The following is a 72,089-nucleotide window of genomic DNA, read 5'->3' as shown; positions in this document are numbered from 1 at the left end:
TTTAGGAAAAAGTGAATTTGATGCAATTCCATGAAATTACACTTTGTACCCTTGCAAAGACGTTAGTGGAGTGTGTATGGTTAACCGGCACACTAAATGGGTTCTAAGCAAAGGTAGCGAAGGGTGACTCAATGTTTGTCATAGTTCGGTGGAGCATGTGTGGTTAACCGGCACATCGAATAGGTGACTGTAAAATTGGGGGCACCATGTAAATTTGCATGGTTATTCACACCCTGTTTTGTGATCCTCGGCATCCCAGTCACAAATCGAGGGGTATATCGAGATTTAAACATGCCATTGAAAAGTTCAATGAATCTCAAAGGATCTAGGAGTTTTTCAATACATTTAAAAACTAATATCTTTTTCGTTTTTCATGGTGGAAAATTATTGAATCGTCATTCACTTACCTTCAAATGTTCTGCGATTTAGGTTACGAAATCCCTCTCCCAAGTTGTGGAATATTGTGTTGGGTCCTAGCCTTAATATCTCATTTGGGTGATTTATTAAGGACTCAATCAATCAACTATCTTGATTTTTCTCCCATTTTGTAGATGTCTGAATCTAACCGTGGTCTTCCTGAATCCCATGGAAAAGGTTTTCCTGCTCAAAGTGAAAGTCTGTTACACAATGAAGGTGAAAGATCGATCCCTGCATTGTGGACGAGCTTGGTTTCACTTCCTCCACCTCCTCCTGTTATTCTCCCAAACCCATAAGATCGAAGAGTTGAAAAGTTCAAAATCACTCAAGCCCTGTTGGCAATGAAACATGAAGATGGAAAATCCATGTGTGCTCACGTCCTAGGGATGAAATCACACATCGATAGGTTAACAATGTTTGGTGCATTTTTTCCAAAGAAGTTGGTTGTAGACTGGGTTCTTCAGTCACTCCCTAAATCATATGATAAGTTCATAAGAGAGTATTATATGATGGATCTTGACGCGACCCTCATTGACCAAACTTACATGCTTATTGCTGCTGAATCAGAAATGATTTGGAAAAGTGATGGAGCATATTTGTCTGGTAATTCAACCAACCATGCTTCCGTGGTCGCTCCAGGAGAAGCCACATGTTTCTGCTGCCAAGAGAAGGGGCGTTGGATACGAAGCTGCCCAGAGGACCTGGAGACTCTAAGAGATGGGAGAGTCAAGAAGTATGGCTCTACTTCAGGTAAAATCCACTATCTAACTCCATTAAGTTCCTATTCATTGATTCTTAATACATAATATGATAAGATTACATTTGAATGTTTTTCAGGATCAAGGAAAAGAGAGGAAGCTTGATGGAAGAGCAAGATAAGTCTGATCACGAAGAAATGGATCACGATCGCATGGATTCGAAGATCAGATTTTCAGCTTAGAAATTTATGATAGAGTTGTTAGGAATATTTGATTACATAGTTTTTCAGTTTATTTTGCATTGTAACGATATGTTTTCCGCTGCTTTTATGAATAAAATAAAATTTTTTTTGTGTTATATATATATATATATATATATATATATATATATATATATATATATATATATATATATATATATATATATCCTTGCAATGAAATCATTGTAAAAAATTGATGTTTATGTATTTCTATAAATGAATGTGATTCTTAGTTATGTTATTTATGGTAGTGTCAAAATTTTCTAAGTAAGGAAAGATTCCCATCATCCAAGTTTCAATTCGACAGAAACTTGGAATCATATGATTTAAATCATGTGATGTATGGAAATCTTGGTACTTAGGAAATTAAGACTAATTCCTTGATCACACAAGTATGTGAGTCAAGTGAATGACTAAAGGACAAGAAAACAATGTTGTGCATTAGTCAAGTCCACCACATATAACAATAAGACTATTCGTCATAATTTACTAAAAGTCTAGTAAAAGTGGTTATACTTACAAGATTAAGTGTAATTCTGAATCATTGAAAAGTTTCAATGATTAGCAGAACGAATTAGAAGAATCAATGAAGGCAGAAAGATAAAAGGTTTCTCAAACCTAAGAAGAAGGAAGAGTACTTTTATATCAGTTTTATGATCGTCTTAATGATTAAGAACCATATCACAATTGATCCTCTAAGGAAATCTTAGTGCACTAGTATGTCTAAGAGGAGGAATCGGAAATTGTTGAAATGGTTAAATCAAAAGGATGAGTCATACTTCGTTCCAAAATCAAGTCTTAGAATCATAGTCCAAGATTATGAATTGAGTAACACATCTTAAGAAGATCTAACACACTCTTCAAATGAGAAGAAGAAAATTTGTTTCTCTTACTCTTGCATGTTTAAAATTGGTGTGTAGTGTTTGTCATGATGAGAATCTGCACTAACTCTTGAATATTTGTTTGTCAAGAAATGTTTTCTTGACAAGAGAATCTTATATGTCAAGAGGTCAGTGGGAGTCTAAATGATCTTGAAAAGTTGTGAGAAAAGAGTAAACCTATTATTAAACACTAGCACTCGACTTGAGGTTTGTAACCCATCGTGTTGACATGATCCCGTTTCTATGCCATTCCGATTTAGTAAACTATGCATATGAGTTCTACGAGTTCTCAATAGGTTGCATAAGGGCAAACACCTTGTTCAATGAAAGTACATTGACTGTCATAGGTGAGCTGCTAGATAACTTGGAAGCAATGGTGGGACCCTTGATGGCAAGAAATTAAGAATGAACCAGTTAAGAGTTTGAATTTTTCACAAACATTATCTTTGGATTATGGTTATGACAAATTCACATTGATAGGAACACATACACCATAAAATCTAAGTGTCATAAGGTTTCACTCCTTCATGAAAATGATTGTGAGGAAACGCTTTTACCGAGATAGATTTTAAGAAGGTAGCGATTATGTAAATGGCATTCTCAAATTCGATTATGATTACGGCATCCCTCTTCATAGTTCGAATTGTGAGATTTGGCAATTAGTCCGAACATTTGGGACTTAGTAATATAAGTTCTAAAATAGTTTAGACACACATGTAAGCTATCCAAGGGAAGGTGTATAAGGTTGAGAATCTTAGATAAATGCTTATCAAAGCATATCATATTAGAAACAGTGAACTTTGGAAATCAATAAGTATTGTTTTCTAGAAGTTTAGCTAGTTTCTAAATACGTGTCAAAACTAGTGGGAGAATAAATGTTATGTTGGAATGGATATAATCAACATGTTAGTGGGAGCATGATTATTATATAAGTATTGCAAGTTGGCAATATTAATTATAGAAAAACAAAAGTTTCACTTTGCAAAGTTGCAGGGGTAGAAAATTTGTTTTTGCTATAGTTAAGGGAGAGAATGTTATACTTCATTTCCAATCTAAAAGCTTAGATTGAGAAATTTTAATTGAATTTAGTCAAGGGTATATTTATTATTTGCATTCTCAAAGTTCGATTATGATTACGGCATCCCTCCTCATAGTTTGAATTTCGAGAACACGACCAATAGAAATATTACAACAATATTATAGTAAGAAACTGGTAAAGTATCACGTTTTTCATTATCAATTGTATCCCATACGCTTTGGGTATAGGATCGATTGCATATGTTGTAATATTCAACCATTTTAAAATTTTCCAAATGCCTAGGGCATTTAGAGGGAAAAAGGAAATAGAACCATTTTGACTAAAATAATTAAACAACCTCCAAGGACAATCTAAGGTTCGCCAAGGATTGGTTGCTTATGGACAGTTGAAAGTATAGTCATGGATGGACCATATTGACATTATTGTGAATAGATAAGATTCAATTTAAAATGAGTTGTCATATAGAAAATATGGAAATGTTTCCATATTAGGAGTTGGATATCGAGAATAAATGTCTAGATTATAAACTTTTATGCAAGAAGGATGTTCAAAGGAATGTACTTTGAATATGAGACTTCGTACCTATGGAATTGTCTTGCAACAATTTCCAATAGATGACTTTGTAATTTCATTGGCAAAGTCTTTGTGACTTTGGCGTTGTGATATTACGAAAGAGTCATTGCAAAAAATGTTAGAATCTAATATATTCTATAAGTGGCAAGAATTTGATATTATTACACTTGAGGTAAGGATTGGGGATTGTGAAATGAGTGTGATTGAAAATATGTTCAATTGATCTATTTCACAAAGTAAGGACCATAGGAAAACATAGTGTGCATGATAAGAGCATAGGACAACTATAGTTATAATTCAAATAGTAAGTTGATTACCCGAAACAACAAATAATGAGTAATCAATATGGTGATAAATAAAAAGTGTTTTATTTATACTCAAAAGTTTGAGGCCATATAGGATTAGTATTATTCTTGTGTTTCACTTTGCATGTTTTGACTTCCTGAATAATTAAATTATTTCAATATAATCAAATTATTCGAACAGTCCACAGTCGTTCATATGTTGGAAGTAGGTATGAATGAAGACTGTCATGAATTGGTGTCTAGATTGTCTAAAATGTGTTAGACATAGCAAGGTTTGCTGCAACATTCATGAGTGCTTATGAAAATGATTTAAGCATTGGATTAAACCCCACGCTCACTTGGATCGCTTCATGGATTTTATCACAAGTGATTGGTGAGATGATATTATCTTATAGTCTTGAAACCGAGATGTGTGAGTTTTATCTTGCGAGTCGGTTACACATTGATAATATGTAAACGCACCAGTAACTTGGTGTTATAAAACATATTATTGTCTGTAATTCGGTGAGTGAGTACAAGCAAGCATTGAGTCGAAGTTTATACATTCCTTTTACTAAAAGTGGGATAAAAGTGATATCTGTGGGTCGTTAATGATTTAGTGATGACACCCTAAGCGCTTGGCCAAGCCGGGACTAAGTTGATGTGTTCAATTGTAGTCTGTTATCAGTCGTCATAAATCAGAAATCGGTAAACAACACATAGACTGAGAGAATGATTTAAATCCATGTCTCACGTCTATACGATATCAAGAATGGAGGAATACATGATCTCATATCTAAAGGACACGCTTCTGATAAGATCAGAGTTGACAGCGGCTTTTGAAAGCTACGATTGCGGATCAGGATCTGAAGCCATGTTGTCTGGCTGCTAGTGAATGTTACGGCTATCCCGCAGTCTTACAACACTTTCCACGCAGTCTGGCTGTTGGTGAATGCTACGGCTATCTCACAGTCTTACGATACTTTCCACGTCGAGCATGCACACGACCAAACATCTTGGTTGAACTCGCGTCCTAACGGGAATTTCCTCAACCTAGTCACCAAAGCCAACTATCAACCACCAAAAAGATGAGAACCCTATGTTGGGAAGTTTCCATAACTCCCAACTCACATACTCCTCAATCCAATCAGCCACTTGGGCCGCCTTCCTTCCTGAAGAGAATGCGAACTCATCCTAATTTCACACTTCCTTCTGTTCCTAAAGACCTGGAGAATTCTCCCCCACTTTGATTCGACTAAAATCTTACAGCACACAAGACTGGAAGGACTTCTAATGCTTCTTACCATCCAATGAGCAATTTGCTGGAGACCAACGCTTACCACTGTTAGTGCTCTCAAAACTAACAAACACTAAAGTAGTACAACTCTTGAAAACTAACGGAACACCTCCCAAGTTCCAATCAAACTTGCTACAGCTACCGCATCTTGAGAACCCACTATATAAGGAAACGACCTCACACTACTACCCTGAGACTCATGGTATGCAGATGGCATATAACCCGAACATAAGTAGGAAGTATAACTCCAATGTACAATTACTCGTATAAATGCAAGACCATAGTAATAAACCCATAAATAAAAACTAATAGGAAAGCAAAAGATACACATATGCAGCATCGGAAGCTACTCGTGCCTCCTCCGTAGTCAACTAGAAAGCCATGCTCCTCGTTGCAGGTGCCTCTGCCCAGCCCTGACGACCGTCCCACTGCAGCAAAACTCGGATATGTTGGATTAGTGTCTAAGTCCATAACTATTTTGGTATGTACTTTACCCGATGGTGCATGGTCCTTTTGGGTTGCCTTCACCAAAGCAACTTGATAGGATGAATTATGGAGAGAGAGGATTAATTATGATTTATTAATATATTATGAGAATAATATATTAAAGGAGAAATCATATTGTTTAATTAATATTAGTCAATAATTAATTAAGAATTAATTTTGTGGCTAAAAGAGATTAATTAAACTTAAGGGACTAGAACTATCAATTGTATGATAGTTGGATATTGGGCTAATGGACTCCATATTATAGGAGTGGACAAATTCTATGGGGAAACCCATTAGAAATCGTCCAAGGCCTCTAAGGAGGGAGTCCATGGGCTACTTAGGGTCTAAGCAGTCAAATTAGGGTTTCCTTGTTAGATAACCCTAATAGCCTCACTATTTAAGGACCCCTAGGGCACCAAAAACGTGGCTAACTGATTCCTTAGGGTTTCTAGACGGTTTTTGGTGCCTCTCCTCCTCTCCTTCTTCATCCTCTTGCTCTTGGTGTTTGTGATCCATTAGAGGAGTGACACTTGTGACTCTAAGCTTTCAGAAGCCAATTACAAGGAGTATTTGAGATTGTTATTGCTACATAACAATCAAGGTAAGATCTAAACCCTAATTCATATGTTAATATCATTATTGTATGCTAGATCTAGGGTTTAAAGTCTTGGATGAATGCATGTACAATAGAGAAACCTAGATCCAAGAATTAGGGTTTGCATGAGCACATAGGATGTTCTTATGGCTAAAACCCAAGCATTAGGGTTTGCATGAGCACATAGGATGTCCTTTGCCACCTCCGGTGAAGTCGTTAACGGATGGAGTAGCCCCACCAAGAATGAAGGCGAAGCTGTGACCGGCGGACGCGACTTGTGTGCAGTTGGGATGCTCTCGGTGAGACTATCTCTCATCTCCTTCTTCCATTTTCTAGTTGTTGGGGCCTTAACCGCCGTTGGTCCCCAATCAGTGGCGTTTTGGCGATATCCTGCCACTTTGTGGGTGGATAAATGCGTATATGTTGCCTTAAAGGTCCGTTTAGGGAGCTAATCGGGTTGTATGTGCGTTACTTGCTCGCATGAATCAGGAGAACCACTGCCACCACCATGAGGTGGTGGCTATCGCCGCAAAATCTGCCGCCTGCCGCCACTCCTTCCACTTTCCGGCGTCGCTGCCATCGTGAAAAGCTGTTGTTGCCGTCGTGAGCCACCAGATGGGTGGCTGGAGTTGTTTTGTGACCATATAGCGGGTGTGTGTGCATGTATTTCTGTTAGTGCGTGTTTAGTCTAGCCGGAAAACGCAAGGAAGCCACCGCCACCACCGTGAGGTGGTGGCTGCCGCCATGAACCACCGTGTGTGGGTGTGTGTCTTAGTGTATGTGTGTGTGTGTTTATTAGCGGGTGTGAATTGTCGAGTTGTACATTGTAATGGTCCCAAAAAAATAATAAAAAAACAAACCCTAACCACCACTATATGGTGGTGGCTGCCGCCATCAGCCGCCGTGTCGGGTGGCGGTGTGCTTGCCTCGTTGAGTTTGATTCGTGTAGGGTGCTTGAAACCCTAATGGGCCTTGTAAGCCCTAATGGGCCCAATAAGACTTAATGGGGTTAATAAACCCTTATGGGCTTAATGATATTCAAGTGGGCCTAGTAGACACAATAAAGCCCTAATTGACCTAAAGTCCCAACAAATTGATAAGTGGGCTAGTAATTAGGGTTTGGAAAACCCTAATGCCAATAAAACCCTAATTTTGAGAGTTATCGGGACACACGAGAATTATTTAATAACTTGAAATATTAAATAAGAATCAATGGCAGAATTGATCTAAGCAATACTGGACTTAGTGGATTAAGTCCTTAATGGGTTAAGTGAGAAACACTTAACCCTAATCGTCATTTTATGTGAAACCCTAATTTCACTTGGGTTTATTGTTGGGCCTTTCTAGTCGGTCTTGATGATTAGGTTATCAATGGGCCATCTAAGATCAAGCAAAGGGACTAGAATAATTTTTGGGTTTTGAGTTAAGGCCCATATGAGGGGTTGGGCCCAATTTGGAAAATTGGGCCATAGATGGGCCATAGTTTGGGCCTTAATGATTACATGATATTGGGCCTCGGAATAAGACCATGTATAGGCTTAGGCCTATTTTGGAAGTGGGGCCATATGTTGGGCTCTGATTCCTAATTGACTGTGGGCTTAAATAAATCCAAGCCTAGGATAATGTAGTAATTATCCAAAGTAGGTACTTATTGTTATGTAGTAGGACCCAATTATTAATTGGGTGATGTTTTGATGATTGACAGATCGGGAATCTGTCATCCAGCAGCTGGGGTTGAGTCTGTAGGACCTCAGCAGTGGGGGATTGAGTCTGCGCGACTTCAGCAGTCTCAGGTGAGTCTTCCTACTATACCTTATCTAGAGTGGTAATTATGTGTGATCGGAAGGTTCTATGTGCTTACACGAGTTATGTGATATTATGCATTTTGTCTATGTGATATTATGCATTTTGTTTATGTGATATATGTTGTTATCTATGTGTTATGTATATGTTGTATGATTTGGTACCGGAAGGTCAATCAGAGTTATGGCCGGAAGGCGATCAGAGTTGAGGCCGAAAGGCAAGACATGGTAACGCCGGAAGGTCTACCAGAGTTGTAGGACCGGAGGGTCCCACTGAGACACATTGACCGAAAGGTCTTACAGAGCTATAGCCTCGAGTGGCTAATATGTATGTGTGGTATTTTAGGAACTCACTAAGCTTCGTGCTTACGGTTTATAGTTTTGGTTTCCGGTACTTTGTTTCAAAGGAAAGGAGCCGGCTTGATCGCAGCGCATCACACTATGTTTTCCACACATGAGATCCTTGGGATTATACTCTGATATGGTTTTATAATGTTATATTTTGATTATTCACACATTGATTTTATGTAATAACCTAATTCAAAACGAAATTTTTAGCTTGTATTTTTGGGACGTTACAAGTTGGTATCAGAGCCTTGGTTTGAGGGATTTGGGCACACTCTTGGGTGTGTTTGGACTCAAACTAAGGACTTGGTATGAAAATTTTCAAAAGTAAAGTCATTTTACAAAAGAAGTTGAAAAGAGAACAGAATTTTGAAAAGAACAAGGTGTGTGATGCGTGCAATCAGCCGAGCTCAAGTAAGTTTTCCCAAGATACCCATACATGTTGTGATATGTTATGATATGATATGATTATGAGAACTGCATGCTAGATTAGGGATAAGGATCTAGGAGGATGCCTTATATGCCTATTATATGTGCTTGTAGACTTGCATGCTAGAACTGATCAGTCAGTGACAGGATAGCATGTTTAGGTTATGCCTGATTTTATGAGCCTTTGAATTGCATATACAGATTCCTGATTAGAGGATAGAAAGGTTTGATTGGAGTATGATGGTTAGATTTTCCATTGTCTGAATGTTGCTTGCTCTGTGCTTCGAGGGACTCTTAGTAATGTGAGCTCGCTACTAAGTGAATATGCTAAATCGCGAGTGGTATTGGGCCCGTACTACTGAAAGCACAGGATCCATACTCGAATCAGTGAGCCTAGGAAATGCTTGAGTGGGTTTGGTTGTGCTGTTAGCGAGCATTCAGAGTACCAGTTTGAGGAGGTGACTTAGAGGATTCGGGAGGATTGCTGAGGAATGTATGGATAGGTGTGGAAGGTAGTATTGGGCCCGTACTACTGAAAGCACAGGATCCATACTCGAATCAGTGAGAGTCTTAGAGAATCTGAGAAGCTTTAGGGGAAGTTAGTGACCCGGTTTAGGGACAGAGGATGTTTCAGTTGTTGCAGCTTAGCCATTAGCAAGTGAGCTGGTCAGCGTGACAGGGTGTCAGACCCTGAAGGATATGATTTCCGAGAGTTTGTAAATGCGAGATTGGTTTAGAGCACCCTGGGAAGACAAGGTCGTGCCAAATGCATATAATAGAAGGTCCTGGAAAGAGACCCATGACTTTTGATCATCAGATAAAAGGCCAACGAGGCCGGAATCAGTGCAGCACGTACGGGAAAGTGCACAAGGGAGTTTGTCGCTCCAAGGGCTTAGGCCGCTACAAGGTAATGGGGTTGGTCATGTCAGCAGAAGGTGATTAGTATTCCTCCAGATGTTGCAGGTATGTCATCTTCTATTGCTATTAGAGGGATGTTGGGGATACGTATCACGTTGGAGTTACGAGTGAGTTTGGATAAGTTAGATCTCGGGTCGGTTTCCTGCTAGTGTTTGGGGTTATCAAGGATCATATATGCCATCCTGCATGCCGAAAAGTCCTTGATGAACCCACAGAGGGATGCATCTTGCGGAGCGGGTTCCGCGTGTACCGTTATCATTCCAGATCTTTGTCGAGATCTGTGCAGGAGTATTGTTTGGAAGATCCTCGGTCAGGATTAGAGTCATAGTTCACCAGTGAAGTCAGCGTCCAAGGGCTCTATCATTGTTCACGTATGGTCGGTAATTGTCTATGGATGAACTTTAGAGTTCAAGGCACTACCGTTGCTAGGACAGAGCTGGTGACATGAAACGGGTAGTGTCAGTCGCGGGTGTTAGATACATAAGTGGTTGGTCATCGCATGTTCAAGAGAATTGTATTTTCGTATGTGATATGTTCGGTTAGAGTTCAGTGGTACTACAAGATTGGAAGTGAGAACGAGGATTCGTCAGCCAGAGTGAAGATTGAGACCTTCAATTGACAGCATGGGAGATGGATTGAGGTGTTATATCGGGCCAAATTTCAAGAGTACTCTTCAAGGTTTCAGAGGATTGGCGATCTTAAAGTTTGATTGGTGATAGATCGCTAGCACTAGTAAGTGTAGGTTATCGTCAGTGGACTATTAGGAAGTAAGAAGGATCGGGAATCCTTCAATTTGCACGTACCGTTAAGACTTAGTCAAATCTAAGTGGGGGAGAGACTTTGCATATAGTTCTCCAAATGTGAGTTCTGGTTGCCCGGGGTGCAATCTCTTGGGCACCCTGTCAACTAGAAGGGTATTCTAGTTGATCCGGCTAAGATAGAGGTCGTGATGCAGTGGGAGATTCCGAGGTCTCCATCTAAGATTCGGAGTTTCCTGGGTCTAGCAGGTTATTACCGGAGACTTATACGAGACTTCTCTGAGATTGTGGTTCCTTTGACCCGACTGACCAAGAAGTCGGTGGCCTTTCGTTGAGGGCCTGAGTAGCAGGCAGCCTTCGATACTCTCAGATAGCAGCTGTACGAGGCACTGATTCTCACCCTGCAAGAGGGTGTAGATGATTCTGTGGTTTACTGTGACGCTTTGATCACGGGCATGGGTATGGTACTGATACAGTGAGGTCACATGATAGCAGGTTTCGGGAACCATGTCAGAGTTCCGGTTAGGACTCTAGTTCAGTTATGTGTTAGGTCGAGTGCGTGTTCGACCCAGTATAGAAAGTGTTGTAAGACTATGGGGGTAGCCGTAGCATTCACTAGTGGTCACTTAGCATGGGAAGTGTTGTAAGACTGCGGGGGTAGCCGTAGCATTCACTAGCGGTCGGAGAGTGATAGAGTTTCGTGAGATTGCGGGTGTAGCCGCAATATTCACTAGGTTGCTAGATGGCATGAGCGTGTTGTTAGAACGCCGAAGGAACAGTACTACCCACCAGTTCGGGTGAAGCAGTGTGGATATGGAAATCCACTTATTGGATTTCGGATTTACCCAAATGGATTAGATCTGGTTAAGCCAGTAATGAGAAGGTAGGGACGTCACTACAGTTATGAGATCAGAGAAGTAACAAACTGCTTCAGGACATGTAAGATAAGGCTACCATTGGTCAGGTAGCAATCACTTTCAGCCTTGGATTTGATGAGGACAGGATTCGACGTATGGACCCGATCAATTAGATCAGGAGATTGTTAGAGTCGTAATGGTATGATAACAAGTGACAACTAGATTTAGAGAATGATTTCATTTAGAATTCGTGTGAGTCGACTAAGCAGGGGGTCCTTTGGCTCCGCAGTCGGGCCGGAACCCGGTATTGCAGATGGTTGGTGAACGAGTGAGACTAGAAAGTCTCGATAAACTTTGGGAAAAACAGTCATGTGACAACATGCTACTTCAGGTAGTTCAGTGTTCGAGCAGTTTCAGCGTTTGGGAAGTGTTAGAATTTGTGCTTCAGGTTGCAAGTACGGACAAAATAGCTAGATGATTTGAGGAGTGACAAGTCACTCACAACAGGAGTATCTGAGCCTTGGCCAGGTGCAAGTGATATGCAGAGATAAAATAGCTAGATGATTTGGAGAATTCTCCCCCACTTTGATTCGACTAAAATCTTACAGCACACAAGACTGGAAGGACTTCTAATGCTTCTTACCATCCAATGAGCAATTTGCTAGAGACCAACGCTTACCACTGTTAGTGCTCTCAAAACTAACAAACACTAAAGTAGTACAACTCTTGAAAACTAACGGAACACCTCCCAAGTTCCAATCAAACTTGCTACAGCTACCGCATCCTGAGAACCCACTATATAAGGAAACGACCTCACACTACTACCCTGAGACTCATGGTATGCAGATGGCATATAACCCGAACATAAGTAGGAAGTATAACTCCAATGTACAATTACTCGTATAAATGCAAGACCATAGTAATAAACCCATAAATAAAAACTAATAGGAAAGCAAAAGATACACATATGCAGCATCGGAAGCTACTTGTGCCTCCTCCGTAGTCAACTGGAAAGCCATGCTCCTCATTGCAGGTGCCTCTGCCCAGCCCTGACGACCGTCCCACTGCAGCAAAACTCGGATATGTGAATTATCGAGTTGTACATTGTAATGGTCCCAAAAAAATAATAAAAAAACAAACCCTAACCACCACTATATGGTGGTGGCTGCCGCCATCAGCCGCCGTGTCGGGTGGCGGTGTGCTTGCCTCGTTGAGTTTGATTCGTGTAGGGTGCTTGAAACCCTAATGGGCCTTGTAAGCCCTAATGGGCCCAATAAGACTTAATGGGGTTAATAAACCCTTATGGGCTTAATGATATTCAAGTGGGCCTAGTAGACACAATAAAGCCCTAATTGACCTAAAGTCCCAACAAATTGATAAGTGGGCTAGTAATTAGGGTTTGGAAAACCCTAATGCCAATAAAACCCTAATTTTGAGAGTTATCGGGACACACGAGAATTATTTAATAACTTGAAATATTAAATAAGAATCAATGGCAGAATTGATCTAAGCAATACTGGACTTAGTGGATTAAGTCCTTAATGGGTTAAGTGAGAAACACTTAACCCTAATCGTCATTTTATGTGAAACCCTAATTTCACTTGGGTTTATTGTTGGGCCTTTCTAGTCGGTCTTGATGATTAGGTTATCAATGGGCCATCTAAGATCAAGCAAAGGGACTAGAATAATTTTTGGGTTTTGAGTTAAGGCCCATATGAGGGGTTGGGCCCAATTTGGAAAATTGGGCCATAGATGGGCCATAGTTTGGGCCTTAATGATTACATGATATTGGGCCTCGGAATAAGACCATGTATAGGCTTAGGCCTAGTTTGGAAGTGGGGCCATATGTTGGGCTCTGATTCCTAATTGACTGTGGGCTTAAATAAATCCAAGCCTAGGATAATGTAGTAATTATCCAAAGTAGGTACTTATTGTTATGTAGTAGGACCCAATTATTAATTGGGTGATGTTTTGATGATTGACAGATCGGGAATCTGTCATCCAGCAGCTGGGGTTGAGTCTGTAGGACCTCAGCAGTGGGGGATTGAGTCTGCGCGACTTCAGCAGTCTCAGGTGAGTCTTCCTACTATACCTTATCTAGAGTGGTAATTATGTGTGATCGGAAGGTTCTATGTGCTTACACGAGTTATGTGATATTATGCATTTTGTCTATGTGATATTATGCATTTTGTTTATGTGATATATGTTGTTATCTATGTGTTATGTATATGTTGTATGATTTGGGACCGGAAGGTCAATCAGAGTTATGGCCGGAAGGCGATCAGAGTTGAGGCCGAAAGGCAAGACATGGTAAGGCCGGAAGGTCTACCAGAGTTGTAGGACCGGAGGGTCCCACAGAGACACATTGACCGGAAGGTCTTACAGAGCTATAGCCTCGAGTGGCTAATATGTATGTGTGGTATTTTAGGAACTCACTAAGCTTCGTGCTTACGGTTTATAGATTGGGTTTCAAGTACTTGTTTCAAAGGAAAGGAGGCGGCTTGATCGCAGCGCATCACACTATGTTTTCCGCACAGGAGATCCTTGGGATTATACTCTGATATGGTTTTATAATGTTATATTTTGATTATTCACACATTGATTTTATGTAATAACCTAATTCAAAACGAAATTTTTAGCCTATATTTTTGGGACGTTACACCAATCACCAAAGCCTAATAGAAAGGCCCAACTCAAATCCCAAGTGAAATTAGGTTTTTCACATAAAATGACGATTAGGGTTAAGTGTTTCTTACTTAACCCATTAAGTCCATCAATCTATTGGGGAAATCATATAGTGTGATTGGCTGTAATTCACAATTCCATTCTAATGGCCCAAATTGCGGGTCCCGATAAGTCTAAACTAATATATCCAAAATTAGGGTTTTCTAAACCCTAATTTGGCCCAAAACTAAACCTTTAGATCAATTAGGATTACAATAGGCCCACTAAATTTTCATTAGGCCCATTGGGGTTTCGCTAGTTGGGCATCACCCACTACCACCTCGGGTAATGGTAGTCAACGGTGGCACGGCGGCGACCACCTTACAGTGGTGGTTAGGGTTCTAGTCCAATCGATTCCAAGCATCCCAAAAGTAATCCAAAAATATGCAAAGCACACTGCCACCCGACACGGAGGCCGGTGATGGCAGCCACCACCTCACGGTAGTGGTTTGAGTTTTTCTTTGATTATTTTGCTACAGATTACAACATACAAAGCAAAATCCCAATAACACACACACATACAACCACCCTTATGGTGGCTAATGGTGGTAGATGGTGGTAGTGGTTCACTTTTGGTTCCTAATCTCGCAACACACACAATGCATTTTAAAGTCATGAGGGCAGCAAATCCCATAAGAACTCTGCAGTTAAGCGTGCCTGGGTGAGAAAAATTCATGGATGAGTCGCCCCATGGGAAGTTTTCATGCCAGGAGCCCAAAGCGGAAAATATTGTGATACGTGCCAGAGGGGGATGTTACAATCTGATACCTTGGGCCTCTTGCCCAACCCTGTAGATGTTTGCACCTCATCTAGTTTCCTCTTCCTCTCTGTCTCTAAGTTGATCTCCTTCTCCCTGGCTCAAGCGATCATATCCTCCAGCGTCTTGCAGCTAGACCGGCTCACAAACTGTCTAATATCGCTCCTCAGCATCTCATGATACCGAGCCTTCTTCATTTCCTCGTCTGCCACATACTTCGGAAAAAGAAGGGCCCTCTCCCTGAACTTGGTGGTGATCTCCGCTACCGTCTCCGTAGTCTGCTAGAGATCCTGGAACTCCCGTGCTAACTGATGCACCTCAATCACTGGTGAAAAATTGGACCTGAACCTGATCGAGAAGTCACCCCGTGTCATCGCGTCTAACGCGGCATCATCCCCAATAGGATGTCCAACCTCCTCCCACTAACCACATGCTCTCTCCTTCAGAAGAAAAGAGGCGAGTCGGACCTTGTCCCACTCTGGACACCGGCTAGTACGAAAAACGTTGGTGACATCTGCCAACCACCGACTACTAGCAATGGGGCCCTTAGCCTCATGATAGTCTGGAGCTCCACAAGCTCTGAACTCTCGAAACATCAACGTACACGTCCCTATCATGGCCGCTATCTCAGTGCAGAATGCACTCAGCCTCTCATCAAGAATCTCCAAACTCCCTCCTTGACCATACCGAATGTCATCGGAGTCTAGTAAGTAATACCGTGCGTACTCTCAGATGGAATGAACTCCCTCATCTGACCATCGAGTTATCGGCTCCAGAATCCGAGCCTAATCCCTCGTCGGCACCAGAACTACCAACTGTTCTACTGAGTAACATCACCATACTTGGAAATATACCATCACAATCATCATAATAGTCATCATAACTCGTGGGATCTCACACACTACAAGTTCCCTGGGTTCGTCCCAACCTTCCTTGATTCGAGAACGGATCCTTTGTTTTTAGTAGTATGGGCCCATACTACCTTCCACATCTATCTGTACTTTCCTCAAGAATTGCCTTGACTCCACCAAGTCCCTTTCACTACTACTGCTCCCAGCACTAATCTCATCCTAGTCGTGCCCTAGGGTAATCACTCCAAAATTCTTTCAACTTTTCTTGTAATTCTCTCTTTTTTTTACAAGTAACTCACTTTTTTTCACTTAATTCCTACATGCTTAAGCAAGGGTGCTCCACTTCAACCTTTTTTGGTTAAAGTATTAGTTTTCCTGGATACATTTCTGATACACGATGCGAAACATACTGCATCCCTCAAACTAAGCAAGGTTGTGTTTTTGTCTCATGATTTCACTAGAATAAGGGAGGCCACAAATGCATTATAGCGTATATTGGCTCAACTAAACATTTGGGTCTTCATAAAATCATCAAACATAATACTAACATGAACCCTAATTGCTTTTACCAAAATTTTCTAATTTATCCCTAGCAATTTTAATGCAAAAATTTCAAACTTTTCAAAATTTAACTAAAATTTTAACTAATGTAACCAACCCCCTACACCACACTTAATTTATGCAATGTCCCCATTGCATACTATGCATCATAAAGAAAAATAAAGTAAAGAGGGAATTGGAACAAAGTACCCTGGGATAGCAGTGGCGAGGTCGATCTTCTTCATGTTAAAGCTCCATCTTCAGCTGACTTTAGACATGGGAACAGCTCATCCATGCATTGGGTGTCATTCGTCTCATGTGGTTGACAGCTCCAAAATATCGAGGAAAAAGCTTCTTGGAAATGCTCGAAAATGATCTTCAAAAATATAAACAATGCCCATGTCGAATGGAGTCAAATCGCCAATCTTGAAGGTAAGAGTAACTCGTCGAGTTAATAGTAAACTCGCCGAGTTAAGTCGATAAAAGTGGTAACAATCGGGTTTTTTCGCATGGACTCGTTGAGTATTTGAATGGAACTCGACGAGTTTTCTGCACTGAGTAAATAAAATTAGCTCCTGCTTCAGGTTTTTTTATGGGGTTTGAGGAGATTATTATAGCAATATTCCCCCTCATTTTTCTTCAGTAAAAGCACATCCCTTCAGCTGTTTACTTACCGGACTCGTAATTCGACTCAATTCTCCCATTCTTCTCATTTTAGACTCGATCCCACGTTTTATTCCTCACGCTTTATTCATTCATTCTATCCCTCACCCTATATTATGAAAAGATCAAAAACAAATACCAAGTAATAAAAAAATCAAAATAAAAATCCTAAATTATCCCTAAATACTAGAAGTTTAGAAAGAAAAAGAAAAGCAAACTCTAATAACGGGTTGCCTCCCGCAAGCGCTTCTTTTTGTGCAAGTCTTGAGCTGGACTCCCAACTTAATAAGCTTCCAATAAACTCAATGTCAATCCATCCGTTGCATTGAATTTTTTTTGGGACCAATTTGTAAAATTTGGCTCTTTGCTTCAAAAATTGGCCAAACGAGTTTTAATTCATGTAACCCAAGAATCTTGACAAGGGTTGGAACAGGTCGGGTACTAATCAGGAAACGGATCGTGCTTCAGAACTTTCTCCAAAGTTGGATTCATCACCCCATGATTCGAATCACAATTTGGGAAAATAGGGGGCCATGTCGTGGTAATGGTTAAACCACGACTTGGTTCCTGCAACTCAGTTTGTTCTTGTTCTTCATCTGACCCTTCTGCTAGCAATCTTTCCAGCTCCTCCAAATCTTTTTCTGGATTAAATTCTTCATCTTTTAACTCTAACCCTTGTGACTCAGATTGTTCTTGTTCATTAGGCAAGATGTTATCTAACCATCTTCCAAATTTCATCAAATCTTCATCTGAGTCATATTCCTCATCTTCTCGCTCAATTTCCTGTACTACTTCCTCAAAAAAAAGCATCAAAAGCATCGAGATTTGGAAAATACATAATAAATAAATAAAATAAAAATCAAACTAAATAATAATAAAAAATTAATCAATAAATTAAAAACGATAACAATTAGCAAATAAAATTAACTATTTGAACCGTTCCCCGGCAACGGCGCCAAAAACTTGATGTGTGTAAAACCAACTAGTTTTAATCCTACTAACTTAAACACAAAATAAACACACGAAAGGCAATGTACCTATCGATTAGTAATATAGTTCAAGGAAGTAGAAGGGAGTAGGCTATCGAACACAGGGAAGGTAAACAATTAAAATAAATGCTAATATTATCTAAATAAAACAAGTAAAAAAAAAGGGTTCTCTCTAGTTTTTTAAGACTACAAACTTAAATACTTAACTAACACTCAAACTAAGCAACTAACAGCTAAGCAAATAAAAATCAACTAAATTCAATAATTAATGAGACTTTTGTTTAGGTTTGAATCATTTATTCCTATGGTTGATTTCATGACAAGTGCAATGGATTAATTGGCATTAGCTACCGATTAATGTGATTAGGTTCACGTTCGCTATTACTAATCCTTAGAAAAAAAATTAATTCAAGAAATGATCAGTTGATTAAACCAATGAGTTTCCTATTTTATTGATTCAGGTTAAGTAAGACTTGTAATTAGCTAATCAAATTGGTGATTCAATTAACATCTTGTTGATGGTGTATCACACAAGCTCACACATTAATTTACATATCTTCTAGTCAATTCTAGTTTCACATTCGCTATTCCTAGACATATAACTATGTGGTCACATAAATCATCCGAAATTTATAACTAAGAGATGTTCATACAACTTAATTACTGATATATTAACAGAGAATAGTTGTCATTAACATATGAGGTTCTTTAACAAGCTTAACAAAACAATATCACCAATTAAAGTTAATCCTAACCATAAAATCAAACCATAATCACAAAATCATTTATCCTAAACAGAAGGTATGAGTTTTAGCTCATGATTACAGCAGAAACAAGCTCAAAAACAAAATCAATCGGTAAAAACATAGTTCAAACAAGAGATTAGGTAAGAGTAAACTTGATTTTGCGTTGATTCTCCTTAAAATTGAATGTAGGGTTGATTCCTTAGCTTCCCACGCTCCAGCAGGACCTTTAGTCAACAATTGGCCTCTAAGGGTCCATCTATATGCTAGGGTATCGGGAAGGAATGCCCTTTATATAGATTTTCACAAAACGGGGGTGACTCGTCGAGTCCAGTGACCTACTCGGCGAGTCTGTCGCTTAAAACCCGTGCACGGCAAGTCAACGCGTCCAGAATCACGAAAGTTCGACGTGACTCGTCGAGTTTATGGCCTACTCGTCGAGTTCTTTTGGAATCAGCATTTTCTCAAAACACGAAAGTCGTCCTAAATTGTGTCTAGTTTTCAGAACATTTTGAATCTCGTAAAATCGGAGTTACGGTTCATGAGATATGGCCATAACACTGATGAGGGGTCAAGCTGTCCAGCATTATCCTTCTTTATTCAAAATCCAAGATCCAAGCCTCCAATTACTAGTTCCGCTTCCTTTTGCTTCCGAGCATGTCTTTATTGCTGAAAATGAAATATTTAAGCTAATTAAGCACCTTTTTTCATTAAATGAGATAAAATCAACATAAAGTATTAAGATAATGCATGCATTTTATAACTAAATATGCCTATATCACTAGCATGCAGTTCATAAAGCTCATACACATATAACAGGCACATAAGCCATCCTTCCTAGATCCTTAGCCTTAATCTAGCATGCAGTTCTCATAAACATATCATAACATAACTTGTATGGGTAATTTGGGAGTACTTACTTGAGCTCGGTTGATTGCATGCACCACACCCTTTTCTCTTTTAAAAATTCTTTTCTCTTTTCAAAATTCTTTTTATAAAAATGATTTTCTTTTGAAAATTTTCATACCAAGTCCTTAGTTTGAGTTTAGACATATCCGAGAGTGTGCCCGAATCCCTCAAACCAAGGCTCTGATACTAACTTGAAACATCTCAAAAATACGGTCCAAAATTTTCATTTTAATTATTAAATAAACCATAGTTTCCAAATTCATTTCATCTGAAAACATAAGACATCGTATCAAATCAGAGTATCATTTCAAAACACAAGTCAACATATCAGAGTAAAAACACCCCAGTCTAAACAAATGTTGTGTGCATTGCAGTCATCCCGAGCTCTTCCCCTTGCTACTAGAAGTACCTGAAACCAAAACTGAAAACTATAAGCATGAAGCTTAGTGAGTCTCCCTAAACTACCACATACCATACACATAATCACATAAGGACATGAACTGGGCCCCAGCCCCTTCCTCGGGCCCCGCCCGGCATCGGACAGAGTCCGACATCAGGCCCCTCCTGGCATCGAGCCCTACTCGGTATACAAATCTGTTTCTACCAGGCCCCGCTTGTCTCTAGACCCCGCCCTCTATACACTTACAAACAATAACATATAATCATGCTAGTACATAAAGAATCATACACAACACTATCTCTTCTAGTCTAAGGCCTCGCCTATCTTGGGCCCCGCCCCTACTCTGCTAATGATGAGATATGGAACCCCGTCCAAACTTAACTAGTGATGAGATACGGGCCCCAGCCCACACTCATCTCCCTACCAGGCACATACAAGTATCACGCAGACAACAAGTATAACTAATCATGCATACGTTCCTCGGGTACCACCCGACATCGAACCGTAGTCCGGAAACATACATATAAACATTCCTCGGGTACCACCCGGCATATATAAGTAATGTTAAGATACGAGCACTGTCCACACTTAGCTACTAATCAACACACATAACATATAATCATACATATGGGTCGGCATTGGTGCCTTCGACCCGTTCCTATAGGAGGAAACTCACCTCAATGTTGGATGATAGTTGAACATCTCTGCCTCGCGATCGGCTCTACACAATCCCTACATATTACAACCCTTAGTAACCATTATATGCTTCATAACCCATCAAGGGTCAACCTTGGTCAAAGTCAAAGTCAAGGTCAAAGTCAACACTGCGGTCTAAGCCAAAGTCAAAGCTCGATTTGACTCAACTCGTCGAGTCATCCTTCAACTCGGCGAGTTCCCGCAAAACATAGAACGCAAAATCTAGAACCAACTCATCGAGTCTACCCCAAACTCGTCGAGTTCTCCATATCCACAAAAATCGTTAAATCCCGGCCCAACTCGTCGAGTTTTCCAGCAACTCGACGAGTTGCCTCCTCTTTCATCAGAATCGGGCAACTTCCAACCCAACTCGCCAAGTTCCTATATTGAATCGTCGAGTTCCTTAGTCTGTTAAGCCCTTCTTAACATATTAAGCCTCTATTCTTCAAATATAAGCTCCATACTCCACCTATACACCATAGGCGGATCTACTATGTATCCCGAGGTAGCCTGGGATACCCCTCAAAAAAAATTAATAGTGTAATTTTTTCTGGAAATATTTTTTCTTATTGTGTATTACGTGAATTTTTTGTCGGGGATACCCTTTATTTATTGGGGATACCCCTTTACTTTGATCATGGATCCGCCACTGCTATACACTCGAAATGTCCTTTTAAGGGTAAAGTTTCCAACGTTACTCATTAATACCTTTTCTTAATGGGTTTAGCTCAAACCCTAACTCCTTAGGACCTAGATCCTAGTCCACAAGCCATCCATACTCCAAACCAAAGCCTATAAATAGAGATCTAGACCCTAAACACTACATGGACACATAAAGCTACCACCTTTCACTCCATGCATGCCTTTTTGGAGCTTAAAAGGCCAAAATGACATCCTATGGCTTGCATGGGACTTCAATTTCCATAAAGTTTACACCTTTATGCCATGAAAGCCCTCTATAATCCCAAATCTGAAGGTATACTCACTTGGGACGTCCATATCCCAAAGATCAAGCTTCTTGGACCAAAAAATCCAATAAATTGAAAATAAGGAGATCTAATAAACTACTAAGCAAGTTAGAGACTTGATTACCAGAAAATGATGAGGATGAAAGGAAGTCTCTAGATCTACTATCTTCTCCTTGAATCATCTAGCTTCTTCTTCTTCTTCCACAAGCTTCAAAACACACAAAGTTCACACAAAAATGGCTCACAGGCACTCAAAAATGGCTCACAGGCTCACAGATGCATTAGGGTTTCTGAAACTAGGGTTTGGGATTTGGAGGCTGGAAATGAGGTTAGCAAGTGGGGATTAGGATGCTTAAATAGGGTGCAAAATCTCGGATTTAGGGTTTCCTAAACCTAGTCCAACTCATCAAGTCGGTCCTCTCCAACTCGTCGATTTGGTCTTCCAAAAACATGCAGGACAACCTTCCTACTCGTCGAGTTCTCACCCTTGAACTCGACGAATTGCCTTCTTGTTTGGAGATTTTCTTTCCTCATTTGGCCTTCTGGTTTCCGGGAGTTACAAAGGGTGTTGCTCTTTCCATATACATAACATATTTCATTACATGCATTTCTTATCTATCACATCGTTTCCATGTTGTAAGTCTCCCGACTCGCCATCATACCATGTGAGCGCTTCTCGCATGTGCTTGAAACATATTCATCAACACCCAAGCTTTAGTCATTAAAGACCATTCTACAATTGAAGAGCATATTGATTGTTAAACAAATTGTTGAGACCTCGAGAAATAGTCTCAAAGATAGTATAACTACATCGAGTCCTGAACTCTATCACCATATTCGTTCCTCAAGAAATCGAAAGTAAAAGCTATAAGCAGAGTTAACTCTTAATATCTTCCTTCATATAAAAATTAGCCAACATGTCTATGATAACTTGTATCTTGCTAATCAACATAACTGTACACCGGGTCATTTTATGAATTGAAAATTGAAAATTCTTGGTGTATTTTGTGTTAAAAAGTCGTTGTTAGATGTGTGGGCAAAAATAAGTTGCTCAGTCAAGCACCATCATGAGAAACGAATATGTTGACAAGATGGAATATGGTTGTCTCGAAGAAGATCAAGATGGAATATGGTTTGGATAATTCTTATGAGTTTGGATAATAATAATGAGTTTTCGGCCGGTTCCACTAGACTTTTTATTGGTGAGAGGACTTTAGAAGCCGATAAATATGTTACAAGATGGAATATGGTTGCCTGAAGAAGATCAATGTTCATGGAGGATCTTCACGAACCAAGTGTGAGACTATATTTAGTGGACAGGGGGTTAGATATGGATCCGATTTTATGCCCTAATTGTTCCAATCATTTTGAAAGTGTGTACCATTTGATGTTTGCTTGTGAGGTGGGTTCTCCGACTTGGTTGCAGATTGCTCATTGTTGGGACTTTGTAATTCCCAATTTTAGCTTCGTCACAGATTTGTTAAATTAGATGGATTTTTTGACTTGTCTAATGCAAAAAGTGCAGCTTTGGATGTAATCTTTCTGACATTTTATGGGTTATTTGGAGTTTTAAGAATGCTATGGTGTTTGGATCGAAGAAATACAATAGAGATTTTATTTTTGATAGAATTGCGCCGTCGTATTTTCGTTTGTCTTTTTAAGAAACGCAAACATAAAGTCAACTAGATTTCTTAGTTACAGAACTCATTTCCGGGTATTTTCCTGTAATACTTTCGTTCTTTTCCTAAGTTTGCTAGCTTATGTAAATTCCGTTCAAAAAAAAACTTTATTGAAATATTTTGGGATTTGTTCAAATACTTAGCGAAACAGTTATTAGAGGGACTTTTCATAGCTTGATGACCGATAAATAGTAATCTTTTGTAATAAACTGATTGGTGGACAAGGAAAAAAAATCATTTGTTGCCGTCATATTTGAATATTAAAGAATAACAAAAGCATTACATTACGATACCAACGTCGTTATTGTTCATTTGTTTGCATAGTTTAGACTTTAGCGTGAATAAGAAGTCCTTTAACTAAATCGTATTACGTCTGCAAGTGCGTATGCACCCTGCCACCTTCTTCATTCCTTCCTCTGTTACCATATATATAATAGTAATTATAATAATAATATCGTTTTTCGTCTAGAATGATTATAAAAATTTAAATAATAATTTAATATTAATAAACATGACAGCAAAGTAAACTAACCAATCCATTAATTTGAAAATTCAAAGTATGTTAGTTGTTGAACTCAGTATCAGATGCAAACCCCCAAAAAAATGTAAAAAGTATTTTTTGTATAACAAGTGAATATACTAAAATCAAATATACAATGACACATTGTTTGCATTTGTATACCTCTTTTAAAAAAGTAAAAAAAATAAAACAAAAAAAATTTCATGGATTTTTAATATTCTTTAATTCTAAGTTTCATGGTGTACACTTTCTTAATATATATATATATATATATATATATATATATATATATATATATATATATATATAGAGAGAGAGAGAGAGAGAGAGAGACTTAGGTTACTGTATTCTAACTAATTATTGTATGGATGTATGAATGATTGTGGGCAATCATTTTGTTTATTTTAAGAAAATGATTAATATATATGATTGAATTAAATATAATTGAAATACCATCTAATTTAATTACAAGGGTATTTTAGTCAATTAATATAAATTTAATAAAGAAAAATTGTATATTTTAAGGGATCATAGATTATATTAATTTTAAAAATCTGATTTTACGAATTATAATTCTTTTAGTTCAGATATTCTGACAGAATATGTTTATAGGTATATTCAAAAATAAATATATTCTTGAACCATAAAATAATAAAAATATTATTGAACCTATTTATTGATCATTACTTTAAAAACTTCTTATAGAATAAAAAATTCTCGAACCATCAATTGAAGAATAAAAACAAAAATTACATTAATTCGGTTCAATTGAAGAATAAAAACAAAAATTACATTAATTCTTATAGAATACGGGTAACAATTGCTAAGAAATATATTTATTGTTAAAGAATAAAACTAAAAAAAAAACTTTCAAATCGGGAAAAAAAACATCAAAATCTAACAAAAACACTAATACATTCTACAAGAATAATGTTGCTAAGAATCACTTTCAGTTTTGTGGTCCTTTCTTCAAGAATCAACTTCTGTGAAAACAAATCCAACTGTGGTTTAGAATCCAATAACACATTAGCAAATAAAAAATAAAAAACTAAATTCCTTTGGAAAAATATGCGGACTTGTGAATTGCACCAAAACCAATAACCAATAACTGTAGAACATGTATAAATCAGTGAGAAAATATTCGTATTTCATTCCAATATAATTGGAATTCCTGATTCCATTCCGATAGAATTGGGATTCAAGATTCAATTTGGTCATAATTACCCTCACATTATGATCATTGAAAACCTTACTAGCATCACAAGCAATTCCCACTCCAACTTGTTCATAAAAATCTGATTAGATTCAAAAATAAGGGTTTACAAGTTACAAAATTGTAACATCCCATAAATCGAGACCGAAAATTTTTGTTTTTAATTATAATACTTGTAAAACTGTTTGAGTAAAACATTACTGATATCACTTCAAACCACAAAACCATAGTTACATGTTTCAAAAACCATAATGTCAAATAGTATAATGTCAGAGTACAATCTCAGGGTTCTCAAATGCGGAATCATGTGTGTGCGATGCGCTGCTACCCTGCCGGCTCCTTCCCCTTAGATGAAGAGGTACCTGAAACCAAAACTGAAAACCGTAAGCACAAAGCTTAGTGAGTTCCCCCATCATACCACATACCATACAACCATACATACTGTCGAGCAGTTCTAGGGTGCCCGACCTACACATGACCAGCCATTCTGAGGTGTTGACCTACCCATGTCAAGCCATTCTAGAGTGCCAACATACCTGTTTCAGGCCATTCTGGGGTGCATGCCTACCCTCTGGTCTATCTCACCCGGTCACGGGGACTATTTCACCTGGCTCCCGGCTACTATCACATAATAATATATCACAATCATGTTGTCAGACATATCTGGGGTGTCCGACCTACCCTTCAGTCCTAACGAGCGAATCGGAGACTATTCCCCCTCCTACTACCACTAGCACATAGAACATATCATACTGGCACATAAAGCACATCAAATAATAGCAAGCTAGAAAATTATCACATAGAACTGTAATCAACTACTAGTGGGTCGGCCTTGGTGCCTTAGACCTACTTCTACTAAAAAATAACTCACATCAATGTCGTGTAGTGTCTACTCTGTCCTTGGTATGTGTAACACTCAGATTTTTCAAATAATTTTTCACATTTTAAAAACACACTTTCATTCATAATTGTTATAAAAATGTCATTGTATCACATAACAATCCATAACAACACATCCCAAGATCATAATATGTAAAAACTCCTCATGTGTGTACTGATCATGTCGGCGCCTTCCCACGATCCTCACTAGTATCTGAAACACATAACACAACACTGTAAGCATAAATGCTTAGTGAGTTCCCCAAAATACCACATACAACACATATTTGCCACTCGAGGCTATAACTCTGTTTGACCCTCTGGTCAATGTGTCTCAGTGGGACCCTCTAGTCCCATAACTCTGTGGATCCTCTGGTCCTAACTCTATGGACCTTTCGGTCCTAACTCAGTAAACTCCGAAACATGCATAGCACAAATCACATAGAAATCACATCATACAACAACATACAAGGTACTCTGTCACATAACTCTAATTACCACTCTTTGGTAAAGTATAGTGAGAAGACTCACCTCGGGTAACTCGGTAATCTAGAGCTCGGTAAAAATCCGGTCTAGACTCCGCCTAATCACATGGAATAAGCACTCTAATCAATACAACTCTCAAGTCTGGACTATTCCCTCTCTTAGCACTCTCATGAGGGTAAAAGACCATTTTACCCCCCTCATGGCTCAAAGACCCTAAAGTTGACCAAACCCTAAAAGTCAACAAAAGTCAACCCTCTGGGTTACGCTGCGCATACCAAACTTGTATGTTGGGCGTACCCGGCAACCTCACAGAAACGGGGAACGCGACCCCTTACGCCGCGCGTACTGGGATTACGCCCCACGTAACTCCCAGTTTCAAACTCCTTGCTTTTAGGGTCTTAAACAGTTAAGACAAATGTCCAACTTCTAGATCTGGCCATCCCTAAACCTCTTAATCCATAAAGTTGGTGACTTTAAGCCTTTGCATGGCTGAAATAGCCACCAACACCCATAACATTCCACTTTCAACCCTAGAAAGGCTCATAACTCAAGCATGACCCCATAACAACGACCAAGTTGGGATTTTTATGGATCTATAACACAAATATCACTGAAATGGGACAGATCTAGGTCCATGGAGTCCCTTACACTCATAAAGTCTCCACCTTTGGGATTTTTAACCCTATAAATGGTCCATGCAACACCAAACCAAAATAAAGAGGAATGTTTTGAACTTTATACCTCTAGAAGAAGCTCCTTCCTCTGAAGATCTCAGATCCAAACTTGCACTTCAAGCCCTAGCCTCCACAAGCTCCTTTCCTTCTTCTTCACTAACACTCCAAGGCACTTTTAGCTCAAAACACTCACACACAAGCTTAAGGACAAAGGAAGGCTTTCTTAGGGTTTCACTCTCTGATGCTGCCACTGGACCTGAACCAGAGCACCTCCTTGTTTCTCGGAACCTTGACCTTCCGGTCCAAGATCGCGATCGGTCTCTCAACATAATTCAAACTCACGTCCACCTAGATATCGTCTAATGACACCAATTCCGACTCGTCGGCTATACACTTCCTCAGCTGAGACACGTGGAAGGTATCATGAATCTGGCTCAACTCCGTAGGTAGCTCCAAACGATATGCTACCCTGCCCACCCTTGCGATCACCCTAAGCGGTCCAATGTACTGGGGCCCAAATTTGCCCCTTTTTCCTGAATCGGATCACTCCTTTCCAAGGAGACACCTTCAGGAGTACAAAATCTCCAACCTGAAACTCGAGCTCGGATCGTCGCCTATCCACGTAACTCTTCTGGCGACTCCGGGCCATCAGCAACCTCTGTCTAACCTGTTGTATCTGGTCTGTCGTCTGAAGCACTATCTCAGTGCTGCCCATCACTCGTTGCCCTACCTCTCTCCAACAGATGGGAGTCTGGCACCTCCTCCCATACAACAACTCGAAGTGAGGCATACCAATGCTCGAATGGTGGTTGTTGTTATAAGAAAACTCAGCCAATGGCAGATACGTGTCCCAACTCCCTTCGAAGTACAACACATATGCCTGAAGCATGTCCTCGAGCGTCTGAATTGTCCGTTCACTCTGTCCGTCCATCTGTGGGTGGTAAGCGGTACTGAAATGCAGCCTAGTACCTAACTCCACATGGAACTTCTTCCAGAACCTGGAAGTGAAACGCACATATCGATCTGACACAAACAAGATCGGTACACCATGTCGCATTACCACCTCCCTCACATACACCTCTGCCAGCCTCTCTGCGGAAGAGCTCTCGCTGATAGCAAGAAAATGAGTGCTCTTCGTCAGCCGGTCAACGATCACCCAAATTGCATCAAAACCTCTCGCAGTCCTCAGCAATTTGGTGATAAAATCCATGGAAATATGTTCCCACTTCCACTGGGGAACCTCAAGTGGCTGCAACTTGCCATGTGGACACTGGTGCTCGGCCTTAACTCTGTGACATGTCAAGCACCTCTCTACAAACCACGCCACATCCCTCTTCATACAGGGCCACCAATAGTCTCTTTTCAGGTCCAAATACATCTTACTGGCCCCGGGATGGATTGAAAACCTCGACTTGTGCGCCTCCTCTATCAAAATGGTACGTGCCCCACCCTCAAATGGCACCCAAATCCGACCCTGGAAAGTCATAAGCCCTCATCTATCGGCAATGAACTCAGATACTTACCCGATCACCCACTCTCTCTTGCGGTTCTCTGGTCTCATGGCCTCTGCCTGGGCCTTCCGAATGGTGTCCAATACCGGAGTCATCACTGTCAACCTCATACAAACATCCCGTATCGGGGCACTGTCTGCCCTACAACTCAAGGCATCGGCTACCACGTTAGCCTTGCCCGGGTGGTATAGGATCTCACACTCATAATCCTTCACCACGTTCAACCATCTTCTCTGACGCATGTTCAGGTTGGGCTGATCCATCAGATACTTCAAGCTCTTGTGGTCCATGTATATGGTACACCTAGAGACGCCAGATCTTGAGGGCGAGCACCATAGCCCCCAACTCCAAATCGTGAGTAGGATACCTCGTCTCATGAGGCTTCAGTTGCCTTGATGTGTATGCTATCACATGCCCTCTCTGCATCAGCACCACACCCAGTCCCGATATCGACGCGTCACAATATACCACAAAATCCTCCATCCCCTCCGGAAGGGATAACACTGGGGCTTCGCATAATCTCTGGTGAAGTGTCTCGAATGAGGCCTGCTGCTCCGGGACCCAACTGAAAGCCATGCCCTTCCGGGTTAATCTGGTGAGAGGAACAGCAATCCTGGAGAAATCCTTGATGAATCTCTGATAATAACCGGCCAACCCCAGGAAACTCTTAATCTCTGAAGGGGATCTCGGCACCTCCCAACTTATCACTGCCTCAATCTTGGCCGGATCGACCAATATTCCATTCTGTTTGACAAGGTGTCCTAGGAACTGGACCTCTCGTAACTAGAAATCGCACTTGGAGAATTTGGCGTAAAGCCTCTCCGATCTTAGAACTCTGAGAATCTCCCTCAAATGCTCCTCATGCTGCTCTCTGGATCTCGAATACACCAATATATCATCAATGAACACGATCACTGAACGATCCAACATCGGCCTGCACACCCTGTTCAAGAGATCCATGAACGCCGCCGGTGCATTGGTGAGCCCGAAAGGCATCACCACGAACTCGTAATGCCCGTAACGAGTCCTGAACGTTGTCTTCTAGATATCCTCATCACGCACCCTCATTTGATGATATCCAGACCTCAAATCAATCTTGGAGAACCAAGACGCTCCCTGCAATTGATCGAACATATCGTCGATCCTCAGTAAGAGGTAATGGTTCTTGACCGTCATCTTGTTCAACTCCTGGTAATCAATGCACATCCGGTGTGAACCATCCTTCTTCTTGACAAAAAGGATCAGTGCTCCCCACGGCGAACTACTCGGTCGTATAAACCCCTTTCCCAGCAACTCCTGAAGCTACGAGGATAACTCCTGCATCTCTGGAGGCGCAAGGTTGATAGGGTGCCTTGGCGATAGGCGCTGCTCCCGGAACCAAATCGATACGGAACTCCACCTGCCTCTCGGGAGGCACACCCAGCAACTCCTCGGGGAAAACATCCGAGAACTCACGCACTATCGGGACCTCATCGACTGACCTCGATCTCTCTGCACCTACTCTCGTATCCACTACATAAGCCACAAACCCACTACAGCCCTGTTGTATACTTTGTCTCGCTCTAGCGGTCGAACAAAATGCTAACCCAGAACGGGTACCCTCGCCATAAACCGTAAGAACTCCCCCACTAGAGTCTCGTATGGTCACCAGCTGTCGCTCATAATCAATAACCACTCCAAATCTGCTCAACCAGTCCATGCCCATGATGACACAAACATCTCCCATAGCAATCGGGACCAAATCAATCGTAAACTCAACATCGAAGATCTCAAGTACACATCCTCGAATCACACCAGTGGCATACACCGCTCTCTCGTCAGCTATGAAAACTCGCAAAGGTCGACTCAACGCCTCTCGACGGATACTGATGTGCTGACTAAAGGCCAACGACACAAAAGACCAACTTGCACCTGAGTCAAATAACACCAAAGCAGGTACAGAACTCACAAGAAATGTAACTACACATACCATAATATAAGCATAACACCACAAACTCAAAATAAATAGATGAAAGAATACATACCAGCCACAACATCGGCCGCTGCGCGGACCTCCTCCGCTGTCAACTGGAAGACTCTCCCGCGAGCCTTCGGCGCCTCGGCCTTCACCGGCCGACTCTCCATAGCTTGTACTGCAGTAGGGGCAAATACCTGTGAAGCCCCCTGAGCTGACCCTCGCAACTGCGGACACTCGGCCTTCCGGTGTCCGATCTGGTTGCAGTGAAAACAGATTGCAAACCCCTTGGGGCAATCCTTGTCCATGTGCCCCTCCTTGCCACACTTGTAGCAAGAACCTAACCTACACACCCCCTCATGACTCTTGTCGCACTTGCCACAAGTGCGGCCCTTCTGGTTCCCTGATCTCAAATCGGCGGGCTTAGCCCGCTTAGCATCCGGTTGGGACTGTGCCGGTCGCTGATCCCTCCCTTGAGACTCCGCCTCCTCCCTGGCCTGAGTCTCAAGCTCAATCTCCCTCTTCCGAGCATTTGCCTGAAGCTCAGAAAATTTCCGGTACGTCGAGTTCGCCACAAAATTGCGGATGTCTCTCCTCAAAATGCTCAAATATCTACTCATGCATGCCTACTCGGAAGACACGTGCTCAGGGCAGAACATCGCCCTCTCATGAAACATCTTAGTGATCACTGTAACAGACTCAGTACCTTGCTTAAGGGTCAAGAACTCATGGGCCAAACGTTCCCTTTCCACCGGGGGAACGTACTCATCACGAAACATAGCGGTGAACCTCTCCCAGGTCACCGCGGCAAGCTATGCAAAAGACTAGTGCGCTGTCACAAACTTCCACCAGTCCTTCGCCCCCAAGCGAAGCTGGTTCAGCGCGAACCGAACTCTCAGATGCTCCGGACGAGAACACGTATAGAAGCATCCCTCAATATCAGAAATCCATCTCATCGCAGCGATCAGATACTGCGTCCTATCAAACACTGGTGGCTTCATGTTTCTGAACTCTCGTTACAGCAACGAGTCACCCCTTGTGGCCTCGCAACAGCAACGGCTGCGGTGGCCGCAGCAACAGCAGCATCAGTAAGAGCAGCGTAACGCTCGTCAAAAGTCTCGATCAGGGTGGTCTTGATAGACCCAACCATCTCTGGTATCTCGGCTCGGATGGCAGCAGCCACCTCCTCGTGAATCAGTCTGCGGATCTCCTCATCGCTAACACCACTACTCTCAGGTGTGTGGCGTGTCCCAACCATGATGTCTCTCTGAAATACAACACAAAATATCAGAGACTCGCTCGAGTGCACACACACTCGATATCCCATTCCTACTCGATCCCTGGTACCCTAAGGATTCTTACTTGGGTTGCGCACTGATTCGGTGTCTTCGGTAGTACGGGCCCAATACTACCGTCCACACCACATCAGTATTCACCCCAAATCCTCCTCCTAAGATCCCAAGTCCCAAGTACTCTACCCTCTCTATGCATAGTCTACTCTCTAGCAGATCTCTCATAAGCTCCTCACTGCTATCTAATTCACTCTCAAGCATCTCCTAGCAGCAAAACCCCTAGGCTAAGGCATCACAAATCAGGCCATTCTAGTCCTAATAAGAATACCTAGCCTACTCTAGCATGCATATCATGACATATTTCATAACTCATAATGTAAGGGTATTTTGGGAAATCACCGTTCGGGCGCTGGCTGATCGTACAATCTGCTTTGCTCTGCTCTTTCAAAACTTTTTACTCTTGAGAAAAATTTTGTGATTTTATTTTGAAAATATCTCAAATCCTCAGTTTGAGTTCAGATACGCCCGAAGGTGCACCCGAATCCCTCAAACCAAGGCTCTGATACCAACTTGTAACACTCAAATTTTCAAAAAAAAATCACATTTTAAAAACACACTTTCATTCATAATTGTTATAAAAATGTCATTGTATCACACAACAATCCATAACAACACATCCCAAGATCATAATATGTAAAAACTCCTCATGTGTGTACTGATCATGTCGGCGCCTTCCCACGATCCTCACTAGTATCTGAAACACATAACACAACACTGTAAGCATAAATGCTTAGTGAGTTCCCCAAAATACCACATACAACACATATTTGCCACTCGAGGCTATAACTCTGTTTGACCCTCTGGTCAATGTGTCTCAGTGGGACCCTCCAGTCCCATAACTCTGTGGATCCTCTGGTCCTAACTCTATGGACCTTTCGGTCCTAACTCAGTAAACTCCGAAACATGCATAGCACAAATCACATAGAAATCACATCACACAACAACATACAAGGTACTCTGTCACATAACTCTAATTACCACTCTTTGGTAAAGTATAGTGAGAAGACTCACCTCGGGTAACTCGGTAATCTAGAGCTCGGTAAAAATCCGGTCTAAACTCCGCCTAATCACATGGAATAAGCACTCTAATCAATACAAATCTCAAGTCTGGACTATTCCCTCTCTTAGCACTCTCATGAGGGTAAAAGACCATTTTACCCCCCTCATGGCTCAAAGACCCTAAAGTTGACCAAACCCTAAAAGTCAACAAAAGTCAACCCTCTGGGTTACACTGCGCATACCAAACTTGTATGTTGGGCGTACCCGGCAACCTCACAGAAACGGGGAACGCGACCCCTTACGCCGCGCGTACTGGGATTACGCCCCGCGTAACTCCCAGTTTCAAACTCCTTGCTTTTAGGGTCTTAAACAGTTAAGACACATGTCCAACTCCTAGATCTGGCCATCCCTAAACCTCTTAATCCATAAAGTTGGTGACTTTAAGCCTTTGCATGGCTGAAATAGCCACCAACACCCATAACATTCCACTTTCAACCCTAGAAAGGCTCATAACTCAAGCATGACCCCATAACAACGACCAAGTTGGGATTTTTATGGATCTATAACACAAATATCACTGAAATGGGACAGATCTAGGTCCATGGAGTCCCTTACACTCATAAAGTCTCCACCTTTGGGATTTTTAACCCTATAAATGGTCCATGCAACACCAAACCAAAATAAAGAGGAAAGTTTTGAACTTTATACCTATAGAAGAAGCTCCTTCCTCTAAAGATCTCAGATCCAAACTTGCAGTTCAAGCCCTAGCCTCCACAAGCTCCTTTCCTTCTTCTTCACTAACACTCCAAGGCACTTTTAGCTCAAAACACTCACACACAAGCTTAAGGACGAAGGAAGGCTCTCTTAGGGTTTCACTCTCTGATATGGTGGCTGAGGAATGAGCCTTAGCATCCCTTATATAGTGCACAAGCCAAATATTAGGGTTTGCATCTGGGCCCTCTACGCCCACCGTAACCCTGGGTACGCCCAGTGTACCTAAGCGAGTCCGTGTCCAAATTAAGCGCATGAGTACGCGCAGCATACTCCCCAGTACGCCCTGCGAACTCATTTGCCATAAAATTAACTCAAGGACCAAACTTGACAACTTGACAAAAGAGAAGGGTTAAATAGCTTTACCTGAATTTCGGGATGTTATAGTACGGAAATCAACTCTCCTCGACTCCTCGATCCCTACACAACATCCTTTCTAAGTTACCATTTCATACTCATAACCCCTACCAGGGTCAACTCAATTCCAAGTCAAAGCCAAGGTCAAAACCTTAGCCAAAGTTAACTTTGGTCAAAGTCAACATATGGTTGACTCGACTCGCCGAGTTGGTCCACCAACTCACCGAGTCCCCATGTCCACCAACTGCTACAATCGCGTCCCTACTCGTCGAGCCTAGCAAGAGCTCGACGAGTTCTCCTTTAACAAACACCGGGACCTTCTTCAACTAACTCGTCGAGTTCGTCCTGGAACTCGTTGATTTCATCTTCATCCGTATGAAGGTATTTAGTCTATGACTCGCCGAGTTCTCCCTGAACTCGTTGAGTCCGTCTTCATGTGGTTGGGACATTGCCTTGAACTCACCGAGTTAGCTCATCCACTCGTCGAGTTCTATGATTTCCAGGTCCCTAAAGAGCCTAGACAACTGAGTGATCTTTAATCTTATCATTTGGTCCTTTAACAGAAAGGATTTGGTGGAAAATACGTCCCAGCTCGCCGAGTCCTATGAACGGCTTGCCGAGTCCCTCTTTGTCCCAAACTATACAGTCGATTTTACTTGGTCTAAATGCATCCAGACCATAGATCTGACCTCCTAGGGTCCATAGTATACGTAAAGCTACGAACTTGATGTCCATGTATGGGTCTTTGGCTCAAAAAGCCATAAAAAGGGGTTTATATGTTGCATGGGTCTCCCATGGCCATAAACTTGCCACCTTTATGCCATGGGAACCCTCAATGGTTCCAGATCTGAAGTACAACTCCAAATATACACACAAATCCAAGTATAGCTTCTCTAAAGCTTAGAAAAGGTACAAAATACCCCCAAATCAAGATCTAAGTAATGAATAGCCAAGGTATAAGCTTTATACCTCAAATGGGTAGGAAATGTGCCAAGACTTATGGATCTACTTTCTCTCTCTTGATCTCCCAAGCTTCCTTCTCCTTTTCCAACTACAAATACACATAAAAGGGCACCAAAAAGCTCAAGAACACTCAAATAAGGCTTAGGGTTTCGAGTTAGGGTTTTCTCTGGGTTGGGTGGGACGATGGGGGCTGGTTGAGGTAGAATAAGTTGTTTAAATAGGGTGCAAACTCTAAATATTAGGGTTTCATCCAGACAGCTTCTACTCATCGAGTCGGTCTCCCGACTCGTCGAGTAGATCATTAAACTTCCCCGTTAAAATCAAGTCTACTCGACGAGTTGGGCCTCCAACTCACCGAGTCCCAGAGCAAAACATATACTTATTTGAATTTAAATACGTACCAGGAACCAGGTATTACAAAAATGATGGGGCATCCCCTGCTAAAAATGTTTTTCTTGCATTTCCACCACCACAAGTGAAGCATCTAGCACTGATCCAGGCTGCTGAACTTATTGGAAAAAAAGAAGAAGAAAATTGTGCATCCACTTGATGTGACACCAAGCAACCATGTTGATGGGCCAAATGGATCCAAATTCTTATCTATCTCTTTAAAGAATCAATTGAGCAGTGGTGGATGTGTCTCAATAGAAGTATCATATATACTGACCCAATCTCTTGAACCTTTCCCTGTAGAAATAAGTCAGTCATAACCTCAATTAGTCTTATATCGTGACAATGCTTTAATATTATCACCATATGTGATTAAACAACAAACAACAATCATTAGAACACCAAGCACCAAAGTTGAATCATTTACAAGAGTGGAACCTTCATCCCAAATACACACTAAGTTGAAGTATGGACCTTATGAGAACCAGTCTCCTTATTCATACACTCCTATACTTGTTCATTTTGAGAATAACAATCCATTTGCTGTGGTTGAGGAACTTGTGAGGGAAGTTGATGTCATAATGCTAGGAAAAGTTTTTGTGACATCCCCAAAATCTCGGCCAGAAAAGACCGATATCATTTATGCTTTTTAAAACATTTTCAGAGTAAATCCATTTGATTTTTAAAAGAGATGCGGAATTTGTTCCCAAAAACAAGACATGATAAGATAGATATTTATCAAAACATTTCATATAGAAATATGATTTCATTTCATAACCAAAAGTCGGGATGTCATGTTCCGATACAGATCACAAAGCATAAACGATTACATTACAAGTCATTCAACAAATATATACATATGCAGACTTGTAAACAAAAATAACTTGATGATTCGCCTATTCTAAGCTCTTGCGCCACTTCCTGTAATACAATTAAATTGAGTGGGTCAGGCTTGGGAGCCTGGTGAGCATATAGGGTTTTCAAACCCACAATAATTATATTTAATTTTCAACATTTAACAATAAACCCGATTACCCATTCCCGTTATCCTCACCTTACGTTCCTAAAAATAACGTCTATTATAAGGAACTTATTTCAGGATTTTCATCGGGACGGACATTACTGCAGAGGGGCTTCCTCAACAATAAGTGTCCTAAAGGCAACCATGTGGGGGATAGAGTACACCGGTGAACACGTCGTTCACAACACCTACAGGTAATGAGCCTGCTAGTGTTCCACAGGACAGTCTAGAATAGTTCGTGGTCGTCATCCATACTCTGCTGAATGACTAGAATAACACCAATAACACCGAGGCCTCTCATCTGTTTATTATACGCCAATTATCTACCCATGTTCTACCCAACATATTAGTAGATAAAAATATACATTTTTATACACTGTTTAAAAACCTGTATAGCATGCTTTAATCAATACATATTCCACATAACAGATGAGGCATACACACATAACACGTATTTCATAGAGAATATACATTCACACATATAACCACAAAATATATACACGTAGCACGTATTTTATATTAAATACTTCATAATATTGCGTTGGAGAGAAAATAACTACACACTCACCTGATCAGAAGATGATCCGACAGTACTACGGCTTATAGAAGTAGCGTCTCTCCGTAGATCTGGAAGATCTTCACAAAAACCGGCTCCTCGCGGGCAGGGCTTCGGCTCGGGAATAACGCTCTTCGGGATTCTCGGGGCTTCGGATCTCGCTTCGGGGCTCGGGGATAATACCGGGGCTTCGGGGTATAATCGGCACGCAAATCGAGGCAAAAGAGCTAGAGAGAATGAGGAATTTGCAAAAGAAAAGAAGCTGCTTCGGACCTCCTTTTATAGCCTGATCCTCGGGGTTACGCGGGGCGTAACTTCGGGGGTACGCGGGGCGTAGTGCTTCGCAGATCGTCAGCGCTTACGTCACCGGTCCATCTTCGTCATTGCATACGACTCACTACTCCGTAGAACTCGAGTGCCCTACGCTATACGCGGGGCGTACAGCAGTACGCGCTGCGTACTTCGGATAGACCGCCTCGCTTCTCTTCGGATAATATCGGGGTTAAATTAAAATAAATATTAAATATTTATTAAAACTTCAAAAATTCCTATCTCCTTCATACGAACTCCGTTTTCGACGTTCTTTATATCCACGCGAAGGTGAGACTACGTTCTACAACTTTCGTTTAGACTTCTTCGGCTAATTTTGACTTTCATTTTTATTAATTATTTTTAGAAGGCTCGGACTGGAAAACTTCGTTATAAAATCATAACTTCTTCGTCCGACGTCCGTTCTCGCCTATCTTTTCATCGTTTCGCTACTAACAACGAGATCTTCGATTCTCATTTAGATTGATCCGGCTAGAAATCGCTCGATCTCAAATCGAGTATTCGGGCTGCATACTGCTAAGTCAAAACTTAGAAAAATCATAACTTCCTCATACGAAATCAGATTTGGGCGTTCCTTTTATGCACGCTCTCGGTTTAACGAAATCTACGACTTTCGTTTAGATTGCTAAGGCTAAATATCGCTCTATCTTAAATTCATATTCTACGTCACTCGGCGTCGTGCCGGTTCCATCGCGAAACTTCGACAGGTCATAACTTCTTCGTTATAACTCGGATTTTGGCATTCCTTATATCTCCGGAATCCTTGTTTCAACCACTACAACTTTATGCAAAGATATCGGGCTTATCTTACACTTTAATTTTGACGCTTTATTTTATTCTTAATTTAATTACATCACATAATTAAGCAAATAAACACATAACTCACATAATACACAAATTCACAAATAATACATTTTATTATTTCAAATTGGGGTTACAATGGTTAACCTAGACTATTACATTGCTAAAAATGGCAAGCCTAGAAACACGGGCGTTACAGTTTTGTTGCCATTTTTTAATAACAATTGTTATTAAAAATGACTTTTTTGTTCTTTCTTATGTCACGAAAGAGGAACAAGAAACCATTTATAATATATAATAAAAAAAAAGTCATGATAGATCATTTTCATGAGTGGATGCTAAACCTGGAAAAGTCAATAATCGATCTGATCCTTCTTGAATTGATTTGAATGTATGAAAATGAGATGAACAGAAAACATGGGCATAAAAATTGGAAGGCAGTGCCTTTTTATCCTTCACGCAAGTGTAAGACCAGGTGTAAGAACATGTAGTGATAATCAATATCCTATTTTTCACACTATTTGGTCTAAATACGCATGAAATTGCAAATGGGTCTGGGTTCAAAAGGCTTTAAAGATTGAAATCCAAATGCAAGATTTATAAAACGAGCCACTTAAAATCCAGAAGTGAAATCTGTTTTATTGTAAGTTAAACAACTACATACTACTTTTCAGCTAGAAAAATTATCAAACACGTTACATACATACAAGAAAAAGGATGCTTTAAACCAATCGAAAAATATAAACAAAAGAAATAAGTCTAAACATGTGAGATAAAGAGGAGAGTAATATTTGCATACGTGAAATTAAAAATACGAACCCAGATTTGCCAAGTCTGTATAAAAGTCATGAAGTTGTTCTTTTTTTGGTGACTATAAATCATCGTATTCTAGGATCGATCCATGGAGGCGGAAGCATCGGTGGAGACTGAAGTGTTGGGGAGATTAGTATATCAGTAGAGGGGGTAAAATTAAGTTGGAACCCTAATCATACCAGAAGAGATATTTGAACGAAAGGGTTTTTTGAACCCTTTCCCACTCACGATTAGTCTAGCTATATTGTTGATGGCGATGGCAGCAGTGGTTCCACCAACCTCTTTGGTTCGTTACATGGAGCGGTGGATCGATCGTGTTACTATGCTGATGATGGAGGAATCTTGGTGCCAAATGTGGGGAAGGAATGAAGACGTATGTATGGATGGTGACGAGGGTTCAGTAATTTTGTAGGGTTGAAAAACTAATTCCTCCTATTTAAAAGGATATTAAATGTTTTAATCATTTTCCATAATTAAGTGTCATCAAGATTACTATTATACCCCTAATCAGATTTTTTAAATGATTGGTCTACAATCATTCCTACCTCCACATAATATTTAGTTAGAATACTTGAACATACCTCTCTCTCTCTCTCTTTATATATATATATATATATATATATATATAGAGAGAGAGAGAGAGAGAGAGATTCCGTTGAGATTAAAAATAAAATAGAGATGTTGAGATTCAACCCAAGCCACGTATTTCACATCTGCCGCTTTAACCCTCTGGTGTATCGGCGCGGCGGCCTAGTATAATCATAAATGATTATACAGCGTCGCCCTTCCTTTCTCCACTACCACCATCCCCACCACCATAACCACCACTGCCACCACCACTACCACCACCTCTGACACTGACCGACCCCACCATTGTCCAATACATTCATTGGCGAGTGCCATTTTTAGTAAAATTGTCCAAGACATGGAGGTTCATTTCAACATCACGATTAGGCAGAAAACAATTTGTGAGTGTTTAAGGGCCCCACATGCTCAGGATTTACTTATGACTATTCCTATAGATGGTCTTGGCCAGCATATGTCGTCAGTGGAGTATCGTGCCATCCTCAAGTATGGCATTATAATCCCTTTATTTCCAGCTGATGATACTTGCCCTACTTGTTGCAAGACATGCTTGGACTCCTTTGGGGAACATGCAGTTCATTGTAAAGAGCTACTGGGTTTCAAGTACGGATACAATCGGGTTATGGATGTTATTTTCGACATATTTAGGTACGTTGGGGTTTCTGCCAAGAAATATGCACTTGTGAACTTTCTGACTGGCCCATTGGAAGGAAGATCAACATTTAGATTGGCTGATGTTTTAGTATTTAGATGGGCTGGAGGGAAGCACGCATGTGTGGATCTAACAGGGGTTTCTCCTCTTGTGGGATTGGGGAGTGGGGCTTTTACTGTGGGGCAAGTATCTTTAAAAACCGCATCATGCAAAGTGGTAAAATATGAGAAAGCGTGCATGGAAAATCAACACACGTTTATACCTTTTGCATTTGATACTTTCGGTTTCCTTGCGTCAGAAGCTGTTGAGCTACTCAATAGAGTCCAACGGGTCATGTATAGTAATGTTATGACCCCAAGATCTATAGATGTTGTTTTTAAATGAATTAATTTTGTCATCCAAAAAGGGGTTGTGGCATAGTTTGTTGCTCGTTTACTCGCTATGTCTGTGTAAAACTTTCTTCTTTAATGACATAATTAATCTTAAATCCAAACCAGAGTGACTTGTTTGTTGGTTAATAACATTAACATAAAGTGTTCGGCATAGAGCACTTGAGAACGTTTTGAACAGAAAGTCTCGTTTAGCACTACAAACTTCTAACTAGGGATGAGCATTTGGATCGGGGAACCAGCCGGAACCGGAACAGGATCCGGATAGAACCGATCGGGCCGGGACCAGCACAATATTTCTATGGATTTTTGGAACCGGCAACCGCAAAAACCGGTATAATCGGAAAAATCTAGAACCGTATGTTGCTATTTCTCGCGGACCGGTTCGGTTCCTATTTTCCACCAAGTTCGGTTCCCGAGCCGGTTCCGATGCTCATCCATACTTCTAACGTTAAGTTTAAACAAAATGCTACAAATTCAAATACCACTTCATGTAGCGTTAAACAAAACACCAGAAACTACAAACTACCCGCTAGCACCTAGTTTTGCCGAAGATATACAAAATATTAATACTTCCTTCATGTATCATTTACTTACACCAAATGTTGGTTTTTTCATAAAGGGTATTGATATTTCCACTGTTACTTTTTGCATCTTTCACTGAAATTTACGTTGATTGTCAATTTTTCCCATTATATATATAGATTAATTTCAAACCCCCTTAGGGAACAGTTCTTTGATTTTATCGGTTGCCCTTTTTTCTATTTTTTGTAGTTTCTGCTTTTATTTATTCACTAATTTTTTATAGTGGATTACATGTGTCTTCACCTCTACCCCTGCTATCTATGTATTCGTTTTCCTGCTTCTTTCACCGCCCATACACACTTTTCTCGATGTTCCCCACCGCTTTCCATTCTATCATCCACCAATCTACGAACTACCATCCGTTCTTCTATGCCTCATCACTGCCCGATCCTTCCACACCTACCGAATTCTTCTTCTTCTCTGATTATCACTCTATCTCTTCCCATTTCATTCTGCTTTCAAGAAACCATCGGTGATGCCGTCTCTCACCGTCAAAAAATTATTTTGTCAAAATCGTCACAGCAAAAGAAACCTTTAGTGGGTCAAACAAGTTATCGTCAGTCTCTCTTCAGATTCTTCAAAGACGTAGTGTAAATGGTTCTATGTGTTTTCTCTTCATCTTTTTCTCTCTGTCGCATAAGGTCCTCTTTAACATCAACAATTGTACAAGTAAGTTTAAATTTCGTTTTTTTTTTTTTTGTTTTCTTATAATTTGGAGCCCTAATTTGCTTTCATACATTCTTATACTAAATTGAGTGTAATTTTCAGCAGTTAACAAGGTACATGTGATTGAAAATAAGGAAGGACTTGATTTCTCCCATTCCAACTCCCCATTTGTTTTTCTCTCCTATGTTGACGAACATCTGTGGAAATTTGGTCTCAATCGATTGTGCTTGATGATCTTCAGGGAAAAGCTACATTAGAATCGATATATACCACCCCTACCTTTTGATATCTTGAGTAAAAAACCCTTATCCCCTCTCCCTCTTACGTATTCTTAAGTTTTTGTACCTCTAATTAGCATTAGTAATTTAGGTGTTAGTCGATTATGGGTACGAAAAATGAAACCAGACTGCCTTCGTTCTCATTCAAGACATTAATTTTTACTTTCTTTTAGAGGAATTTGAAAAATGATGCTAATATGGTTATAAGAGATTCTTATAGAGATGTGGAAAGCGATCATACTTTAGTTAAACATGTCTTCTACATGGTGAAGATCAATCACAGGTGAAATAGGAAAACCCTTCGAATTAGTTATGAATTTTTCTACAGTTAAATAAGACTTTTAGGAAATTTTAGGTTGATTGTGTTCTTTTCACATCCATGTTCATCTTTCTTGGCAGGGCTTTTTCTGTTGAAAGGGCTCCAATTGGTAATTTAATACAAGCTCTTGGAGTCTATTGATGACAAAAAGGTACGGTTTTATTGCTTCTTCAACAAAACAAATAGAATATTAAATCTCAACGACAAAGACTAACATCAAGGGAGGTTCTTAAATAAGTTGTCTTACAAGTAAAAATTATGTAAAGATGAATCTGAAAAGTAACCACATGGTTAAACTCGATACTTCTGATATAGAATGGAGATAGAAAGAAGTACTTTTAAATCACTCGATGAATTTCAAAGTGTTTCTGGCCATCCAAGGGTTTCCCAAACATGTGCACACACATGCTTTCCATCTTCGTGTCTTTTTGCCAATAGGGCTTGAGTGACCTTGAACTTTTCAAGTCTTCGAACACGTGGGTCGGGAAGAATAATTGGAGCAGGTGGAGGAAGTGAAACATGATTTCTATTTCCACAATCCAATCGTGGAACATCATCTTCAAGTGGAAAGCTTTTTCCATGGGATTTGGGAGAACCATAGTTAGAATCAGACATCTACAAAATGGGAGAAAATTCAAGTTAGTTGATTGAGTCCTTAATAAAACACCCAAATGAGATATTAAGGCTAGGACCCAACACAATATTCTACAACTCGGAAGAGGGATGTTGTAATCTAGTTGCAAAACATTTGAAGGTAGGTAAATGACAATTTACCGATTTTCACCATGAAAAACGAAAAGGAAATTTAAGTTTTAAATGAATTGAAACTCCTAGATCTTTTGAGATTCATTGAACTTTTCAATGGCATGTTTAATCTCGATTATGCCCTTCAAGTTTGTGACTGGGATGTCGAGGATCACAAACAAGGTGTGGATAACCATGCAAATTAGCTTGGTACTATCGAAGACGTTTATCACCTAATCAATGTGTCGGTTAAACAAACACACTCCATTGATCTGTGATAATCTACGAGCCACCCATTTCCATTCTTCATTGGTCCCATATTAGTGTGTCGGTTAACCACACACGCTCCACTAACGACCAACAAGGTGCAATGTGTAATATCATGGATTAGCACCAACTCCACATTTTTCCTAAAGTAACTAAGATTTAGGAATTTATAAAAGCATTTAGTTACTTCGTATTTCATTATACTTATAATGGAAGGTTGTGTCATATCCTACCCGTTCGGCTAACGACCCTCCACTAGTCAAGAGTGCGGTGGGTAAGAGTGGATACCCATTCAATCGCCATTTTATAGGCAATTTCCTTAAGCACCCCTTATAGAATAGCTTCGTGAATGAAGCCTACTAACGGTAAGACTGGCCTTTTACTTATACTTATATAATATATTAGACTTTTAATTTTATATAGTATAAGGGTGTATTTTACACTTTTAAAGTACTATGTGGTCTAATTTAACAAAATTATACTTTTAATTTAATTAAATACAAACCATCTCATTATGGATTTATTAACTCTCTTTCAATTATACACTTAATTAATTTAATAAAATCATAAGGGTGTAATTTGAACTTTTCAAAATACTAGGGTTTAGAATTTAATATTTTCAAAATTAATACTTTTTACTTAAATGTTAAATTCCAAAACTTGAGGACAAATTTTGAAACTTTTCAAAACTGTAGGGATTAGAATTTAAATATTTCAAAATTAAACTTTTAATCAAAAATTTAAATTCCAAAACTTGAGGACAAGTTTTGAAACTTTTCAAAACTTCCTAGATCAAATTACAAATAATTCAATTAATCAAATAATTAGTGATTGTCTAAATTTGACCTAATTCAATTTCCTTACAAGATAATTCAAATCAAAACTACAAATAATTAATCTTTATCTTATAAAACAAGTAATTATCTTAATTTTGACAATTATCTACTATTTGGATTAGGGTAATCAATACCATAATGAAAAAAAAAGCGGATTTTATCTGGAAAAACAATTTATGGTAATTATCCAAATCAAAATATGGCAAAAATTTCGAGATTGGCCGTCAGAACTGAGCTCACGTCGTGAGCCTTGTCAGAACCCAAAAAACGAAATTTTTTTCATCTTTGAATGATCAAACATAGCATCAAATACATTAGATAAATAGTCTAGGCTCTGATACCACTGATGGGTTTTGAGCATTATATTAATTCTATGGTGTACATGCAAACCCTAAAGCTTTGGATCTAGTTTATCTAGTTGTACATGCAATAATCATCCAAAGCTCATAAACCTTAGATCTAGCATACTATAATTGAAATTAACATATGATTAGGGTTTAGATCTTACCTTGATTGTTATGTAGCAATAACAATCACAAAACTTCTTAATCTTGACTTCTGAAAGCTTAGTGTCTCAAATGTTGCACCTTTAATGGAGTCAAAAACACCATAAGCAACAAGACGAACAAGGAGAAAGGGAAGAGGCACCAAAAATGTTCTAGGGTTTCTCTTAGAAGTTTAGGGATGTTTTTAGCTTGCCCAAGGGTTCCATTTATACTTAGGCTTCTAGGGTTACCAACTAGGAAACCCTAATCCAACTGCTTAATCCTTAAGCAGCCCAAAGACCCTTCCAGAAGGCCCTTGGACGATTTCTATATGGACCTCCATATAGAATTCGTCCATGCTTCCTTTATGGATCCTAAGCCGAACTTTGTAACTATCTTATAATTACAGTATCAGTACCCTTTATTTAATTAATCTCTTTTAGCCACAAAATTAATTCTTAATTAATTCTTAACTAATATTAATTAAACAATGTGATTTGTCCTTTAATATATTATTCTTATAATATATTAGTAAATTATAATTAATCCTCTTTCTCCTTAATTCATCATATCAGTTGCTATGGTGAAGACAACCCAAAAGGATCATGCTCATAATCGGGTCAAGTACATACCAAAATAGTTATGGGCTTAGACACTTAATCCAACAGAGAAAAGCAACTATAAACCTCTCCATTCCTTAAGATCAAAGTAGGATGTCTTAATATGATCATTTGAGAAGTACAATGCAATATTTTAGTTTCAAAATTAAAAAAAAAACAGATACGTTTAATATTATAAAGTTCATTGTTATTGTTATAGTAATGAACTATTAAAACCAGATCAATTATGGTAAACAACTTCTAAGTTAGCTATCTTCTTTTCCTTACTTCTACTTATTATATAAGCTTCTTTTCCCTTTTAACCTTTATACTCAAGTTAAATGTTAAATTACTCCTTCCATTTCCAACATTCTTAGGTCAAGATTCGGTATCTAGAAATGTGAAAAAAAAAGGTGAAAGAAGGTACAGAGCTATAGTGGCGATGGAATTTCAAAATAAGCGACTAATCTACATGTTTTTCTTTTCTTTCTTTTTTTTGTTTTAAATCTTTGCGATTCATCCGTTTTTTTGGCATATCCAACCCCGTAAAGCGGGGTTCTTCCCTAGCTGATATTAAAAATAAAAGATATGTTATATACCGGATTAAGTTAATATCATGTAAATTGTCTTTTTTTTTTCCCAACACTTAGCGCCCCTTAAATGATATAGGGCTATAGGCTAATTTATTTTTTCATCTTTGCCATTATTTACACCAATATTAAAATATCTATATTTGTTTTAATACATAATTATCTTTTGTTTTTTTATTACTTTTATACTATCATCTTTATTTTCTAGGAGGGGTTATAAAATCAAAAAATATTATTTTTCTAACGAGCATTCTACAAAAAAAAAAAAAAGAATCAACATATTACAACTTCAAACAAATGTATATAAAATCGAAAATTATTATTTTTAATCTTTGTCGTTATATACACTAATATTATTTCTTTTATACAAATTAAAAAAATATATTATCTTTTTAAGATAGTATCTTTTTTTAACAAAAAAATTCCAACTTCAAACTATGGTATATAAAATCGCAAATATATTATTGTCCAATAAAAATATTCAGACTGATCGCTTATCAATTTTTCTCTTCAACCATTCCATCTTCAAGATACTTTCCAACACTAAGAAATCAGTTATATGTCGAACTAGTAATTTAAATATTTTTATTGGACAATACTTTATTTGTGATTTGATATATATTAATTTGAAGTTGTATTTATTTTGTTAAGTGATTGGATGTGTAATAATAGTTTATCTAATTAATATATTTATCAAAAAATGATTAGAAAATCTTTTTATTCAAATGAGGCTGGATCTTTACTTCTTAAAAGGAATTAGGTATTAGAAAAATTAAATATAAAATGACTCTGCGATGTAAAGAATAACAAAGAAGAAATAAAAAAAATTAAAAAAAAAGGTTAGTTCAGGTCGTTTAAATGAGTCCCAAATACAAGGAAAAAAATATTTTACAAGTTTTAGGTTGTGTTTGGCGCGCCAAAGCTAGCTGATAAGCTAGCTTATTTTTCGAGTTTTTTATGTTGTCGTGTTTGGTAAAGCTACTTAGACTAGCTTTTTATGAGCCTTTTTAAAATTTTCCAAATACACCTCTTAATTAATTATAAAAATACATACTCTTACATGTCTTTTTATGTAATTTTATATATTTCAGCTAGTTTTACCAAACGTTATTTTTTTATCAGTTAACTTTTCAGCTAGAAACTAGCTTTTTATTTAACAGCTAGTTTTTCAACTAATACGTCAAACATACCCTTAATGTTAATTAAAAATGGTAAGTAAGTATCAGCCCATATTAAAATGGTTAATTAGATAAGGGTAAAACTGGAAAGATATATGAATTTAAGTGGATGGATTAATAGTTGCAGTGGAAGAATCAACCTCCTTTCATAAAAGGAGATGCTATGAAAGGAGATGCTAATTGAATAATTGAGTATCCTAAATCCAAGGGAGAAAATCATGTGAAGCTTTGACCAGCCTCTCTCCAGCCGTGCTCTTCAAGGAAATCTTATCTCTCTCTCTCTTCCTCTTTTCTTTGGTTTTGATGATGACATTCAATGTCTTGGCAAATTGGCAATTCCCCACCCACCCTTACATATATAAAATATATATATATATGTACATGTATTCTTGCTTTTTCGTCATCCAAGGTTCTACAACTGCTTGCTCTGCAACTCCCTCCCACCTTCATCCAATCATAAACTAATTACACTGTGAGCTCTGATTTCTTATATTTTAGCAGCAACTTTAAATTTTCTATTTATTTTCTCATGGATTGTGTGATATAGAGGGAATGGAAAACAAACCATCACCTTATGTATCTATCAGTCCATTCATAATATACATACTCCTATATCACAAGCTGGGTTTTCTTTTAACATCGATCGTCTCTTTCACCTGACTCTGCCTCCGCAGATAAATAATTTTATTTATTTATTTATTTGATCAATTCGGATTCGGTTTGGCATCTGGATCTGTTTCATCCGTTGGAATTACGCAACGTGAGTCAAACCCTAAAACCATCTAATCTAATCTGATTAACATCATTTGCCTCGTTTAATGTCTTATTGCTCTGTCTGGTACGTCTTACTTTCATTCATGGCATTTCCATGATCCGGTCCGTTTACTTTTCCTTCACACTTTCCCTGCCTTGCTTTACAGTAGATATTCCTTCTTTTAGTTTTGTTTCACTTTACTCTTTTTGTTACTAAAAATTAACTCGGATTTGATTTCCCGATATTTGCATTCTGATTTTTATTTTTTTTTAATTTTTTTTCTACAGACAGGTGGTACATCATTTTGGCTGCAAATCTAGCACTTGAACGGAGTCTACAGGATGAGCTCCGGTGGTAAAGGAAAGGAAAAGGACGAGCCCTCTAACTCCACCACCACCACCGACGGCGCTGATGGTGATGGTGATGGTTTACAACCTGAACAAGAATCCCGATCAAACAGGAAAAAAGAAAAAGAGACCCCCAATGCCAATAGTGTCCCATTCTACAAGCTGTTTGCTTTTGCTGATTCCACTGATTACATGCTGATGATCGCTGGTACCATAGGCGCCATCGGTAATGGAGCTTGCATGCCCCTCATGACTATTCTTTTCGGCGACCTTATAGATTCTTTTGGTGAGAACCAGAATAACGACGATGTCGTCCGTGTTGTTTCCAAGGTACGTATAGCTTATATGTATGTTTAATTGGTTATTGGTGGGCTAGGCAGAATGTTTTATGACAAAGTACAAGTATTATTAATTGTTAGGTATCGCTGAAATTTGTTTACCTGGCTATTGGGGCTGGTTTGGCAGCCTTCTTCCGTAAGTAGATCAAATCCTAGCTATTTCTTAAAACTTGGTTATATGGATCTATATATCAGCTTTTTCTAATTAGGCATGTTATGTATGTACGTATGTAGAGGTGTCAATGTGGATGGTAACGGGAGAAAGACAGGCTGCAAGAATAAGGAATCTGTATCTAAAAACCATATTGAGACAAGATGTGTCCTTCTTTGACAAGGAAACAAACACAGGGGAGGTTGTTGGCAGGATGTCTGGGGATACCGTCCTCATACAAGATGCCATGGGGGAAAAGGTTCTTAATTTAATTTCTATAACTAGTTACATTATTATTATTATTATTATTATTATTATTATTATTATTATTATTATTATAACTAGTTGTTGGTTTTGTTTGCAGGTTGGAAAATTCACTCAGCTACTGGCAACATTTGTGGGAGGTTTTGTGATAGCATTTGTGAAGGGATGGCTTCTTACGCTTGTCATGTTAACCTCGATTCCTCCATTGGTGATTTCTGGTGGAATGATGTCACTACTTATATCCAAGATGGCATCACGGGGACAAACCGCTTATGCTAAAGCAGCCAATGTAGTCGAACAGACAATCGGCTCAATCAGGACGGTAATATATATATATATATATATATATATATATATATATATATATATATATATATATATATATATATATATATATATATATATATATATATATATCATGCTATATGATTGGTTTTTAAAAAATATAAAATAAAATAGGTTGCTTCGTTCACCGGGGAGAAAAAAGCTGTTGCGGATTACAATAAATCGCTTGTAGATGCTTACAAGTCTGGTGTGAATGAAGGCCTGGCTGCTGGGCTTGGTTTTGGAACGATGATGTTGATCGTGTTCTGTAGTTATGCCTTGGCTGTTTGGTATGGTGCAAAGATGATACTGGAAAAAGGCTACACCGGGGGGGATGTGGTCAACGTAATTTTTGCAGTGCTCACCGGATCCATGTACATGATTTCTTTCTTTCTTTTGTCTTTCTTGAATCTTAAATCTCAAATCTCAACTAAATAGGTAAATAAATAAATTGTGTGCCCTGCAGGTCTCTTGGTCAGGCGTCTCCCTGTTTGAGTGCATTTGCTGCTGGCCGAGCAGCAGCATACAAGATGTTTGAAACCATAAACAGAAAGCCTGAAATAGATGCATACGACACAAAAGGGAAAGTACTGAGTGATATCCGTGGTGATGTGGAGTTAAAGGATGTGTATTTTAGTTATCCTGCAAGACCAGATGAGGAAATATTTAGTGGCTTCTCTCTTTTCATCCCTAGTGGGACGACTGCAGCTTTGGTAGGAGAAAGTGGAAGTGGAAAGTCAACTGTGATCAGCCTGATTGAGAGATTTTATGATCCTAAAGCAGGGGAAGTTCTCATCGATGATATTAATCTCAAACAATTCCAGCTGAAATGGATAAGGGAGAAAATTGGTCTTGTTAGCCAAGAACCGGTCCTGTTTGCATCCAGCATCAAGGATAACATCATGTACGGGAAAGATGGTGCGTCTATGGATGAGATTAGAGTTGCGGTCGAGCTAGCAAATGCTGCTAAATTTATCGATAAACTACCTCAGGTCCGTTTCTATTTGCCATTTGCCATTTGCTTTGCTTGCTTGTTATATATATAATTTATTACTGATATTGATTTTGTTTGTTTGTTTGTTTGTTTGTTTGTTTAACTAGGGCCTGGACACCATGGTTGGTGAGCATGGAACACAGCTTTCTGGTGGACAGAAGCAAAGAATTGCCATAGCCAGAGCAATTCTTAAAGATCCCAGAATCCTACTCCTTGATGAAGCAACAAGTGCACTGGATGCAGAATCTGAGAGAGTTGTGCAGGAGGCGTTGGACAGGATTATGGTGAATAGGACAACCATCATTGTAGCACATCGTCTAAGCACAGTAAGAAATGCCGACATGATTGCAGTCATTCATAGGGGAAAGATGGTTGAGAAAGGTAGGTCCCTACTCCTAGTTTAATTCACATACAAAACATCATCACCATGGCTAAGGGCTTATGAATTGTGGGTTGCAGGATCACATTTGGAGCTAGTCAAGGATCCTGAAGGAGCATACGCTCAACTTATAAAACTGCAAGAAGTTAGTAGGGACTCAAGAAAGCAGCAGCTGGGGTCAGAGGACCCCCCAACCCCAAGTAGTGATAATAAAAGGTACCTGCGGTCGATAAGCCGAGGATCATCATCTAGCATAGGAAACAGCAGCCGGCACTCGATTTCCAACTCTTTTGGCATGCCTACACAACTCGCTGTGGCTGCTGAATCCATGGATGTTGAAGCTGCTTCAGACGAAGAAAAGGCAGCACCCAAAGTGCCACTCCGACGACTTGCCTATCTCAACAAGCCAGAGATACCGGTACTCATAATGGGTACCATAGCTGCTATCGTCAATGGAGCAGTCCTCCCGGTTTTTGGCATTCTGATTTCCAGCATGATCAAGACATTCTATGAGCCCCCACATAAAATGAAAAAGGATGCTCGATTCTGGGCTCTAATGTATGTAGTCCTCGGGGTGGTATCTTTTTTAGCTTATCCTGGGAGATCATATTTTTTCTCTATTGCTGGTTCTAAGCTAATAAGAAGGATCAGATCTCTATGCTTTGAGAAGGTGATACGGATGGAAGTGGGTTGGTTTGATAAGCCAGAAAACTCCAGCGGGGCAATCGGTGCCAGGCTGTCGGCAGATGCAGCCAGCCTTCGTGGTTTGGTCGGCGATGCACTTGCTCAGCTTGTTCAGGATTCATCGTCTGCTGCTGCTGGTTTAGCCATTGCATTTGTAGCATGCTGGCAGTTGGCTCTCATCATGCTTGCTCTCATCCCTCTCATAGGACTCAATGGATTTGTTCAGGTGAAATTCATGAAAGGCTTCAGTGCGGATGCTAAGATGATGTATGAGGAAGCAAGCCAGGTGGCAAACGATGCGGTTGGGAGCATAAGGACGGTCGCGTCTTTTTGCGCAGAAGAGAAAGTAATGCAACTTTACAGAAATAAATGCGAGGGTCCCAAGAAAGCGGGGATACAGCAAGGTTTGATCAGCGGGATTGGGTTTGGAGTGTCATTTTTCTTGCTTTTCTGTGTGTATGCAGCAAGCTTTTATGCTGGGGCTCGGCTTGTTGAGGCTGGAAAGACCACCTTCTCAGATGTTTTCAGGGTATTCTTTGCTCTCACGATGGCAGCCATAGCAGTGTCCCAGTCAAGCTCATTTGCCCCAGATACAAGCAAAGCCAAGACTTCTGCTGTCTCTGTGTTTGCCATTCTAGACCGCAAGTCAGAGATAGACCCAAGTGATGAATCCGGAACGACATTGGATAATGTCAAGGGGGAAATCGAGCTTCGTCACATCAGCTTCAAGTATCCCACCAGACCTGATGTTCAGATATTCCGTGATCTATGCTTAACCATCCACAGTGGCAAGGTACCTACCTGGTTTAATTTAATCTAATTATTTACCTCTTGATGTTGATGTTGATGTTGGTGTTGGTGTTGATGTTGATGTTCATCAGACAGTGGCATTGGTTGGAGAGAGTGGAAGTGGGAAATCAACAGTGATCTCGCTGTTGCAAAGATTTTATAATCCAGACTCTGGCAGTATCACGCTGGATGGGATCGAGATACAAAAGTTTCAACTCAAGTGGCTGAGGCTGCAGATGGGTCTGGTGAGCCAAGAGCCAATCTTGTTCAATGACACCATCCGATCCAACATTGCTTATGGAAAAGATGGTGATGCCACAGAGTCTGAAATAATAGCTGCTTCCGAGTTGGCAAATGCCCACAAGTTCATCAGCAGCTTACACCAGGTCAGTCATCAGACCATCTATTAGCACTATTATTTGAAATATATATATATATATATATATATATATATATATATATATATATATATATATATATATATATATTATCTCTCTGTCTCTGATATAATAATGGATATGAATGAAAAATTAGGGCTATGACACGGTGGTAGGGGAAAGAGGGGTGCAGATGTCGGGTGGGCAGAAGCAGAGAGTGGCGATTGCAAGGGCTATTGTGAAAAGTCCAAAGATACTATTGTTGGATGAGGCTACAAGTGCACTGGATGCAGAGTCAGAAAGGGTGGTTCAAGATGCGTTGGACAGAGTGATGGTCAACAGGACCACAGTTGTGGTTGCTCATAGGTTGTCCACCATCAAGGGAGCTGATGTCATTGCGGTGGTCAAGAATGGAGTCATTGTTGAGAAAGGGAAGCATGAAAAACTAATTAATATCAAGGATGGATTCTATGCATCTTTAGTTGCTCTTCACATGACCGCTTCCACTTAAATTTATATTTTGAGCTATTAACCAATTGAATTAAATTGTATTCCATTTTGTTTTCTGTAATATCCAAATATGAAGTTTGTAAAGTTTTGAAGAAAATAGAATGAACAACTGCTTTGTTGAAAACATGTCTTGAAGATTAGAATCATTTTTTGTAATATCCAAAGTATCAACATTCAACAAAGAATCATGTATTTCATTTCCTTTAACCAAAAATATTCTGTCCTGTTGGATATTACAGTTTGGTGGTTGACTACATGTAGTTTTCAAACATATTATTAGTATTTACAAAATGCATAACATAAAATAAAAGAGATTGAGAGTCATAATAACCTCTTCACAATCACAATCACAATCAGAATCACATCCTCCTTATTCTTATGACTTACGAGCCAACCAGCATCATAAAAATAGAATTCCCTTTTTCCTACACGCTAGCTACTCACTTTAAACCTAAAAGCTGTGTCATATTGTTCACGTACCAAAAGAAAGTGACAAAACCAGTGTAGACCTCCTCTGTCTTTCTAAAAATACAAACAACTGAAACTGAACTTCACGTCCCTTTTTCCAGATATCAACCTCCCACCCATCATCATAAGTATGTCATGTCAAACTTCCCTTCCTACATAATTTGATTTCCATCATCATGTATACTGAATGTTAATAAAATAAAGCTGTCCTATCATTCACATAAGATGAGGTTGATATTTATTTTGTAAATAATATTCGTTGTTAGCATTTTCATACAACAAAGTGATAAGCATGAATTCACCAACTATATATCTTGTGTCATTTGGAGATAAAAGATTATTTATGAGGGGAGGAGAGGGGAGGGGATGACATACCAACTTTATTCTCTCTAAGAAGGATAAGGAAGCATCTTGCAATTAAAACTATCATGCAAAAGCTGGTTGATAGCGTCCCTGAATTTGAGATAGTCATCAATGGTGTTGTAAACCTGATGAGAAATCCTAGCATAGCCGGTGATAAAATCAGCACTACCACCCTCGACCTCCTCTGCTGCTGCTGTGTCTTTCAATGGCTGGTAGTGTATAGGAACTTCCACCTTAAATTGGTCTCTCAGATGATTTCTTAACCTAGAAGCATCACCATCGCTTAAAACCCCCAATGAAGAAGGCAGGCCGACCATGGCCATGCTAGGACACATTTCAGGAGGCGACCCCAGGCTGGTCCCCCAAGCCTTAGCCAGCATCTCTGCCATTTCAACAACAGCTTCATGATTCCTATCCCTAATTCCATCCATCCCCCCTTCAAACCTGTTGATGAAATCTATAACCTCCGGGACAAGCAGCTGAGAGCTGTAATCCCGTGTACCTATCCAGGCACTCTCTATGGCGAGTCCATTTCCATATTCATGCGACACCACAGGGTGGTGCAGCTCCGAGGAGGATAAAGAAGATTTCCGGCAGTAAAGAAGAGCCACGGATGGTGGGCAGAAAAACCACTTGTGTAAGTTACTGACGTAGAAATCAGCCCCTATATCCTTCACATCAACCGAGACACTACCAACCGCGTGGGCAGCATCCACAAACACCTGGCTCACTCCTTCTTCCCTGCAAATCTTTACCAACTCACGAACTGGAATTATGAGAGAGGGCATGGAGGTTATGTGATCAATTATGGCTAACCTAACTTTCCTACCGTTGGCCTTGCCCCTTGCCAAACCCTTTCTAAATTCGGAGATTATTTCTTCGTTGGACTTGATAGGGAAAGGAAGATGTACCACGATAACGGAGCCACCTGCACGGGTCACATAAGCCTCGATGGATTTCTTCACGGCTTGGAAAGCACAGTGAAGCATGACGACAGCGTCTCCTTTGTGGAAACGGCCTTCCGCGAATGCCCATCCAACCTGCTGGAGAACAATCGCTGCGGCGGTGGTGGCATTGTCAACGATTGATACTTCAGAGACGTCATCGGCGTTGATAATGTCCTTGATTAGGGTTCGGGAACGGAGGATTTGGGTAGGTAGTTGGTTGAAGAAGAAATCGTCGGGTTGTTGAAGAAACTTGAGCTGCCACCGTTTCTGGGCTGCGATGATGGAACCTGGGCAGCTGCCGAAGCTGCCGTTGTTTAGACGGGCAACGCCATGCTGGTGATGGGCGAATTCTTGTTGAATTTGGGATTGAGTAATGAATGATGATAGTTTAGGTTTCTTCGGAAGATGGATATGGTTGCTGTTCTCTTCGGGGTCGTCTCTATGGGTTCTAATTTCACCCATTTTCTCTGTATCTTGTTCCTAGGGTTTCATGTGAAGGGCTGCACTGTTTGTGTCAAATTAGCACCGGACAGAAACCGGATGCCTTTCTTTTTCTTTTTATTCATTAGACCAGGGAGTGGTTCATTACACTAGACGGAGGGGGTGGGGTCTGGACAGCACTCTTCTTACCATATTGGCAGAAAGTGTACCTTGGTGCGGTAGAAAGTTCTAAGAGATCATTCTTTCAAACAACGTAATCGGTTCTTTTTTCTTACCTCCTTTTAATTGGTCCTTTTTATTTATTAAAAAAAAAAATAAATAATACTTAATTGTGGCATCACTCCTTAGGTGTGGTATGAAACCACATTTTTATGGTAACAGGTGAGGTGGCGCCTACGTGTCATTGCGGTTTCATGAGGGAGTGCGGAACCACTCCCTCCAACCTTATTGTGCGATCATCACATTTCTTGTGTTCAAAGTCATATATATATATATATATATATATATATATATATAGAGAGAGAGAGAGAGATAATCATTTGAGAACTTATAATTTTCCGAGAACCCGAGAACTAAAAGTGGACCATCAGATTAAAACAATTAAGGGCTAAGATCTTTTATGGCACTTTTGTAGATAAATGGAAAATTAAACAAGGGGGTATGGTTCTGAAATTAATCTAAGGGCATTTATGGTACTGAAAAGATCATTCCTCCCAAATCAATCGATGCCCTCTTTCTCTCAAATCCATCGATCGTATTCTTCTCATCATCCCTCTTTCTCTTATAGTTTCATCGTCGATCGTTGCCCAAGAACCAACATCCATCATCTGAAATCTATGGTTTCCTTCCTATTCATTGAATCGAGAAAGGTGAAGACTTTACACGACTCATTGAAATCTAAGATCCTTTGAATCTGAATTCTAAGCCATAAAATTCTGCGACTTTTCTGTTTAGGTCGTCTCATCATCGACGAGCACATTGCAAGGTGAAATTTAGGCTACCAGATTATCGATCGGCTTCCTCCTCCCTTCATCGGCCACCTCTACCATTGTCGACTGCCAATCTACCCACAGATCCTCCTGGATAAATTTCTGAACTCGTGCTTTGTGATTTGCACTTCAGTAGCTCTTTCCACCTCTGTCTTCATTATCGATGTGCACTCAGTTGCCGCTTTCATTGTCGTTGCGCCTAGGAAGTTGCAGATTGTTGACCTCGCCATTGTTCGTCTTTTCTAGGAGAATAATCTTTCTGTTCGTCTACATTACCAATTTAGTTTCCAGGTATTTAGCTTTCTTGTTCCAATTTTGATGGATACTTGTTTTATGTCCTTCATTGTGTTTGTTGGATTTGATACATAGTGATCAAATCGAGTTATTAAGCACAATTGTTTTTGTAGTATAGTATAACCGTAAATGATCCAACACTTTTGCACATATTTTTAAATTTTAATGCTCATTTCATGAGATCATTAGAAAAAGCTACATGTTATGAACTTACAATCCTTAATTGCCTACATTTGGCTTGTTGATTTCGTGGAATCAACTGATCTTTAATATTATGCGGTTTAGACAGGATGTGTTTACTCTGGATGTGTTGGAGGTGCCTCAAGGATTTGGATCAGGCTTTGTTTGGGATACCTAAAGGTCATTTTGTCACAAATTATCATGTTATACATGGTGCATCCGATCTCAGGTTTGTTGTTTTTCGTATTTCCATTGTGTTGAAATGTGGCTGGATTGATTACCTTTTTCCCTGTGAATTCATAACTTTTATCTGATAAGATTGAAATGATGTATGCTTGTTCAGGGTAACTTTGGTTGGTCATACCACTTATGATGCTTTCTATCTCATTATTCCTATTGTCTCTCTATTTCTTTCAAAAATATTTTGCAATTGGACGTGATGAAGGGAAGGAACAAAACAAAGGTAGTACAGATTATTTGGTTGATGCTTTATGGATTGCATAACATCATGATTAAGTTAGTGGTACTGCAAAACATGTAGTTAAATGAAAGATTCGGAATGGATGGCGATAGATCAAAAGGAGGTGAAAACTAGTTGTATTTTATCAAAACTTTATCTTTTAAGTGTGTTTATTGTGTGAAATTGTCAGATTTGTCGTGTTGAAGACATAGTTGAGAACGACATATTTAAGGGATGTCAAAGAGAAAATCTCATCTTCACACCAAGAGCTTCTGGAACAAATGCAGTTGTAATTAGAGGTGCATTAAGAGCTGAAAGACCAAAGTTGTTTACTGTAATCTTACTTGAAAGTTTGAAAAAACAACCTCCCGAAAGCCAAGAGTTACTTTCAAAAGTAAGATTTTAGGTTTTACTTTTATTCATGCAAATTTACATTTTTACCCTTGATAAAGTAGATGTATTACTTTTTTCCGTTTCTTTCAGGTAATGAATGTGACTGAAACCCCCAAATAATGATCATCTCCCATTGATTGAATCCCGTAGTTGTGGAAAATCTTAAAAATAAGCTTTTTATTATCATTTTTTCACATATTTAGCTTGTTTATATTATTATAATTTTTTATTTTGATTTGTTTTAGGTTGTGTAACATGGATATATTATCTTAGGAATAGGCTCCGACTTCTGATTGAAGTTCTATGTCCACCTACCCCACCGATGATTCACTCATCGAGTCTGTCGGTTTCCCTATACCTTTACAAATTCGGAGCCTATTCCTGGAAGGTAAATTTATTCTTCACCCTGAAATGTAACCATTTACACACATACAAAAAAATATTTCTCTCACTACTCAATTCCTTGGAATTCTAGTTGGTTAGATATTTACATGTGAATGTTATGTGGTATATTCACATGTGAATATTGCATTAGGATTCACATGTAAATATTACATGATATATCCATATGTGAATATAATATAACATATTCACATGTAAATCACAAGTGAATCACATAATAATTATATGTGATTCACATGTAATTACTATATGAATCACATGTAATTAACATATGAATCACATGTGATTCACATGTAATTCACATATTAATCATATTTGATTCACGTGTAAATCACATGTGATTTTACATCTGAATCACATGTGATTTACATGTGAATCAAATGTGATTAATATGTGATTCACATGTAAATCACATATGATTCACATATGATTCACATGTAAGTCACATGTGATTCACATATTAAATCACATTTGATTCACATGTAAATCTCATGTGATTCACATATGAATCACATGTGATTCACATATTAATCTTATTTGATTCACATGTAAATCGCATGTGATTCATATGAAAATCAAAGGTAAGTCACATATGATGTCATATGTAAATGTGATTCATATGTGAATCACATGTGATTTATATGTGAATCTGTAACGTCCCAAAAATACGAGCCAAAAATTTCATTTTAAAACATACCATTTGCAAAACATTATAAATAAAACATTCACGGATCATGACATTTCATAAAAGATGCTGTTTGTCTGGAAACCATTTCGTAAAACATAATACTATCAGAGTACAAAACCCCAGGAGAATCCCATAGAGCGGAATACAAAGCGTGTGTGTGATGTACCGCTACCGTGTCGGCTCCTTCCCCTTTGAAAAAGAGGTACCTGAAACCAAAACTGAAAACTATAAGCATGAAGCTTAGTGAGTTTCCCCCATATTACCACATACCATACAATTATATATCATACACACTACCGGGCAATTATGGGGTGCCCGACCTACCCGGTACAGCCATTCTGGGGTGCCGACCTACCCGTGTCGAGCCGTTTTGGGGTGCTGACTACCCATGTCAAGCCATTCTGGGGGGCTGACTACCCATCGGCCCTAACAACCGATCCTCGGGGACTATTTCACCCCCTACTGCTACTATCACATATATCATAACATAACATATTATCAGACATATCTGGGGTGTCCGATCTACCCTTTGGTCCTAACGACCGAACTTGGGGACTATTCCCCTCATACTTCCGCTATCACATATAACATACCATGCCAGCATATAAACATATCATCACATACTGTCAGACATATCTAGAGTGTTTGACCTACCCTTCGGTCCTAACAACCGAACTCTACTACTATCACATATACATATCATGCTAGCATATAACATATCAGGTAGTAGCAAACCTAGATGATATCACAAAGACAATCATCTAACATACAACTCCCACTGGTGGGCCGACATTGTGGCCATAGACCCACCGCTACTGGAAGGTAACCCACCTCAAAGTAGTTGATGATCTGTGTGGGAACTGACTGTCTTCTGCTGCTGCCGCTCCGGAAATCCTCCGACTATAATTCCCACAAAACCCTTAGTCAATTACTGCTAACCGACCTCAGGGTAAAATGACCATTTACCCCTTACCAATCAAGAGTCAAAGTCAAAGTCAACTGCCAGTTGGCCCGACTCGCCGAGTTGACTTGCCAACTCGCCGAGTCTCTATCCTTTTGTCCGACCATAAACCCGTCTCTACTCGTCGAGTTAAGCATTGACTCGACGAGTCCTCCTTCTAAAATAAAGGCCAATAGTCCTTCATCCTACTCGTCGAGTTGTATGAACAACTCGCCGAGTTCATCTTCATCCGAAGAACACTCTATGCTGAGACTCGCCGAGCTGTATGAACAACTCGTCGAGTCTGTTCTTGAGGCAAGAAGATTGCCTTGAACTCGCCGAGTCATGGCATTGACTCGCCGGGTTACTTCATGAGTGAGTCTGGCTTCCGACCCACTTAGTCACACCCCATGACTCACTACTCCAACCCGCAACACGAAAAAGGGGAAAAACTCAGGGACTCGCGACTCGACTCGCCGAGTCTGCCACATGCAAATGTTGGATTAGTGTCTAAGTCCATAACTATTTTGGTATATCCTTGACCCGATGGTGCATGGTCCTTTTAGGTTGCCTTCACCAAAGCAACTTGATTGGAGAAATAAATAAAGAGAGAGGTTATTATGCTTTATTAATATGTTATAAGAATAATATTTTAAAGGAGAAATCATATTTGTTTAATTAATATTGGTCAATAATTAATTAAGAATTAATTTTATGATCAAGTGTAATTAATTAAACTAGAGGGGCTGAATTGTAATTATGTGATAGTTGCAAAATAGGGCAATGGTTATCCTTGTTGAAGGATGGACGAATTCAAGGATAAGGATATCCTTAAAATCGTTCAAGGTCCAAGAGATAGGGATTTTCAAGGCTTATCTTATGGTTGCTTGATGAGCAAGTAACTAGATAAGGATAAGGACTGAAACCCTAATCCCAACCCTATATAAAGACCCCTAAGGCCTTAGGATTTCGTGCACTTGATCCCTAGAGCATCTAAGGACGAATTTCTACCTCTCTCCTCTCTCTTTATACCTTCTCCACTTGCTTATGGTGTTTGTAAGCCATTAGAGGAGTGACACTTGTGACTCTAAGCCTTCCAAAGTCAATTCAAGGAGATCTAGGATTGTTATTGCTACATAACAATCAAGGTAATATCTTAAACCTAAGTATATGTTAATATCGATTTCCATATGCTAGAATTAGGGTTTATAGTCTTGGATAACTTGCATGTACAATAGAGAAACCTAGATCCAAGCATTAGGGTTTGTATGAGCACATAGGATGTTCTTAGGACCAAAACCCATCAGTGGTATCAGAGCCTAGACTGGTTTCTATTGTATTGATGCTTGACATGTTTGAAAAATTCGTTTTTTTTGGTTTCTGGAGGCTGGACTCGCCGAGTCCATGCAGACTCGACGAGTCAACTCGTCAGATGGGGGTATCTTCGCGATTTCTTGTTGTTTTTGCTTATGGATAGTTACCTTATCATATTAGATCAATATAAATCCGATTTTATGATATATTTGACTATATTCTTGATCTAATTGAAGATATTTATCAATTAATAAGATAATTGTTTCCTTATGTGATAATTGATTAATTATTTTGACTAAATTGATAAATTGTTTTGCAAGAAATCATAAAATAAGTCAAATATGGATAATTATGTGATTAATTGTTAATTTAGATTATTTGTTAGTTGATCCTTGCTGTTATGAAAAGTTTCATATTTTCCCCTTAGGTTTTATAGTTTAAATTTGAACCCAAAAGTTTTGTTGTTTTGAAATTTAAATAGTTAAAACCCTAATGTTTTGAAAAAGGTTTCAAAACTTGCCCTCAGGTTTTGGAATTTAAATTTTGATTAAATGGTTTAATTTTGATGTATATTTAAATTCTAAACTCTAATGTGTTGAAATGTTTCAAAACTTGCCCTCAAGTTTTGGAATTTAAAAGTTGATTAAAAGTTTAATTAGGAATGTTAAATTCTAAAACTCTAGTATAGTTTTGAAAAAGTTCAAATCACACCCTTATGGTTTTATTAATTAATTAAGGTGTATAATTAAAAGAAGTTTAATAAATCCATAAAAGTTTAGGTTAACAATTTAATTGAATTAAAAGTATAATTGTTAAATTAAACCACCTAGTATTTTAAAAGTGTAAATACACCCTATACTATATATATATATATATATATATATATATATATATATATATATATATATATATATATACATTAAAAGTCTAACATTATATATATGTATGAGTAAAAGTCAGTCTTACCGTTAGTGGGTCTCATTCACGAAGCTGGTCTATAAGGGGCGTTTAAGGAAATTGCCTATAAAATGGTGATTGAATGGGTATCCACTCTTACCCACCGCACTCTTGACTAGTGGAGGGTCGTTAGCTGAACGGGTAGGATATGACAAAACCTTCCATTATAATTATAATGAAGTATAAAAGTAAGTAAATGATTTCATAAAATTCTCAATCTTAGTTACTTAGGCAAAAGTAAATTGATGCAATTCCATGAAATTACACTTTGTGCCCTTGCAAAGACGTTAGTGGAGCGTGTGTGGTTTACCGGCACACTAAATGGTTCTAAGCAAAGGTAGCAAAGGGTGACTCAATGTTTGTCATAGTTCGGTGGAGCGTGTGTGGTTTACCGGCACATCGAATAGGTGACTGTAACATGTGAGGGCACCATGTAAGTTTGCATGGTTATTCACACCCGCTTTGTGATCCTCGGCATCCCAATCACAAACAAGATGGGCATATCGAGATTTAAACATGCCATTGAAAGTTCAATGAATCTCAAAGGATCTAGGAGTTTTCATAGATTTAAAACTTAAATTTCTTTTTCGTTTTTCATGGTGGAAATTAGTGAATCGTCATTCACTTACCTTCAAATATTCTGCAATTAGGGTTACGGCATCCCTCTCCCGAGTTGTAGGATATTGTGTTGGGTCCTAGCCTTAGTATCTCATTTGGGTGATTTACTAAGGACTCAATCTATCAACTAACTTAAATTTGTTTCTCCTATTTTGTAGATGTCAAAGTTCGACAACTATGGCCTTCCCAAATCCCTTGGAACAAGCTTTCCACATGAAGATGATATTCCACGATTCGATCGAGGAACAAGAAATCATGCTTCACTTCCTCCTCCTCCTCCGATTATTCTCCCTAACCCACAAGTTCAAAGGCTTGAAAAGTTCAAGATCACTCAAGCCCTTTTGGCAAGTAAACATAAAGAAGGAAAGTCGGTGTGTGCACACGTCCTAGGGATGAAGTCACACATTGATAGGTTAAGAATGTTGGGATCCGTTGTCTGTAAGGAAATGGTTGTTGATTGGGTTATTCAGTCACTTCCTAACTCATATAGTGAGTTCTTAAGAGAGTACTATATGATGAACCGCGACGTGACCCTTATAGATCTCACCTATATGCTTATTTCTGCTGAATCAACAATGGTTTGGCGCAATAGAAAAGCAAAGTTGTTTGGTGAATCTGCCTTCAAGATCTCTATGGATATAGACAATGGCAACGAAAGACATGCTATGATCGAAAAATTTGATCATAAGAGAAAGACAATGTCTGAAGTAGTTCCATGTCATGTTCCAAAAGGGTCAATCTGCTTTTATTGCCAAGAGAAAGGGCATTGGAGACGAAGCTGCCCCATTTACCTAAGAGATCTAAGAGATGGGAGAGTCAAAACGTATGGCTTTGCTTTAGATAATATCCATTGACTAACTCTTTTAAGTTTCTATTCTAGATTCTTAATACATAATGTGATAATATTACAATTGATGTTTTGTAGGATCAAAGAAAAGAAAAGGAAGCTTAAGGGAAGAAGTGAGCAAAATCTAACCATGAAGGAATGGATTTCGATCGCATTTCTCGAAGATTAGATTCTTGAGCTACTACTTAGAGTTAGAATAAGATTGTTGTATTAGCATAGTTTTTCAATGAATTGCATTGTAAGGAAAAAAAATTTCCGCAATAAAATAAATTTTGATTTTATATTATTTATCCTTGCAATGGCGTACATGAAAAATTGATGTTTGAATGTTTCTATTATTAGCAATAATGGATTTGGTTCTTATTATGTTATTTATGGAAAGTCGAGAATTTACCAAATATGGAGAGTTTCTCATCACCCAAGTTTCAATTGGAAAGAAACTTGGAATCATGCAACTTGGTTGCACGATGAATGAGAAATTTCATATTTGGAAATTAGACAAATTCATTGACAAAGTGTCAAGTGAAGGACTTGGAGATCGAATACACAAAGTTGTGTGTTGATCAAGTCCACCATAAGAGTAACAAAGATATTTGTCATGATTTACTAAAGGTTTAGTAAATATGATTATACTTACAAGATTAAGTGTAATTCTAGATTGATTGAAAAAAGGTTTAAATCAATAGTAGAACGAATAAGAAGAATCAAGTAGGCAGAAAGATAAAAGTTTCTCCATTCTAAGAAGAAGGGAGAGTAGCTTTTATGCTTTATGATAGGTCTTAATGATTAAGAACCATATCTCAATTGATCATCTAAGTGAGTCTTAGTACAATTGTATGTCTAAGAAGAGGAATCAAGAATTGAAGAAATGGTTAAATCAAGAAGTCTATCATACTTCGTTCCAATAACAAGTCTTAAAGTTAAGATTGTGACAATGAGTGAAAAGTATTAAAGGTTTATAACATTCATCAAATGTGGAAAGTTGTGATGTCTTGAATAAGACAAAGACCAACTAGGACCAATTTATGAAGTGTTTTGATAAAAACTACACTAACTCTTGAATATTTGTTTGTCAAGAAATGTTCATTGACAAGAGAATCTTATATGTCAAGGAGTCAGTGGGAGTCTTATTGGTCTTGAAAGGTTTCAAGAACAAATCAAATAAACCTTATCAATCATCACTAGCACACGGGTTGAGGTTTACAACCTATCATGTTGACATTATTTGGTTTCTGTGTTGTTCCAATTGAGTTAATTATGCATGAGACTTCTATGAATTCTCATTTTGAATGCATAAAAGGCAAGGCACCTTAAACAATGAAAGGTACATTGATAGGAAAAGGTGAGTTGCTTAGCTACTTGGAAGACGTGGTGGGCAGCTGTGCTACCATAAGGCAAGAAATCGAGATTAAGAAAGTTCGATCCATATGAGGTTGAATTTGTCGTGAACTTTGGTTTTGACAAATTCACATGGATAGGAACACATACACCGTTTAAATCTAAGTGTCATAAGATTTCCTCCTTCATGAAAATGATTGTGAGGAAATGCTTTCACTAAGAAAGATTTTAGGAAGATAGTGATTGTAAAATTGCATTCTCGAATTCGATTATGGTTACGATATCCCTTTCCATAATTTGAATTGTGAGGTTTGGCAATTGTTTACACACACATATGAACTATCTAAGGCAAAGGTGTATAAGTTCAAGAAGCCTTGATAAAAGATTATCAAAGCACTAAGTATTAGAAACATGAACTTAAGAAATTCAATAAGCATTGTTTTTTTGAAAGTTAAGCTGTTTCTGAATACATGTCAAAGCTAGTGGGACCATAAGTGTTATGTTTTATAATAATCATCATGATAGTGGGAGCATAAAAGTTATGATTGTATGATTATTAAGGCATGTATTGCAAGTTGGCAATATTAATTATAGAAAACAAGAGTTATACCTTGCAAAGTTGTAAGGGTTGTAAAGTTGTTTTGCTATAATTAAGGGAGAGAATATTATGCTTCGTTTCAAATCTAAAGGATTAGGTTGAGAAATGTTAATAAATTTAGTCAAGAGTACATAGTGTGTTCTTAAAATTTCGATTATGATTACGGCATTCCTCTTCACAATTCGAATTTTGAGAACATAGCAAATAAAACATTATGCGTCGTGTCCCATACGCTTCGGGTATAGGATCGATTGCAAATGCTTTAATGTTTGACCATTCTAAAATTTTCCAAATGTCGAGCGCATTTAGAGGGAAAAGGGACTAGAATTGGTTTCGACTAAAATAATTAAACAACTATCAAAGGACAATCCAAAGTTCGACGAGGATTGGTTGCTTGTGAGTAGTTGGAAGTATAGTATTGGAAAATATGGAAATGTTTCCATATTGGATGGACCATATCGACTTTATTATGAATAGAAAAGATTCTATTAAGAATGAGTTGTCATATGGAACATATGGAAGTGTGTCCATATTGGGAATTGAATATTGAGAAATCTATGACTAGATTAGAAACTTCTATGCAAAAGGATGTTCAAAGAATGTACTTTGAGTGAGAGACATCACGTCTATGGAATTGTCTTGTAACAATCTCCGATAGAGGACTTTGTAATATCATTGGCAATAGTCTTTGTGACTTTGGTGCAGTGACATTACGAAAGGATCATTGCATAAAATGTTAGAATCTAGCATATTCTATAAGTAGCAAGAATTTGATATTCTTTCACTTATGGAAAAAGGATTTGGAGTTGTGAAATGAGAAAGATTGGAAATGTGTTCAATTTGATCTATTTCACAAAGTAAGAACCATAGGTTAACATTGTGTGCATGCTAGGAGCATGGGACAAGTGTAATAATTCAAGTAAGAAGTTGATTACCTGAAACGACAAATAATGATTAATCAATATGGTGATAAATAAAAGGCGTTTTATTTATACTCAAAGGTTTGAGGCCATATGGGATTAGTATTATTATTGTGTTTCACATTTGCATGTTTTGACTTCCAGAATAATTGAATTTATTAAGAATAATCGAATTATTCAAACGGACCACAGTTAGTCATACGTTGGAAGTAAGTATGAATGAAGACTGTCATGAATTGGTTTGTAGATTGTCTTGAGCGTATTAGACATAGCAAAGGTTTGCTGCAACGTTCATGAGTGCTTATGAATATGATTTGAGCATTAGATTAAACCCACGCTCACTTGGATCACTCCATGGATTGTATCACGAGTGATTGGTGAGACGATAACATCTTATATTCTTGAAACCGAGATGTGTGAGTTGTATCTTGCAAATCGGTTGCACATTGATAATATGTAAACGCACTAGTAACTTGGTGTTATAAAACATATTGTTGTGTGTGATTCGGTGAGTAAGTGCAAGCAAGCATTGTATCAAAGTTTATCCGTTCCTTTTTTTCAAAGTAGGATAAAAGCGATATCTTTGGGCCCCTCGATGATTTTGTGATAAGAAACGTAAATGCTCGGCCAGGCTAGGGCTAATTTGATTTGTTCAATTAGTCAGTCATCATAAATCGGGAATCGAGATATAGTACAAAGAGAATGATTTGAAATCATATCTCATATGATATCTAGAATGGAGGAATATATGATCCCTTATCTAAGGACACGCGTATCTGATATGATCAGAGTTGACAGCGGCTTTGGAAAGCTACGATTACAGATCAGGATCTGAAGTCATACGCATAATAGTTATTAGACTTATCCAAGTGGGAGACTGTTGGATTAGTGTCTAAGTCCATAACTATTTTGGTATATCCTTGACCCGATGGTGCATGGTCCTTTTGGGTTGCCTTCACCAAAGCAACTTGATTGGAGAAATAAATAAAGAGAGAGGTTATTATGATTTATTAATATGTTATAAGAATAATATATTAAAGGAGAAATCATATTTGTTTAATTAATATTGGTCAATAATTAATTAAGAATTAATTTTGTGATCAAGTGTAATTAATTAAACTAGAGGGGCTGAATTGTAATTATGTGATAGTTGCAAAATAGGGCAATGGTTATCCTTGTTGAAGGATGGACGAATTCAAGGATAAGGATATCCTTAAAATCGTTCAAGGTCCAAGAGATAGGGATTTTCAAGGCTATCTTATGGTTGCTTGATGGGCAAGTAACTAGATAAGGATAAGGACTGAAACCCTAATCCCAACCCTATATAAAGACCCCTAAGGCCTTAGGATTTCATGCACTTGATCCCTAGAGCATCTAAGGACGAATTTCTACCTCTCTCCTCTCTCTTTATACCTTCTCCACTTGCTTATGGTGTTTGTAAGCCATTAGAGGAGTGACACTTGTGACTCTAAGCCTTCCAAAGTCAATTCAAGGAGATTTGGGATTGTTATTGCTACATAACAATCAAGGTAATATCTTAAACCTAAGTATATGTTAATATCGATTTCCATATGCTAGAATTAGGGTTTATAGTCTTGGATAACTTGCATGTACAATAGAGAAACCTAGATCCAAGCATTAGGGTTTGTATGAGCACATAGGATGTTCTTAGGACCAAAACCCATCAGCAAATACTATACACGCGATTCTGCTTGAATCCAGCTCATGTCATTCATAGATCTGGGTTTCTAGGGCCTGATTAACACATAAAGTTTCCAACTTTACGTGTAAATAATCACCCATGAGGGTTTTAGGGCTCAAAATGCACCAAAAGAGTAGATCTAGGGCTTTCATGCAATATGGCTCCATAAAGGCAGTAGATCCAAGCTCCTGGAGCTCAATCATGCCTAGATCTAGAGGCTAAAAAACTTATTACGAACCCTAAAATACAAACAAGCTTGGGGAAAGGCTCAAGAAGGACTTTCATGGAGCTACAAGGGACAATAAGCATAAAAACAGAGGGAAACTAAGTTATACCTCAAGGAAATCACTGAGATAACACAAATACGCTTGGCCTCCTTCTTCTCTTCTTGATCTACTCTCCTTCCCTCTCCAAATCTTCAAGAAAACACACCAAAATGCTTCAATCTCACAAGGAACAAGGCTTGAACGAAGTATAGAGCTCTGAGGGTGAAGGGGGCGAGCTTAGGGGCGGATAAGAGGGTTTAAATAGGGTGCAAACCCTTGAAATTTAGGGTTTCATCAGACAGTGGGGACTCGCCGAGTCGCCAACTTAAACGTGTTCCAGATCCCGTCTCTACTCGGCGAGTCGGACCTACAACTCGCCGAGTCCAAGGCTAAAAATGAAAAACACTAAGATAAATTTTACGTACCAGGAACCAGGTGCTATAGAATCGCATGTGATTCATATGTTAATCACATGTAAATCACATATGTATTTTCGTGTCACACCCCCAAACCAAGGATGGCGGAAACGTCCAGGGGTGGAGGACTTCATGTATAGTATCATAACAACAATCGCAATAGTGATTTAAGCAAACACAACCAACATATATATAATTGAAAGAGTTACATCATAGTATGAATTACATGTTTCCAAATCAATTACAATATGTTGACAAAATGTGAAATGTTTGACGCCTTAATGTCCCATCCTCAAAAGCACTTGGTTACATGTTTAGTGATTTCCTGATAATACAAGTGATTTGAAAAGTGTCAACACAAAGGTTGGTGAGTTCATAAGTTTTTGTATGCAATTATGAAATCCTTCTCTTTTTAAAAGTAGTGTCTATTCCAGAAAATCCAATATTTTCATTTATGTGTAAATGTAGTCTTAAAACCCAAAGACCGGAGTGTACAAATAATTTGTCATATTTATAGTAAAACAATGCAAGTTTAAATTGACATAAACCCGTTAGATTTCGGTGAAATCCCTGTAAATTCTATGTTTGTTAATACTTAATGTGAGTTATTATAACCATGCTATGACCTAGGTGGCCTGAAACGACGTTCTTCAGGCGTCGGAAATGTTATGACATTTGTCACCTCAGACCTGCCAGTCTAGCTGTTGCAAGCAGCTCAGGTGTGGGTTTGTCAATCTCAATATAGATCTATATACAACTATCATGCTCTCCCTCCAGGAGACTCTGGTTACAATATAGGACTTATTGGTAAAGTGAAGTGAATGTCTCACAAAAGTCATTAACGAATTCACGCTTAATGTAATGAAAATCTCTTTTTGTATAACTATACCCTTTTTGTATGAGTGTGTTATGTGATGTATCATAAACTATACCTATTATAGTTTATCAAAACAAGGGTAATAGTGGTAATGTACGTAAACTATACTTCACATAGTTTATTCAAATGTTTGTATTTAATGGATGTACTTTGATTATAACAAATTGTTATTTCTATGATTTATCTAGCAAACTCCATTTTTTAATTGATGTATGTCTATATACTAAGACAATAATGTCATATATTACAATAACATATAATCACATAAAGATATACACCTTGCTCAACATGTTACAAGGTGATTTGAAATTGATAGCATTTTTCTGTTGATAACATTTTCTATCACTGTTCTTAGAAAATTTGTAGAAAAATCATCAAAGGTCCAAATCAGAATCCATAAATTATAAGAGTTTGGAAAATGAGTCTAGTTTCTATATAACTTTTCTCATGATTTTTAGTGACCTCTAACTTGTGTGAACAAGTCCATAATCACCGACTGGTCCGGATTGATGTTTAAAATGATGGCAGTTTTGTAAAAATCGCCATAAATTGTAGAAAAATCGTATGGAGATGTGCAAGTAGCAATTTTAAATCTAAGAACTTGAACTACTTGCATCTTGTACAGTTTTAAAAACAAAAATGTTTAGGTTGACCAAAACAGTCCGTGAATGGAGTCCAACTTTTCTGATGAAAGTTGTTAGAAGAATTTAGTTGTGTTCTTGGTGTTTTAACTTGTATTCCCCCCTTTAAAACATAAGAAAACGTGAAAATGTAAGGGTATGAACTCACCTTATGTGATTTCAGTAGACGAATGTTGGAGAAGGGAAGTGTTCAACTCATGAACACTTGAAGATGCCTTGAAGATTTTTGAGAATCTAACATCAAAGTGATGGAGTTTGTGTAATCAATCGATGATTGGAGTAGAATGAAGTGTAATAATCACAAGAAGGATGAATTACACTTACCAAGAGTATAATAAAGCTTGATGATCAGCCTTGGAGTCTCGAAATAGAGAGAAAAAGTTTGAGAGAAAAGTTGTGTTTGATTTTTGGTGAAATGAGAGCAAGTGAGTGAAAATGAGGAGAGAGGTTGATTTGTTCCAGCTCTTAGAATGTGGGAGGGGCTGATGATTGATGGAAAGGTACAAGGAAGTGACTAGGGATGGTGGGGAGGAGTGTGGGTTAGTCATGGAGTGGGTATGGTGGTTGCTTGTGTCATAATACAAAGAAAGTCAACACTCAACCTTTGTACTTCACCCACTCTTCATGGATAAGGTTTTATCCCCAAAAACGTGGGAAATTAGTAGATATGGGTCCCTAAATGTTAAAATAAAGTTTCGGGTGAAAATCCCGCGTTAAAATGATGAAAAACGAAGCTAAAATGAAGTCGTAGTCGAAAACCGGGAAAAACTTGGCTTTCTGTGAGACCTCTCGGTTATGGGCCGAGGTTTGGTCCTAAGGCTGCTGGGCCCGAAGGCGAAATGGAGTGAAATGGCTAGAGGCGAAATGGGGCGAAATGGCCCGAAGGCGAAGGTAGGAGGGTTCTGATGGGTTTTGGTCATAAGACATCCTATGTGCTCATACAAACCCTAATGCTTGGATCTAGGTTTCTCTATTGTACATACTTTGAATCCAAGACTATAAAACCTAATTCTAGCATATGGAAATCAATATTAACATATAATTAGGTTTAAGATATTACCTTGATTGTTATGTAGCAATAACAATCCCAATTCCTCCTTGAATTGACTTTGGAAGGCTTAGAGTCACAAGTGTCACTCCTCTAATGGTTCACAAACACCATAAGCAAGAGAATGAAGAGGAGAGAGGATGGAGGCTGCCCAAAACGTGTTCTAACCCTAGAAAAGAAGTTCCCCACATTTTTTAGCCTTAAGGGTTCTATATATAGTGAGGCTATTAGGGTTATCTAACAAGGAAACCCTAATTTGGTTGCTTAAGCCCTAAGCAACCCATGGAGCCCTTTCTTAAAGCCTTTGGACGATTTCATATGGGCTTCCCCCATAGAATTCGTCCACCTTATAATAAAAGGCAATCCATGGCCCAAATTGCAATTATCTTATAATTACAATTCCAGTCCCTTAAGTTTAATTAATCTCTTTTAGTCACAAAACTAATTACCAATTAATTATTGACTAATATTAATTAAACAATATGATTTCTCCTTTAATATATTATTCTCATAATATATTAATAAATCATATTTAATAATTTCTCTCCATAATTCATCCTATCAAGTTGCTTTGGTGAAGGCAACCCAAAAGGACCATGCACCATCGGGTCAAGTACATACCAAAATAGTTAAGGACTTAGACACTAATCCAACAGGTTCGGCCCGAAGGTGGCTTCAGTTCCTCATGCGAGGTTCGGTCCGAAGGTGCCCTCGGTTCGGTCCTCAGCAGTGGTTTCACTTCCTAGA

General features: G+C 38.8%; 2 protein-coding genes across 2 annotated transcripts; one reads left to right on the top strand and one right to left on the bottom strand.

The window, feature by feature from the left end:
• Positions 1-47,541: 47,541 nt before the first annotated feature.
• Positions 47,542-53,359, top strand: LOC111908773 (ABC transporter B family member 11-like). Its single transcript, XM_052767598.1, has 11 exons — positions 47,542-47,796; positions 48,366-48,755; positions 48,845-48,899; positions 48,998-49,173; positions 49,279-49,500; positions 49,638-49,876; positions 49,969-50,494; positions 50,604-50,877; positions 50,956-52,352; positions 52,441-52,734; positions 52,883-53,359. Exons 2-11 carry the CDS (start codon positions 48,420-48,422, stop codon positions 53,234-53,236), a joined length of 3,873 nt encoding a protein of 1,290 aa, XP_052623558.1. The 5' UTR covers positions 47,542-47,796; positions 48,366-48,419; the 3' UTR covers positions 53,237-53,359.
• Positions 53,360-53,549: 190 nt separating this feature from the next.
• Positions 53,550-55,594, bottom strand: LOC111908772 (L-cysteine desulfhydrase). The gene is made up of 2 exons (XM_023904580.2): positions 54,079-55,594; positions 53,550-53,855 (listed from the first exon to the last, which is right to left on the bottom strand). The coding sequence occupies exon 1, from the start codon at positions 55,473-55,475 to the stop codon at positions 54,093-54,095; it is 1,383 nt and encodes a 460-aa protein (XP_023760348.1). The 5' UTR covers positions 55,476-55,594; the 3' UTR covers positions 53,550-53,855; positions 54,079-54,092.
• Positions 55,595-72,089: the final 16,495 nt, after the last annotated feature.

Source organism: Lactuca sativa, chromosome 9 (genome assembly GCF_002870075.4).
Source record: "Lactuca sativa cultivar Salinas chromosome 9, Lsat_Salinas_v11, whole genome shotgun sequence".
NCBI classification, from domain to species: Eukaryota; Viridiplantae; Streptophyta; class Magnoliopsida; order Asterales; family Asteraceae; genus Lactuca; species Lactuca sativa.
The sequence above is the reverse complement of the archived record's forward strand: the minus strand, read 5'-3'. Positions and strand labels throughout refer to the sequence as shown.

Excerpts from the sequence above, each read along its gene's own strand:
- LOC111908773 (XM_052767598.1), top strand. The coding sequence starts at position 48,420 with ATGAGCTCCGGTGGTAAAGGAAAGGAAAAGGACGAGCCCTCTAACTCC. Across the intron at positions 48,756-48,844 it reads TCGTCCGTGTTGTTTCCAAG|GTATCGCTGAAATTTGTTTA; the intron begins GTACGTATAGCT and ends ATTAATTGTTAG. Across the intron at positions 50,878-50,955 it reads GGGAAAGATGGTTGAGAAAG|GATCACATTTGGAGCTAGTC; the intron begins GTAGGTCCCTAC and ends TGTGGGTTGCAG.
- LOC111908772 (XM_023904580.2), bottom strand. The coding sequence starts at position 55,475 with ATGGGTGAAATTAGAACCCATAGAGACGACCCCGAAGAGAACAGCAAC.